The following is a 72,089-nucleotide window of genomic DNA, read 5'->3' as shown; positions in this document are numbered from 1 at the left end:
CCTGATCCTCCTGAGGCGGAAGCCGGGAGTCTTGCTTGCCAAAAACTGAAATTCACTGCTTTTAAAAACTGTATTTGTGTATTTTAATTCACTCTGCACCTACTCCTTAGCACTCACCTCTTAGTCCCCAAACAGCCGATCTAAACGCTGTCAGGGGCAGGAATCGCTTGCACGCCGCCATCACTGACCTCGAGGAGCCACGGGACACGCCCACTCCTGTTGGCCACGCCCACCCCTCCAACGCCCATAACTTCCTCCATAAATCATGTGTCAGCATAGGGAGGGCAGCGGACGGGCGCAGCGGGCGCGCCGTCAGCGCGCCGAAGGCACGCCAAAGGCAAGCCCGTCTGGGCCCGTCCGGGCCCAGCCGGCCCCAGGCCCTGCCACTCTGCCCTTTTTAGCCAGGAACGACCGGACCTACTCCCGTGAGGAGCTACTAGCCTTAAATACCCACAAACATCCCTCCTGCACGCGCATCTTGAAGGGTGATAATCAATTCACCAGATGCAACATCTGCAATCCTGCAGATCAGAACCCGGTACACAAAGGCTTGCACCTAGGCCTACTCAACTGCAGGTCGCTCGTGAAGCACTCGCACGAAGTTAACCTTCTAATCACAAATCACGCCTTAGACATCTTGTTTCTCACAGAAACCTGGCTCACCCCCAGCAGTGGCCCCGACATCGTCCTTGCACTCCCCCCCGGGTACTTTATGTGCTCGTTGAATAGACCAGAGGGCAGAGGAGGTGGATTAGTTATAATCCTTAAGGACGGCCTCACCTGCAGTACATCTGATGGCAACATCAAGGGACACGAAAGCTGTCACTTCACTATACAAATTTCCCCAGTTACCTCGCTGTCGGGAACGCTGGTATATCGCCCGCCGGGCAATCTAGCAGACTTTCCGAACAAAATTATTGATCAGACCTCCATTAAATGTACGGCTTCCACTAACTACATACTACTGGGAGACCTCAATGTACACTTCTTGGACCCGGTCGACAAGCAGGCCAGTGAACTACTACAGGACATCACCTCCATCGGCCTTGACCTAAAAAACCCACAGGCCACTCATGAAAGAGGGCAACTGCTTGATCCCATCTTTTCAAACATTCCTGACCTGAAAACCCTTGACACATCCCCCTCCCCTGGACTGACCACTTCCTGGTCCCCTTCGTATGGGACATCGACACTCCACCCCCTCAACCTCCCAAAACTAGAACTCATACCAGACGATGGCAGAAACTGGTACCAGACGTATGGCCAGCCAAACTAAGGGAACACGTTCCCTACCCCTCTCAAGACACCATAGCAGGGGACAAGGAATTTAACACCTGGGTCACCCAATCGCTGGACGCCATCCTGCCTAAAACCTACTCTCTGAAACACACCAAGAGAGTTAACCCCTCACCCTGGTATACCCCCGAACTCAACCTTCTGCGTAAGGTTTGTAAAAGGAATGAACGCCTCTGGAGGAAGGAAAAAACAGAGGAAAAAAAAGAAACATTCCGTACCTCTGTAAAATCCTACAAAAAGGAGCTACGCAACACCAAAATCTGTTTCTACGAGAGCAGAATTAAAAACGCTGCCTGCTTGGCTCACGAAACCTACTCCGTTCTCAAAGAACTCCTCCACGCCCCCGACCCCCCACTCAAACCTCTCGATCCTAAAGACGCAGAAAGCAAATGCACCAATCTAGCCACCTTCTTTGACGAGAAGATCCAAAAAATTCTCCTGGCCATACCCCCCCCTGAACCGGCCCACACGGACCGGGTTCTCTCCATCACTACCACTAACCCCCCCCTTCCGTTTGATAGCCCCCAACCCTCCCTGGACGTCTTTGGTCCAGTGACAACGGAAGAGGTAGGGGCAACTTTGGCCGCAATTAAAAGTGGTTCCCCCCTCGACCCCGCACCCCTCCGCTTCCTGAAAAAAGTGTCTAGCTCCATCATCCCCCCCCCTCACGGCTCTAATTAACTCCTCCCTTTCGGAGGGCACAGTTCCCCCCAGCTGGAAAGCGGCAGCAGTTAAAGGCCTTCTAAAAAAACCCTCCCTAGACCCGCAGGACCTCTCCAATTACAGGCCCATCTCCCTTCTCCCAGGAAACAGCAAGATCGCGGAGAAATTGGTAAACAAACAACTGTCACTTTTCCTAGAGAGCAATAACCTATTAGGGGTCTCCCAAACAGGGTTCCGTCCAGGCCAGGGCACTGACATCGCCCTCCTGGCAGCAGTGGAGAAGGCCAGAAGCATTCTGGATACGGGAGGATCAGTGGCAGTGATCCTCCTGGACCTCAGTGCGGCCTTCGACACTGTAGACCATCCCACCCTAATCCAACAACTGGGAGAAATTGGATTAAAGGGTACGGCCCTGAAGTGGCTAAAATCCTTCTTAGCAGGACGTTCCTTCCAGGTTTGGGAGAACGACAGCCACTCACCCATCATCCCCCTTCGATGTGGAGTACCGCAGGGCTCATCCTTGAGCCCTACGTTATTTAACGTGTACATGGCCCCACTGGAGAAGAGGGTCAGTTCGTTCGGCGTGTCAATTATCAACTACGCCGATGACACCCAGTTGGTTGTAACCCTCTCACATCCCCACCACGCCCCCTCTGATCTTCACAGTTGCCTCTCCGAAGTCCACCGATGGATGAATCTCTCATCGTTAAAGCTGAACGGGTCAAAGACCGAGATACTCATGCTGGGTCACAAGGGGCCTTCCCTGCCACTTCACCTCTGGCCCAGCTGCTTGGGTGACCCTCCCGCACCTAAGGAGGAGGTCAAAAGCCTAGGCGTGTGGATTGAGAAGGACATGAGCTTTAAAACTCAGGCAAAAAAGACGGCAGGGACATGCTTCGGTCTCCTCAGAGCCTGTAGGAAGATCTTCCCCCTGCTCCCCGCAAACGCAAGGAAGCTCCTCATTCAGGGCCTTATCCTAGCGAGATTGGACTACTGTAACGCCATCTACCTGGGAGCTCCCGAAGCCACCCTTAACACGTTGCAGAAAGTCCAAAACGCCGCCGCCCGCCTACTTACGGGCACACCTGCAAGATCCTCCGCCAAGCCAGCTCTCAAGTCTCTGCACTGGCTTCCAGTCAGAGAAAGGGTCGTCTTCAAGGCCCTCTGCTTGGCCCACAAAACCCTCAACAATAACGCCCCCCCCCTTCTCAAGGAGCTCCTAATCCCCTACAAGGCGGAAAGAGATCTCCGGTCCAGCGGAGAAAATCTCATCTCAGTCCCCAGAGTCAAAAAAGCCAAGACCGGTGGCCGTCGCTTCTCGGTCCACACGGCCAAACACTGGAATCACCTACCACGAAGACTGAGGACAGAATCGAATTACCTCCAGTTCAGGAAATCTTTAAAGACTTTCCTTTTCCCCCAAACATAATTTTCGTTAGACGGCTGAAACCCCTGGAGAAGCAGGTCAGCGCTGGGATGCTCATTGAGTTACTACGCGCTTTACAAAACCATTAAATAAATAAATAAGAGAGGAGAGAGGAGAGTCAGGAGAGGGGAGAGAGGGAAGAGGGGACAGAGAAGAGAGTGGTGAGAGGGAAGAGTGGTGAGAGGGGAGAGTGGTGAGAGGGGAGAGAGTGGTGTGAGAGGGGAGAGAGTGGTGTGAGAGGGGGGGAGTGGTGTGAGTGGGGAGAGTGGTGTGAGAGGGGAGAGTGGTGTGAGAGAGGAGAGAGGTGAGAGGGGAGAGTGGTGAGAGAGGAGAGTGGTGAGAAAGGAGAGAGGAGAGTGGTGAGAGAGGAGAGAGGGGAGAGTGGTGAGAGGGGGAGTGGTGAGAGGGGAGAGTGGTGAGAAGGGAGAGGGGAGAGTGGTGAGAGGGGCGAGGTGTGAGAGGGGCGAGGGGTGAGAGGGGAAAGCGGTGAGAGGGGAGAGAGAGTGGTGAGAGGGTAGAGCAGTGAGAGGGTAGAGTGGTGAGAGGGGAGAGTGGTGAGAGGGGAGAGTGGTGAGAGGCGAGAGTGGTGAGAGGGGAGAGTGGTGTGAGGGGAGAGAGGTGAGAGTGGGGAGAGCTGGGAGAGTGGTGAGTGGTGTGAGAGGGGAGAGTGGTGTGAGAGGGGAGAGTGGTGTGAAAGTGCGTCCTGGTAAAATGAGTGTGTCTTCCGAGAAATGACGGCGTCCTCCCACTGAAAGCACCGAAGGTCTGCTGAGAAGTACTTTTGTGCTGAAAGCATTGCAGGTCTGCTGAGAAGTACAGCTACACTCCAACACAAGCATTTGCAATGCAATAGGTCTCGCATTAGGAAAGTGTGAGCTATTGGTATTGTAAATGACTTTTTTTTAATATGTGTTTGCTTTGAAAATATATACATTCATAGCATTGTTATTCACAAAGCCAATAGCTTACACTTTCCTAATGCGAGTCCTATTGGCTATGGCAATGCTTGTTGGTAGCAAGCAAGGACAATGCTGTTGTGGTGCTGAGTGATGCGTTGTGGTGCTGAGTGATGATGGGGTTGGGCTGAGTGATGTGGTGGTGTATTAGAGTGATGTGGTTGTGTCCCAGAGTGATGTGGTGGTGTCCCAGAGTGATGTGGTGGTGTCCCAGAGTGATGTGGTGGTGTCCCAGAGTGATGTGATGGTGTTCCTGAGTGATGTGGTGGTGTCTGTGAGTGATGTGGTGGTGTCCCTGAGTGACGTGGTGGTGTCCCTGAGTGATGTGGTGGTGCCCCTGAGTGATGTGGTGGTGCCCCTGAGTGATGTGGTGGTGTCCCAGAGTGATGTGGTGGTGTCCCAGAGTGATGTGGTGGTGTCGTATAGTGATGTGGTGGTGTCCTAGAGTGATATGGTGCTGTCTTAGAGTGATATGGTGGTGTCCCTGAGTGATGTGGTGGTGTTGTGAGGCATGCAGCAGCGAAAAGCGTGCAGCAGTGTGAGGCGTGCGGTACAAAAGGGGGTGGTTATGGATAGAGCATTTGAATCAATCAAACACTCACACCCAGTCAAAAGATCTGGGTTTAATTCATCACCGTTCATTAGCCCACTCTGCCACCCCAGTTCAGACATGGCTATATGCAAATCAGTCTGACCCTGTGCCTCATGGGAACAGTGCACCCCGAACTGCCAAGCCATGTCTTCCCTGGACCGGAAACAAGCTTCCGAGGACCGGTTTCTGGCATTCCAGCCGTCTTCAGCCCGGCTTGCTTGAATCCAGTGGCAAAGTGAGCAAGGGACTCACGTCTGAGCATACCCTGCCACACTTATGGCGGCCAAAAGCGGTACAAAAGGGAGTGGTGATGGACAGAGCATCTGAATCAATCAAACACTCACACCCAGTCAAAAGATCTGGGTTTAATCCATCACCGTTCTTTAGCCCACTCTGCCACCCCAGTTCAGACATGGCTATATGCAAATCAGTCTGACCCTGTGCCTCATAGGAACAGTCGACCCCGAACTGCCAAGCGATGTCTTCCCTGGACCGGGATCAAGCTTCCGAGGACCGGTTTCTGGCATTCCAGCCGTCTTCAGCCCGGCTTGCTTGAATCCAGTGGCAAAGTGAGCAAGGGCTCACGTCTGCGCATACCCTGCCACACTTATGGCGGCCAAAAGCGGTACAAAAGGGGGTGGTGATGGACAGAGCATTTGAATCAATCAAACACTCACACCCAGTCAAAAGATCTGGGTTTAATCCATCACCGTTCTTTAGCCCACTCTGCCACCCCAGTTCAGACATGGCTATATGCAAATCAGTCTGACCCTGTGCCTCATGGGAACAGTCCACCCCGAACTGCCAAGCCATGTCTTCCCTGGACCGGAAACAAGCTTCCGAGGACCGGTTTCTGGCATTCCAGCCGTCTTCAGCCCGGCTTGCTTGAATCCAGTGGCAAAGTGAGCAAGGGACTTACGTCTGAGCATACCTTGCCACACTTATGGTGGCCAAAAGCGGTACAAAAGGGGGTGGTGATGGACAGAGCAGTGTGAGGCATGCAGCAGTGTGAGGCGTGCAGCAGTGTGCGGCATGCAGCAGTGTGTGGCGTGCAGCAGTGTGAGTAATGCAGCAGTGTGTGGCGTGCAGCAGTGTGAGGCGTGCAGCAGTGTGAGTCGTGCGGTAGTGTGAAGTATGCAGCAGTGTGAGGCATGCAGCAGTGTGAGGCATGCAGCAGTGTGAGGCGTGCAGCAGTGTGAGGCATGCAGCAGTGTGAGGTGTGCAGTAGTGTGAGGCGTGCAGTAGTGTGAGGCATGCAGCAGTGTGAGGCATGCAGCAGTGTGAGGCGTGCGGCAGTGTGAGGCGTGCAGCAGTGTGTGGCATGCAGCAGTGTGAGGCGTGCAGCAGTGTGTGGCATGCAGCAGTGTGAGGCGTGCAGCAGTGTGTGGTGTGCAGTAGTGTGAGGCATGCAGCAGTGTGAGGCGCGCAGCAATGTGAGGCATGCAGCAGTGTGTGGCGTGCAGCAGTGTGTGGCATGCAGCTGTGTGAGGGGTGCAGCAGTGTGTGGCGTGCAGCAGTGTGTGGCGTGCAGCAGTGTGTGGCGTGCAGCGGTGTGAGGTGTACAGCAGTGTGTGGCGTGCAGCGTGCAGCAGTGTGAAGGGTGCAGCAGTGTGTGGTGTGCAGCTGTGTGTGGCGGGCAGCTGTGTGAGGCCTGCAGCAGTGTGTGGTGTGCAGCAGTGTGTGGCATGCAGCAGTGTGAGGTGTGCAGCAATGTGAGGCATACAGCAGTGTGTGGCGTGCAGCAGTGTGAGATGTGCAGCAGTGTGAGGCGTGCAGCAATGTGAGTCGTGCAGCAGTGTGAGGCATGCAGCAGTGTGAGGTGTGCAGCAGTGTGAGGCGTGCAGCAGTGTGTGGCGTGCAGCAGTGTGAGGCGTACATCAGTTTGTGGTGTGCAGCGTGCAGCAATGTGAGGCGTTTAGCAATGTGAGGCTTGCAGTAGTGTGTAGTGTGCAGCAGTGTGCGGTGTGGTCTGCGTGCGAGGGAGCCAGTGTGAGTGGTCTGTGTGAAAGGGGGCTGTGGTGGTGTCCCAGAGTGATGTGGTAGTGTCCCAGAGTGATGTGGTGGTGTCCTATAGTGGTGTGGTGGTGTCCTAGAGTGATATGGTGGTGTCCTAGAGTGATATGGTGGTGTCCAGTGGCAAAGTGAGCAAGGGACTCACGTCTGCGCATACCCTGCCACACTTATGGCGGCCAAAAGCGGTACAAAAGGGGGTGGTGATGGACAGAGCATTTGAATCAATCAAACACTCACACCCAGTCAAAAGATCTGGGTTTAATCCATCACCGTTCTTTAGCCCACTCTGCCACCCCAGTTCAGACATGGCTATATGCAAATCAGTCTGACCCTGTGCCTCATGGGAACAGTCCACCCCGAACTGCCAAGCCATGTCTTCTCTGGACCGGAAACAAGCTTCCGAGGACCGGTTTCTGGCATTCCAGCCCTCTTCAGCCCGGCTAGCTTGAATCCAGTGGCAAAGTGAGCAAGGGACTCACGTCTGAGCATACCCTGCCACACTTATGGCGGCCAAAAGCGGTACAAAAGGGGGTGGTGATGGACAGAGCAGTGTGAGGCGTGCAGCAGTGTGAGGCGTGCAGCAGTGTGTGGCATGCAGCAGTGTGTGGCGTGCAGCAGTGTGAGTAATGCAGCAGTGTGCGGCGTGCAGCAGTGTGAGGCGTGCAGTAGTGTGAGGCATGCAGCAGTGTGAGGCATGCAGCAGTGTGAGGCGTGCGGCAGTGTGAGGCGTGCAGCAGTGTGTGGCATGCAGCAGTGTGAGGCGTGCAGCAGTGTGTGGCATGCAGCAGTGTGAGGCGTGCAGCAGTGTGTGGTGTGCAGTAGTGTGTGGCATGCATCAGTGTGAGGCGTGCAGCAGTGTGAGGCGTGCGGCAGTGTGAGGCGTGCAACAGTGTGTGGCATGCAGCAGTGTGAGGCGTGCAGCAGTGTGTGGCATGCAGCAGTGTGAGGCGTGCAGCAGTGTGTGGTGTGCAGTAGTGTGTGGCATGCAGCAGTGTGAGGTGTGCAGTAGTGTGAGGCGCGCAGCAATGTGAGGCATGCAGCAGTGTGTGGCATGCAGCAGTGTGTGTCGTGCAGCAGTGTGTGGCATGCAGCAGTGTGAGGGGTGCAGCAGTGTGTGGCGTGCAGCAGTGTGTGGCGTGCAGCGGTGTGAGGCGTGCAGCAGTGTGAGGCATGCAGCAGTGTGAGGTGTGCAGTAGTGTGAGGCGTGCAGTAGTGTGAGGCATGCAGCAGTGTGAGGCATGCAGCAGTGTGAGGCGTGCGGCAGTGTGAGGCGTGCAGCAGTGTGTGGCATGCAGCAGTGTGAGGCGTGCAGCAGTGTGTGGCATGCAGCAGTGTGAGGCGTGCAGCAGTGTGTGGTGTGCAGTAGTGTGTGGCATGCATCAGTGTGAGGCGTGCAGCAATGTGAGGCATGCAGCAATGTGTGGCATGCAGCAGTGTGAGGCATGCAGCAGTGTGAGGTGTGCAGTAGTGTGAGGCGTGCAGTAGTGTGAGGCATGCAGCAGTGTGAGGCATGCAGCAGTGTGAGGCGTGCGGCAGTGTGAGGCGTGCAGCAGTGTGTGGCATGCAGCAGTGTGAGGCGTGCAGCAGTGTGTGGCATGCAGCAGTGTGAGGCGTGCAGCAGTGTGTGGTGTGCAGTAGTGTGTGGCATGCATCAGTGTGAGGCGTGCAGCAATGTGAGGCATGCAGCAATGTGTGGCATGCAGCAGTGTGTGGTGTGCAGCAGTGTGAGGCATGCAGCAGTGTGAGGCGCGCAGCAATGTGAGGCATGCAGCAGTGTGTGGCATGCAGCAGTGTGTGTCGTGCAGCAGTGTGTGGCATGCAGCAGTGTGAGGGGTGCAGCAGTGTGTGGCGTGCAGCAGTGTGTGGCGTGCAGCGGTGTGAGGTGTACAGCAGTGTGTGGCGTGCAGCGTGCAGCAGTGTGAAGGGTGCAGCAGTGTGTGGTGTGCAGCTGTGTGTGGCGGGCAGCTGTGTGAGGCCTGCAGCAGTGTGTGGTGTGCAGCAGTGTGTGGCATGCAGCAGTGTGAGGTGTGCAGCAATGTGAGGCGTACAGCAGTGTGTGGCATTCAGCAGTGTGAGATGTGCAGCAGTGTGAGGCGTGCAGCAATGTGAGGCGTGCAGCAGTGTGTGGCATGCAGCAGTGTGAGGTGTGCAGTAGTTTGAGGCGTGCAGTAGTGTGAGGCATGCAGCAGTGTGAGGCATGCAGCAGTGTGAGGCGTGCGGCAGTGTGAGGCGTGCAGCAGTGTGTGGCATGCAGCAGTGTGAGGCGTGCAGCAGTGTGTGGCATGCAGCAGTGTGAGGCGTGCAGCAGTGTGTGGTGTGCAGTAGTGTGAGGCATGCAGCAGTGTGAGGCGCGCAGCAATGTGAGGCATGCAGCAGTGTGTGGCGTGCAGCAGTGTGTGGCATGCAGCCGTGTGAGGGGTGCAGCAGTGTGTGGCGTGCAGCAGTGTGTGGCGTGCAGCAGTGTGTGGCGTGCAGCGGTGTGAGGTGTACAGCAGTGTGTGGCGTGCAGCGTGCAGCAGTGTGAAGGGTGCAGCAGTGTGTGGTGTGCAGCTGTGTGTGGCGGGCAGCTGTGTGAGGCCTGCAGCAGTGTGTGGTGTGCAGCAGTGTGTGGCATGCAGCAGTGTGAGGTGTGCAGCAATGTGAGGCATACAGCAGTGTGTGGCGTGCAGCAGTGTGAGATGTGCAGCAGTGTGAGGCGTGCAGCAATGTGAGTCGTGCAGCAGTGTGAGGCATGCAGCAGTGTGAGGTGTGCAGCAGTGTGAGGCGTGCAGCAGTGTGTGGCGTGCAGCAGTGTGAGGCGTACATCAGTTTGTGGTGTGCAGCGTGCAGCAATGTGAGGCGTTTAGCAATGTGAGGCTTGCAGTAGTGTGTAGTGTGCAGCAGTGTGCGGTGTGGTCTGCGTGCGAGGGAGCCAGTGTGAGTGGTCTGTGTGAAAGGGGGCTGTGGTGGTGTCCCAGAGTGATGTGGTAGTGTCCCAGAGTGATGTGGTGGTGTCCAATAGTGGTGTGGTGGTGTCCTAGAGTGATATGGTGGTGTCCTAGAGTGATATGGTGGTGTCCAGTGGCAAAGTGAGCAAGGGACTCACGTCTGCGCATACCCTGCCACACTTATGGCGGCCAAAAGCGGTACAAAAGGGGGTGGTGATGGACAGAGCATTTGAATCAATCAAACACTCACACCCAGTCAATAGATCTGGGTTTAATCCATCACCGTTCTTTAGCCCACTCTGCCACCCCAGTTCAGACATGGCTATATGCAAATCAGTCTGACCCTGTGCCTCATGGGAACAGTCCACCCCGAACTGCCAAGCCATGTCTTCTCTGGACCGGAAACAAGCTTCCGAGGACCGGTTTCTGGCATTCCAGCCCTCTTCAGCCCGGCTAGCTTGAATCCAGTGGCAAAGTGAGCAAGGGACTCACGTCTGAGCATACCCTGCCACACTTATGGCGGCCAAAAGCGGTACAAAAGGGGGTGGTGATAGACAGAGCAGTGTGAGGTGTGCAGCAGTGTGAGGCGTGCAGCAGTGTGTGGCATGCAGCAGTGTGTGGCGTGCAGCAGTGTGAGTAATGCAGCAGTGTGCGGCGTGCAGCAGTGTGAGGCGTGCAGCAGTGTGAGTCGTGCGGTAGTGTGCAGTATGCAGCAGTGTGAGGCATGCAGCAGTGTGAGGCATGCAGCAGTGTGAGGCGTGCAGCAGTGTGAGGCATGCAGCAGTGTGAGGTGTGCAGTAGTGTGAGGCGTGCAGTAGTGTGAGGCATGCAGCAGTGTGAGGCATGCAGCAGTGTGAGGCGTGCGGCAGTGTGAGGCATGCAGCAGTGTGAGGTGTGCAGTAGTGTGAGTAATGCAGCAGTGTGCGGCGTGCAGCAGTGTGAGGCGTGCAGCAGTGTGAGTCGTGCGGTAGTGTGCAGTATGCAGCAGTGTGAGGCATGCAGCAGTGTGAGGCGTGCAGCAGTGTGAGGCATGCAGCAGTGTGAGGCGTGCAGCAGTGTGAGGCATGCAGCAGTGTGAGGTGTGCAGTAGTGTGAGGCGTGCAGTAGTGTGAGGCATGCAGCAGTGTGAGGCATGCAGCAGTGTGAGGTGTGCGGCAGTGTGAGGCGTGCAGCAGTGTGTGGCATGCAGCAGTGTGAGGCGTGCAGCAGTGTGTGGCATGCAGCAGTGTGAGGCGTGCAGCAGTGTGTGGTGTGCAGTAGTGTGTGGCATGCATCAGTGTGAGGCGTGCAGCAATGTGAGGCATGCAGCAATGTGTGGCATGCAGCAGTGTGTGGTGTGCAGCAGTGTGAGGCATGCAGCAGTGTGAGGCGCGCAGCAATGTGAGGCATGCAGCAGTGTGTGGCATGCAGCAGTGTGTGTCGTGCAGCAGTGTGTGGCATGCAGCAGTGTGAGGGGTGCAGCAGTGTGTGGCGTGCAGCAGTGTGTGGCGTGCAGCGGTGTGAGGTGTACAGCAGTGTGTGGCGTGCAGCGTGCAGCAGTGTGAAGGGTGCAGCAGTGTGTGGTGTGCAGCTGTGTGTGGCGGGCAGCTGTGTGAGGCCTGCAGCAGTGTGTGGTGTGCAGCAGTGTGTGGCATGCAGCAGTGTGAGGTGTGCAGCAATGTGAGGCGTACAGCAGTGTGTGGCATTCAGCAGTGTGAGATGTGCAGCAGTGTGAGGCGTGCAGCAATGTGAGGCGTGCAGCAGTGTGTGGCGTGCAGCAGTGTGTGGCATTCAGCAATGTGAGTCCTGCAGCAGTGTGAGGCATGCAGCAGTGTGAGGTGTGCAGCAGTGTGAGGCGTGCAGCAGTGTGTGGCGTGCAGCAGTGTGAGGCGTACATCAGTTTGTGGTGTGCAGCAATGTGTGGCGTTTAGCAGTGTGAGGCTTGCAGTAGTGTGTAGTGTGCAGCAGTGTGTGGTGTGGTCTGTGTGCGAGGGAGCCAGTGTGAGTGGTCTGTGTGAAAGGGGGCTGTGGTGGTGTCCCAGAGTGATGTGGTAGTGTCCCAGAGTGATGTGGTGGTGTCCTATAGTAGTGTGGTGGTGTCCTAGAGTGATATGGTGGTGTCCTAGAGTGATATGGTGGTGTCCCTGAGTGATGTGGTGGTTTTGTGAGGCGTGCAGCAGTGTGAGACGTGCAGCAGTGTGAGGCGTGCAGCAGTGTGTGGCGTGCAGCAGTGTGCGGCGTGCAGCAGTGTGTGGCATGCCGCAGTGTGTGGCGTGCAGCAGGGTGTGACATGCAGCAGTGTGCTGCATGCAGCAGTTTGTGGCATGCAGCAGTGTGAGGCGTGCAGCAATGTGAGGCTTGCAGTAATGTGAGGCAACCAGCAGTGTGTGGTGTGCAGCAGTGTGTGGCGTGCAGCAGTGTGAGTCGTGCATCAATGTGAGGCGTGCAGCAGTGTGTGGCGTGCAGCAGTGTGTGGGGTGCAGCAGTGTGTGGCGTGCAGCAGTTTGTGACGTGCAGCAGTGTGAGGCATGCAGCAGTTTGTGGCATGCAGCGTGCTGCAGTGTGTAGAATGCAGCGTGCAGCAGTGTGAGGCGTGCAGCAGTGTGAGGCAGGCAGCTGTGTGAGGCGTGCAGCTGTGTGAGGCGTGCAGCAGTGTGTGGCGTGCAGCTGTGTGTGGTGTGGTCTGTGTGCGAGGGAGCCAGTGTGTGTGGTCTGTGTGAAAGGGGGGCAGTGTGAGTGGTCTGTTGGAAAGGGGTGTAAGCATGTAAAGACAGCCAGAGGCGAGACTGGATAAAAGTGCTGTTTGTGGAGAAAGTGTTTTTGTTTTGCATACAAAATATAAGAAGGAAAGGATCGGTGGAGGTAGGTACGGTGGAGGTAGATACGAGTGGAGGCAAAAATAGGGCTTTGGAAAAGGAAAAGTGCAGCTTATGACAGAGAGAAAGAAAGAGGATAAAAGGACAGCGCGAATCAAGAGGAAGAGAGATAGGAAGAGACAAGGTGAGAGGATGAGGAATGTTAGAAACAGGAGAAGAAATGGGTACATAAAATGAAGAAACTGTAAGGTGATAATTGAAATAAAAGAGGCAGCTACGTGCAATGAAGCAGGAAAAGACGTAATGGAAAGGAAGAAAAACATGGGGATGGATAAACAAAATAGCAAGCTCTTGTCATTGCTGTGGCGGGGGAGCGCATTCCTTTGAAGTCAGCAATTACACAGTTTATTGACCTCCGCCAGCCAGGTATGTGGCTGCTGCACAGGGGCGGCTGTGGAGGGCCTAGACACGGTGTGTGGGAGGAGGGGGCTGGAGACGCGAGACACGGCCAGACCAAGGCAAGAGCAGGGAAAGACACTGTATAGGGAGAGAAGCGTGGCAAGATTATAGAAAAGACGGGAGAGGAAGGAAGAGAAAGATAGCCGGAGCGGGAGCGCATTCCTTTGAAGTCTGATTGGGGGGGGGGGAGCGGCAGCCTTTGAAGTCTGATTGGAGGCACATACAAATGGTGGTGTGTCTCGTGGCAGGTTTGTTCATGTGCGTGTCTCACATGAACTGTGTCTAATCCGCAGTTTTGGTAAAGTTTTCGTACTGCTTACTAGAATCTCGACAAACATGCATTGCTAAAGCAATGCTTTAGGTCAAGACCTAAAAAAGCAGTGAAGGCCAGCTTCTGCGCTGATGGCGCTGGGTGCGACAATCTTTGTTGGAGCCCTCCGATCATAAATGTTCATCTTTACTGGTTTCGTCACTTCCATTCTCCAAATGTGATCCTCTTTTTTTCATAGAACCTCTTTCACAAGTATTTCAATTGTTTGTAGTGCTACTCATAGAAGGGTAGGGTGCAAGAGCACTTTACATCACACACTCATTATAGAAAGACAACGAATGGTACTGTGTAAAGCAGTGCATAGGAGGTGTTACATAAGACAAAAAGGACTAGAAGGTGTAGAAGTCACATGTAATCCAAACAACCCCTTTTTAGCAACGTTAGGATAATTTAAGATTGGCGAGAAAGATTTAAGTTTTAACCTATACCTTGCAATTTGCATGCAGCTCTCTGATATCAGTTCATAGCTCACTGTGGCGCTATAGTGGTATTGAGACTTATGGCCTGCAAATGATCCCTGTCACAAAAGAAGTAACCCACTGTACTAGCTACGTGAAATACAATGAATGTATCTGGTACATGGCACACATTCTTTATAGCAGGCATTTTAACACTCGGCTCTGCTTTATTATGAGTCAAAACTGCCACAAAACAAAATTCCATCCCTCTCCAGCAGGTACATTAATCACCACAGTTATCTTTACATTGATATTGCTGCCTGAAAATTGCTGGACATACAAGGAGCTCTGCAGCATGTGCTTTTAAACAATTAAGACAAACACAGTGATGGCACCGGTCGCACTGCCCTAAAGCCAGACTTAACTGCAGTAGTAAGTGTTATAAGGAGGTAAAATTGCTGTCTTTGCTTGGATGTTCAGTGGCATTTGAGCGCTCCCTTATGAGTTTCGGCACACTAGTAGTTGAGTCCGTTTGTTGTGTTTTGACTGTGTTTGCCTGGGGTAGGGTCTTCTGCTGTTTGTATGGTCTCTGGGCCTTGGACATGGCACTTCATTTCTGACATGATTCTGTGTGTAGTCTTTGGCTCCTTGCAGGGAGACGTGTTCATATTAGGGGACATTTCTGTTTTCGGTTGCTCTCTCCATGAATCTTTAGGGAGCAAGACCGATGACGGAAAAAGTGGCAAAAACTATTTACATTGGTTCTGCGTTTGTCCTAGCAAGCATTTAGTAACTATCTTGATATAATTGTTTTACTTATTTTTCCAACATTTAAAATATGGGCTAGCCCAATGTCATTAACATTACATTACATAGTTGCCCTCAGCATAGTTTACTGAAAGTATAACCCCACTTCACTCTCTTTACCATGGGGACTGCAGTGACAGGCATGTTTGCCCTAGTGGGATGCTCTTCAGCTCCAAGAGATAGGTGCCTTTTGTGTCCTTATCCTACCAAGTGACATATACTATCCCATAACAGCCCCAAATAATCCTTCCAATTCCTCCATACTTTCCAAGATTTCCTGGGTCACCCCAACTCTTCACAAATTGCCTTTTCCATCTCCAGTCAACAGTCCGTTCCATTTGCCACCTTCTGCCTGAAGGTGGTTTTGCACACTGTTCACAAGCTTGTTTCACTCCTCCCCAGGCAATGGATCAGTGTAATGGAATAAAGGTAGTCAATAATCACAGTGTGTTTGTCTTTGCTTCTGTTTTAGAGTGCAGACAGTGCTGTCCAACTTTTTGAGACCAGTGTTTCGTCCTTGTGGACTCATCAGAAAGGCAAAGTTTCTGTTGGAAAGAACGTGGCCCGCTGTTCGGTTTGTATTTAATACAGTACACACATGACATATCCGCTTCTCTAAAGTTAATTGGATGCACAGAATAATCAGTTCAATTTGCTTCCACATTGGTTTGCTCCACCATTCCACAAAGCCCAGATCTTGGTTGCAGTCCACGTCACAATGGAGCACTCTGTGCACATGCATGTGCATTATGTGTGCTGAGGTGAAATTCAGAAGCATCTCACTATGTGGAGCTCAAGGCCAGGGGCGCACACTTTCCAGAGCTATGAACGGGACCCCACTCATGCAGCTGAACACAGATCTGACACATATCACATATCCTAGCTGGCCTCTCACACTGCTGTGATCAAGGCTCTCCCATAAGAAACCCATGGCTGAATGCCAGTGTGAGGCCCTGTGTTTACTGAGACAAAGATGTCCTTCAGATCCAGTGTCTGTGCTAGTGGTCCCATGTGGCAGCAGGCAGAGCCGCCACTTATGGAAACATATGCCTGGAAGTGTGAAGGTGATGGTTATAACACAGCTTAGACCTTGAGCCAATGGAAATAATATCTAATTCACCATCAGGGACATTTGTTGCAAGATCTTCTAATTCACATTTGATACAACTGGTATGCTGGCCAAATCCTGTTCATACAATCTGCAAGCCTAGAGAACGTCTTACTGTTGCTCAACTAACTTCTATCCGCCTATCAGCCCACAGATGCTAACTTCAGGCCCCCACAGCCAACCACCAGCTCCCCCTAGGAACAGGAGCTTGTATAACAGAATCTGAAGGTGGAGATGCACACTGTTCACTAAACATGACCGGCTGTTCACAACCTTGCCCTGGTAGGTGTTGTTGGGTGTCCCTATTCCTGCATAATGCATTGTTTTGCTAACATACGTCCTTGGCCATCGAACAGGGCTAGACTGGCGGTTTAGTGGCTGGCACAGTAGGGGCCGCTTTCACTGCCGGGGTGGCTGGAGGGTTGGCTGTGTTGTTGCTGGGGTGACCATGTTCTTGCTTGAAGAGCTTCTAAATAAACAATGCAAAAACAAATGGCTTTAAAGCGTGCTGAATAACTTTGCTTAATGGTTTCTAAGCATGCTTTCAAACCATTTGTTTTTGCATTATTCATAACAAACCCACTGGTTGCCAGTCTGGCCGTGGCATCAAGGGTCAATTTGTGTCATATTAGTAATTAACATCTCCAATGTGATTAAATATGGTGGCACGGGAAGCTTCATCTCAATGCATTTGAAAGTTCCTCTCCCACATCTGCCCAGAACCTGTGTATCTACGACTGTGTGTAGTAAAGTTCTTTCTTCTGTTCTGTATTGGACGCACTCGCTCTTTGGAGTCCGTCCCATTTTGTAAAGTTTACTCCTGTGTATAGTATGCCCCTGTGTAATACTCTAAACTGTATCAATCTAAAATTGTCCCTAATCGCCAACATCCCAGGGTGCATCCTCCCAGTCTGCCAAGTTTGTTATTATCATCGTAACAATGACATCTTTTTATGTTGTTTTATGGTGGCGTTTGTGTGGGATGACAGCCATAAATCTTGATACACACTTTCTAGCTTTCTAGGTCATAGGTCCTATTGAAACTCACTTACACCGCCCTAGCTTTCGAGGTCATATGTCCTAATTGACACACACTCACATAGCCCTTGCTTTCGAGCTCATAGGTCCTAATTGACACACACTCACATAGCCCTTGCTTTCGAGGTCATAGGTCCTAATTGACACACACTCACACAGCCCTTGCTTTCTAGGTCATAGGTCCTAATTGACACACACTCACACAGCCCTTGCTTTCGAGCTCATAGGTCCTAATTGACACACACTCACACAGCACTTGCTTTCTAGGTCATAGGTCCCTATTGACACACACTCACACAGCACTTGCTTTCTAGGTCATAGGTCCTAATTGACAGACACTCACACAGCCCTTGCATTCTAGGTTATAGGTCCTAATTGACAGACGCTCACACAGCACTTGTATGTTTAAAAGCTGTGCTTTTCTTTAGGGATATCGCTGACTGTTGGGACATCTCGTGTGACCATGAGAAAACCAACTAATACTCAGAGCTTTAATAGTACGCTGTGCTGGCATTGTGCTCGTTCTTGCCAGCACATAGATTTTAGTTGAACAACTGTAAGTCATCTTCTAAGCTTCTAGATTGTATGAACATGATTTGGCCAGCATACCAGTTGTATCAAATGTGCATTAGAAGATCTTACAACAAATGTCCCTGATGGTGAATAAGATACTATTTCCATTGGCTCAAGGTCAAAGCTGTGTTACAACCATCACCTTAACACTTCCAGGCATGTGTTTTCCTAAGTGGCGGCTCTGCCTACTGCCACATGGGCCCACGAGCACACACATTGCATCTGAAGGACACCTTTGTCTCAGCAAAGGGCCTCGCACTGACATTGAGACATGGATTTCTTGTGGGAGAGCCTTGACAAAGCAGTGTGAGAGGCCAGTCAGGATATGTGATATGTGTCAGATCTGTGTTCATCTGCATGTGTGGGGTCATAGCTCTATAAAGTGGGCGCCCCTGGCCTTGAGCTCCAATCAGTGAGATGCTTCTGAATTTCAGCTCAGCACGCATAATGAACATGCATATGCACAGAGTGCTTCACTTTGACGTGGAATGCAACCTAGATCTGGGCTTTTTGGTATGGAATAGCACACCAATTTGGAAGCAAATTGAACTGATTATTCTATGCATTCAATTTACTTTAGAGAAATGCATATGTAATGTGTGTGTTGTACTAAATAAAGAAAAGTGCTTAAGTTGACATGAGTAGGCCTAGTTGAGTGTATGTGTGTGTAATAGGCACGACACGCAACCATGTTTGCCCTCTCTCTGCCTGTGCACAGTGGCACCACACACATGACATTCAATATTCTATAAAATTTTACAAAATTCCATTATCTGTATTGTCCTGTGCACAGCGTATCAACTACATGTTTCACATTATGTCTCCGTGATATTTATTTTTGAAGGAAGGATAAGTACAACTGTATTCAATGGAAGGCCATTTCAATTGGCCGAACTGAGTTGATGCTTACATTTTCTATACCCTTTTGCTTTCTCTCGTAGGGCCTAAGACAGGACTATTCAGTGGATAAGGCGAAAGCTATTTTACCATATGATGTGATTTCTGTGCCAATATATTGGTTAATAATATGCATCTAACTGTTCACACTGGTGACTGTACGATTTATCTGTCTAAAACATATACAAACTCTCCACTTGAGAGATTAGTCAAGATTTTTCCATTTTCTCCTGAGAATCTTACTTCATGTCACAAACCTTAGTGATCAGTACTTAGAATATTTTCCATGTTCTTCTCTCCTTCTAAACTTAGTGGTCCTTATGAGGGAGTGTTCTTTATTTCATTACTAGCAGCCCGCCCCAGCGTTGCCCGGGGCAGAAGGGGGCTAGGGGCAGCATTGCAGCAGGAGAGGCGCAGCAGAGCGGCCGGGAGCAGCAGAGCGTACTTACATTGTTCCCTTGCTCCGGTTTTGTTGGTCCTGGCCGCTTCTGCCCATGCTCTTGTCCGCTGTTTCCCCCGACGTCCCGACTTTGAGGAAAAGGCTTGCGAGCACTCATGGCCCCCGCCCGCCCGTGCCTCCGCCCGTCCCTCGGTGCGCACCCGCGGCTCTTGTCCGCTGTTTCCCCGACGTCCCGACTTTGAGTAAAGGGCTTGCGAGCACTCATGGCCCCCGCCCGTCCCTCCACCCGTCCCTCGGTGCGCACCCGCGGCTCTTGTCCGCTGTTTCCCCGACGTCACGACTTTGAGTAAAGGGCTTGCGAGCACTCATGGCCCCCGCCCGTCCCTCTGCCCGTCCCTAGGTGCGCACCCACGGCTGCTTCACTTACCTCAGCCGCCTCTCCTCCCCGCGCTGCTGAGTTTACCGCTCCACTGCTCCTCCGCTTCTCGCCGCTCCTCACCGCTTGTCCGCCGCTCGCCGCTCCTCCCCGCCTGTCCGCAGCTCCACCCCGTGCTCATGTCCGCCGCTCTTCCTGTTGCTCCTGAACGCCGCTCCTCCCCGCGCTCCCGATGTCATCACGCACGTCGCGGCCGGCGCTACTTGCAAGGGACTACTTTTTTTTATTCCTAAATTTTCGAAAGAACGTATATTTTTTATTTTTATATAGCCTATGTCCTTCTGCTTGCCCTGAGGTTTTCAAAGATGTCTTGGGTATTTGGATTGGTGGTGTACTTTTCGAGTTTACCTGGCTCAAAGGACACAGTTCTCTCTTTATAATAGTAGTATAGATTTGTTTAATGCTAGACCGCATTCGGATCTGGCAATTGACTAGATTAGAGTGCGGAGTGTGCTGCCATTGTTGATAGACATTTATTTACATTAGAGAAAATTTGAATTGATTGACCAACCACATCTTCTTGCTTTCTGTAGAGATGTCTAAATTTTAACTAAACCTACATGGTTTGTACTCGAGCCTTGTCCTCTCTAGATTTTCCAGTGTAATTTGGGTTTTGTGAGTAGATCTTTCTATGTGGTTTCTCAAGGTTTATATGAAATATGATTCAGCCTCCCATCTTTATAGACCCATACATAGCCCCAGTCCAACAATCGTCCCTTTTAGTGCCAAAAAGCACCAACACCATGTGCATCCTCCTTTACTGAGCATGTCCACTGTTAGCTCAGTGAGCTGTGGAGAACTGACAATGGTAGCAGCAACAGATCAGGCCCTTTACCTGCCACCTGCCAGAAGAGTTGCTAACTGCCCTCTTCTATTTTTGGCTTATCAGGCCCTTGGAACCTGGCCCTTAACCCCATCCATGTGTCACATGGATACTGCATGTTTGTTTACCCTTGGTATGTACAGTAGGATGTTTGGGGAGAGTATGCATTGATTATTAATGGTGGCTATCCAGGAATCTATTTTGATTCTTTGCACCAGAGTGGTGCATAAGATCGAGGCTCGAGAAAGCCTGCTAAATAGCAATATGAATTGCCTGGCTCCTCCATAGCAGTCCTGAGGCTCTCTGTAGTTGACCACATTATAGGGTGTTGAGGGCAGGAAACAGAGGGTCTCATTCAAGTGCAAGGAAAGTCCTTTCCACCCTTCCTGCTCCATTGCTTCACCGGAGTGTTACCCACCACAAATTCAGAGGAAATTAAGCGAGGATGCCTCTTGCAAAATTTTGCTTCGGGACGCCCATGTTGCGGTGTTTCCAATTCCGCACCTCCTGATGGAGAACCAGTTTGTGAGCAATACACGTAGGTCTAATCTACTAAAAGCAGGCCCTAGGCTTGAGTTGTGGAATACACAAACTCAGCCTGCTAACTTGGTTTAATTATGTGACAGATACTACCAGGCTGTGGCATCCCAGGTCCCAGTGTGGCTCACTGGTTAGAGAAGGCAGACCTGGAAGCAGAGGTCAGCCCGGGACCAGGGTTCAATTCCCGGCTCTGCGGGTCTTGAGTCCTAAAATGTCCACGGACTCGACAATTCTCGCTTCGGTGCCTACTCGATTCATGGGTTCACACTCTGCGACTCTGGGCAATAGCTTGCTTAACCCCTTCTGTGCTGCGCAAATTTTCCCCCGGTGCTGAACGTTCCATTGGGCCTATGGAACCATGACGGAACGGTTCCGTCATAAGCACAGGCTACCTTATGCTCATGACGGAACCGTTCCGTCATGAGCATGGAAGGGGTTAATCTCCACAACTGCCCCTCGCAGTGGGATGCCTGGCTTTCACCTTGTGGATACCCTGCCAGGGTTATCTCACAGGGAATACCAGGACGGGTTCCCTAAGCAAGCGCTTAGATACCGGGTCGGTGATTTGCGCTATATAAATACATGTACATTTACATTTACATTTACACAAGTCGAGATACAGAAACTCTACTGCACATCATGGTTGGGGTTGATGACCGTAAATTCTTCTACACCAGCTTTGAAAGTAGGCACCTGGAAGTTCTTCAACTTTCCTTGGGGATTTGCCTTGGGCTTGCCGTGAGGCCTTCCTTGGAGAGAAGTAGCTGACTGACTGCTGAAGAGGAGTGCTTAAGGTACCCTTACACAAAGTCAAAATGCTAAATCAAAGAAGAGGGTTGTGAGGAGATGAGGCAGGATACGCGGAACAGAGCCCGTTGCAACCCGGGCAAGGATTTGTCAGGGTGTGTGATGAAGGCTTAAGAATCTGAGGCCAATGTGGTCTGCCCATAAGTACACGCATTTGTGACAGCTTGTCACTCACAGAGATTGCAACCATATCCTGCAGTCTCCTCCTCACAAGATGAAGCACCTGTGATTGATTGACGCCTGAAGAAACATGACCAGTCTTTTCAATTGAAGCCAAAGTGCCAATAGGTTGAGATACATCAGGATAACATACCTCCAGCAACTTCTGTGATCTTCAGTGGATCATCATTGCAATTTGCCACCCCTGGTGACCCATTATCTGTGGATATCGGGTTTGTGTTTGGGCTCAGGAAGCACCAACTGCAAAGGCCTACCTGACCATGAGCCATGCCAGTGAAATGTGGCCCCTTCCTCTCCTTTGCACTCAGCCGGAGTACACACCTGCACACAGATGTGAGGCTGGAGGCACCAACAATGTCAGCCTGGGCCAAGTCAGCAGAACAATTAGTGGTAGGCCGTGCAGGACTATATACTAAAGACACCTGCACAGACCCCACTTCCAAATAGCAAATAGCAGAAGGCAGCCATCCCACTATGAACTGAAAACAAATGACAGTGCAAGGGTGTCGATGAAGACTGTGCACTTTGGGACTAATTTTACCTGCTACTTAGAACCTATCCCTGAACTAACTTTAGTAATGTGTATGCAGGAACTGAGCGGGGTCTCAAGACAGCCACGCCCACTTTTTCCCAAGAGAGTAATGTGTACTATGTGTCCTACCTGGTACCAACTATAATTTTCTGAAATACCTTATTGTTAGTAGCAGCCTATGATTATTGTTACCTTTACAACTGAGTATCATATTTCTGCCCTCTGTATTTTGTATGCACAACATTGCATTGTTTGTCAGATATAAAGTACATATCTGTTAAAGCATTGGCTGGAGATTGATTTATTGACTACTCCTATACCTCTCATTGACATTTGATCACCTCCTTGATTAAGTGTTGAACTGCTGACTTTGCTACCCTGACTTTTCTACCCTGAGGTCTAGTGCTAAAGTGCTCTACTGGTTGCTCAGTTTTTGGTGCACCAGTGATGTATATCTCCAGTAGACCAGCTGTAAAAGTTTCTCATTGCTTTTCTCTGAATCTAGTGACCTCTTTCATGCGTAGACTCATAAAACATGTTTCCACAGTGCTTCCTGACCACACGAACTGCCTTGAAGATGACTGTGTGTCTTGCCTTGTTGAAAGTGTAGTTCTTCAGAAGGTAGATGTTTGAGTGTTCACACTGCCAAAAAGACAACCATATGCAACCGTGCAAATTCAAGAATATATTTAGGAAAATAATTATAAAAGGTAAGTGTTTTAAGGAAAATGGCTGAAACAGTAGTGATCAGAATAGAATGTGAGACCTGCAGAAAAGAAGGCAGTATGATATTGCTTACTGAAAAGTTTAAAACTTCAAATCATTTGCTCATAAAAAGTAACAAACCTGCCTTTCGGAGGGTCCCAGCTAAAAAATGTGCTCTACTAATGCGTAATGTTGCTTATCAATCCAGCAACGAAATTGGAAGTTGCAAATCCCAAAAATTGAACATAGTGGAGATGAAAAATGAACTTTAAATAAAAATGTGTATGATTATGAGTCCAGGATCAATAAATAAATCCTGCTAGTGGAAGGACAACCACCTAACAAACCAGACACATTATATGTGTGGTGCTATCAGAAGAATTTGCAGCGAGATGGGGGAAATTAGATATTTTTTTTCCTCACAATCATTGTAAGTTCTGTTTAAAAGGACAGTTGAGTGTGGAGTAATTGAACCACCTGATTATTTATTCAAGGAGAATATTGTGAAGAGGCAACTGGAGTATATGGCTTTCAACTTGCACCAATAACGCTGCAGTGGCCTTTCAAGGCTTGTACAGCCCGCTGCCTAGGGCAATAAGGTTATATTAGAACTTTGGAATGCTTGGAACTACATTTGAAAACTGTTATGTAGCAGGGGGCCAATAATGGCTGGTATAGGTTTTGTGCTCCAGCAATCTCTGCTTCTCCCTGCTTAAATTTGGAACATTCTACTCTTTGTGGGAAGGAGTTACTAATAGAATAATCTTCTCAGGGCATGAGGTTACACTTCCAGCTTATGTCTGTATGATGGGGACTTTAAGAACCAGCATTCAACTTTCTCGCAGGTTTTGTTATAACAGAGCACTTTCTAGGCCAAGGACTCCGAACAGACAGCACTGTAAAATTACTTCTAAAAATTGTTATGGTATCTTTTTAAAAAAAAATATATTTTTATTGAACATCCAGCCGACCGGGATAGTAATACATTTATGACATCATACAGAGGTACATACTTTTGAACTGCAAGTAATGCCCATAAAAGAAATAGTACATCCACATCTATTAAGTATATGTTCACAGTGACAATCTGCCATGAATTCACCTCGTACCTTAGGCAGACATAACAATTGGTCTTTCATCTATAAACAGCAACAATTTAAACTCGTCCCTCAATTACTTCTAAACATGCTGATAGGTTTTTGTTGACAAGTTGGTGGGGCAGCGCTCTTATGGAACATACCGCAGATGGCACAACTAATATGATGTTGAACTTGGGAAGTAACTAGACACAGCAAGTCATAACTCACCCCTTTGTATTGACCCTGTGATGTCTTCAGCAGAGAATTACCTTCCTCAAGGTCGCTCCTTGTTACATCTTATCTGTCCTGGAGTGTTTGCCGTAGACAGTTTACAGCAGATTTCATCTTGCTGCCCTCCATCTTGTCAAATGTTTGCAGAATGTGCTGTTTTGCAGAACAGAGAAAAAAATAAGGTGGCTTGTGGAGTAAAATATACAGTTATATTTAGAACCATTTCAAGATGACTTATGGACATTTCCACTTATTAGGGATATTAATACCTAACACTGACATCTATTTTCTTATGGCATTAATCATGTCATACAGTAGGAAAAGAAGCTGGTGAACAGGAAGATGCTTCGCAAACAGATGAAATGCTTTTAGTGAAGCTAAAAAATAATTTTTCACAAATTTAGCTTTCAGAAATGGAGGAAGCAACGCTCATTGTCCGGCTAATGGCAATTATAATCAGAGCTGGTAGAAGCTGCTGTGCTTTGGGGGTCACCCGACTTCATTTAGGTAAGTAAGTCTGACTGTTGCATCATCATACAGATAATAGGATAGGTCAGTCATGCTACTACATGTGACTTTAGTGGGTATGGGTTTTTATTGATTTATATGGGTGAGTAGGTCCTGTCCCACAATGCACAGTCTAATAAAGTGTATGGGGTATCGTCCTACATGACGCAATGCTATTTGGAAATGCCCTTGTGAAGACCCTTGGTGCAAGGTTGATTCATGCTATTGCAGGTGCCACTTTGAGTTGCGTGGGCGTCCATGCAAACTTTTAGTACATTTGAGCCTTTGTGCAATTTCTGCTGAACATCTGCAAAGCTATCCTCAGCCCACAACCAATGCACGAATGAAAGTCCAAAGAAGCATGTAAGTGTACTAAAAAAGTATGTGGCAAGTGTATGATAACTTGATTTATAAACCATTCTCAGTCAATCGCTACACTTTACGTTCGTTTTCCATCTTCTCAAAAAAATTAACCTAAATCACTTCTTTAAGTAAAGCCGTTAAGACAATAAGGGGTATTTCTCGTTTCCATTTCCCATTATATTTGTTGCAAAACAGAAAGAAAATACATTTGGCCAAGTTTTGGGCACCTTCGCCAGCTTCATTGATTGCCCTTCTACTAGAGCATCCTAGATAAATCATGCCTCCAAAAGGTCAGATCTTAGAATCAGTTATAAGGGTCATATTTATCACTTGAACCTTGGACTAGTCCACACTAGTCTGCCACTGAAAGCAACCACCTACCTGTTCAGTGCATGCCTGGTGTGATAGCCCTCTGAAGTGGCATTGTGGTGTGGGTGAGTAGTTTCTGCCCAAGAATGCACAGTCTAATAAAGTTTCTTGGGTTTTTCGTTCTCAGTGATGCAATGTTATTTTTGGCATTGCCCTTGCGCAGACACCTAATGCAGGGTTAATTCATGCTACTGAAGGTGCCAATTTGGCATCCATGCAAAACTTTATTAAATCTGGAACTTTGTGTATTTTCTGAAAACAGCAAGATAATACTTGCGACAATGGAGTTAATCTCCTAAAAAATTAAATGAAAAGGTACCATGGGACAAAAATACGAGAATTTTCCAGAAAACTGCAAGCTCAAGCTCAGGGACTTAACTAGCTGACTTGCAAACAACGTAATCTGGGGGCATATTATCAAGAATGGGCGTTACATTATCGCCGCTTTTATCGGCAGGAAACTGCCGATAAAGCGGCGATAATGGGCTTGATAATATGCTCTATGAATTCCAATCGAAGCCCATGCTAGATGTCTTCACATCTAACATGGCCTTCGATTGGAATTCATAGAGCATATTATCAAGGCCATTATCGCCGCTTTATCGTCAGTTTCCTGCCGATAAAAGCGGCGATAATGTAACGCCCATTCTTGATAATATGCCCCTTGGTGTTTGCGGACAAAGGGGCACATTATTATCAAGCAGGGCATTAAAAATGATCGCCATTTTAGCGGCAGAAAAACTGCTGCTAAAGCGGCGATAATTTTAACGCCCTACTTGATAACATGCCCCAAAGAGTTCATTTTTAGGAAATGACAAGATGACAGTTGCAGACCTGATTGTCTTTTTTATAACTTACAAATTGGTAACATGGATAAAATTAGCATGTTTTCGAAACATTTGATTGATTTGGGAACAGTGCTGCTGTGGCATAGTTTTATGATGCTGCAGGGAATATTGTTGTTGCAATGGCTGTTATTTATTAACTGATAAAGAGGACTTTTATAATTTATATCTCTAGCTTTCCGATGAACATACTATAATTGTCTCTCTATACTTGGTGCACCATGCCTTTAGACTGGTGTATGATAAAAGTACATCAGTTTTCAGAGAACTACGTGCACATGCATCAACAGAAATTGCATTCTCAAACAGTGCGAATCGCTAAATTAGGCCGTTTGCGAATGCAATTTCTGTTTTTGGAATGCATCAATTATTTTTCAAAATAGGAATCGCAATTGTATTTGCGATTCCTTAAAATATCGCAAATGGCGTTGCTAGTTGTTAAGGAATCGCAAATTTAAAGAATCCTTAAATTTTTTGCGAATTTTGGAATGCATGAAAATTCGCTATTTGCGATTTTCATAGAAATTGCAATTAGGAATTCCTAAAAGTAGAAGAAGTGTGAGCAGGTGGTATTTTTTTTAATCTAACAGAACATGTTCAAATGATTGGCCAACTATAAAAGGGGTTACACATTCCCACAGGAACTCTTCCAGGATGGCAGCAGTCATTGTGCTAGCACGTAGGTGGCGTTTGAGAGCAGCAAGAAGGAGGAGAAGAATACTTAATGAAAGAATATTTCGATTGCGCATCACTTTGCTTGGGCAGACACCGGCAGACATATATGATAAGTATAGGCTTAATGCAGACTCTATTTTAGAGTTGATAGCAGAATTAGACCCCATATTGCATAGGCAAACGCATAGGACTCAAGCCATACCCACCCATGTACAGGTGCTATGTTGTCTTCATCTTCTAGCCTCTGGGCCCTTTCAAGGTGTCATTGCTGTTGCGGGGGGGTTTCACAGAGTGCATTGTCTAGATTTTTTAAAGACTTTCTGAATGCAATGCTCCATAGGATAAACCATCACATAAAGTTCCCTACCACTCAGCAGGAGTTGCTGCAGACCAAATTAGACTTTTATAACATGGCACATTTCCCACATGTAATAGGATGTGTTGATGGAACACATGTTCCCATTTGTCCCCCTGCTTCAAATGAGTACATTTTTAGGAACAGGAAAAATTATCATTCATTAAAAATTCAAGTAATCTGCAATGCAAAAGGAATCATCACTGACTTAGTTGCCAGTTACCCAGGGAGTGCCCATGACTCTTACATTTTTAAACATAGTGCCATCCATGCTCGCCTGCTGTCTGGAGAATTTGGAGACGGATATTTACTAGGTAAATGTAATTAATCAATGTCTTATGTATTTCACTACTGTGCTTTGGCATTGAACTGGTACTCATTTAACATTTTCACCTTAAAAGATAGGAGATAGTGCATACGTTGTGAGGTCATACATACTCACACCTTACCTGACTCCAACAACCAACAAAGAACCGCAATATAATCATGCCCATATCTCAACTCGCAGTATTATAGAGAGGACTTTTGGGGTTATGAAGTCAAGGTTCAGAATTCTGCATAAGACTGGAGGAGCACTGCAATATCGCCAGGATGTTTGCTGCAAAATAGTTGCAGCATGTGCTATCCTGCACAACCTAGCCACAAGGAGAGGCCTTGAACTTGAAATGGAGGATGTACTACCAAATAATGACAACCAGCCTCAACAACCCCATGCAAGATTACATGGACCTGACCCAGCAGAAGGGAGGAGAAGAAGAGCAGAAATCACTCAGCATTATTTTTAAAATAAAGGTGAGATAAATGTAATTTGCATTCAAAATGTTTATTTAAATTATTGTTCAAATAAAAGGAAGAGCTTGGCCCTCCAGAAACATTACTGCATGTAATTTGAAGAAATACATAAACTTTTAACAAACTTTAATCAGTCAAGGTGCATTTTTAAACATATTCAAAAATCATGAACATACTAACAAATTATTATAGGTAATCATTTCTTCCTTCCACGCAAACCTAAAGCTTTGCTTTTCACTTTTTCTGAAATTATAGGTTTTCTTGTGTTCAGGTCTTGGCCTGTAGCGCTACGGCGTTCTGACACTTCTTTTGCTTTACTTTTCACACTGCTTCCATCACAATCAATGTTTAAACCCCCTTCAACAGAATTATTTATGTTTTCTGTAGGTTGCATCTTAATAGCAGCACATTTCATAGACATCATACCTTCACAAAGCTCACCACAACATTGTCTAATATCCTTCTGAATGGATATTGTATGTTTAATCAGTTGTGCATTGCTAGTAGTTACTCTATTCAAAGCCCTTGCATATGTGTGCATGCTCATCATTGTTCTCATGTGTCTATTGCAATTTTCTAACCTTCCATGCCATGACAAATAGTCTCCAATGCATTTGCTATGCGGTGAAAATTGTGACATGACGTCTTTTGTGCACCTTCAATCACTTTTGTTATTGATGTCAAACTTTTACTCATTTCACTGATGTCTTCACTGATATGACTCAGTTTACCCTTCATAATCCTCATATCCTTCCCTTGCAGATGCTGCACTTTCAATAACTTTACTTCAACCTCACTTGCAAGGGCATTATCTTCTATGGAGTGTCTTGGATTGGAAGCCCTTGGTCTTCTTCTGAAATTTTTTGGGAGCTTTCTACGACGACTTGACTGTTCATTTGAAGTGCCAGTGATTCCTGCACTTTGCTGTTCAAGCTCTGGGACATTATGTTCTTCTTCAGTGTCTGAATTCTGAAGCTGACGCACTCTCTTTCCACCTTGCAATGTGTGCACATTTGGTGCAGATGTCTCTGAGTTTTGATCTAATGTGTTCTGTAAATCCAAGTTGGTGTCTTCAAACACATTTTTTTCAGTTTCTGTATCAACATCTATGAACGAAAAAGTTCATTCAGTATATCAATGTTTTGAAATGTCATGTTTTAATAAGCACTAAAATGCACATTTGTTTGGTAATAAACATGCTAAATGCATGCCTTTGAACTACCTCATTAGTGATGTGTTTATTAGTAGAAAAAAAATTACAACTTTATGAAACATTGTACTACACATGTTTGAAAAACTACAAGTTCCATGATGCACTGCTTCCTTCATTAAAATGGCTATTAAACCAACATATGCCACTGCAAAGTGTATGAAACTTTTTGGGTTTTAACCTTAGCACTAATGAAATGTTTCATTCCAACCTGCAACCTCATTTGCTTAGATTTAAAAAATATTGCACACAGTAATCTTACCTTTTGAAGTGCCAGCATAGCTCAGAGGTGTCTATTTGAATCACTTCAATGACTGCTTCTGTCACAAGGGTCCCGTCAACCAAATCCTCCAGGGGGGTAGTTGGTCTGTCCCTGGGAGTGCCTCCACCAGTTCTGTTGGCACTTTTGATCCTTGTCGCAATCCTTTCTTTTGCGCGAGAGCGTAAGTCATACCACCTTTTTTGAAGGTTGGTGATATCTCGGTGGGCAACCCCCACAGCATTAACTTTTGCCTGTATTGCCAGCCACAGTTTTATTTTGACTGGTTCTGGAACCTTCAATGACTGCTTCCCAAACAGCTCTTCCTGCCTCTGAGTAACCTCCTCTATCAAAATCTGCAACTCCTGTTCACTAAACTTTATCTTCCTTTTTCTTGCTTGTAGGTCTTGAGAAGCACTTTCTGACTCCATTTGTTCCTCTGCTGCTCTCCCAAAACACTCCTCCTGGTTCAGCACACACAGTTCAAATGACCAACTGCCACTCTGTAGTTCAAACTAGGTTTCAGGTGTGCCTAATCAGTGTGTGAGATTCCTGGGTGTGTCCTCAATGCAATGCATGAATTTGCAAATTTGCAATTTTGAGATTTTTTTGCGATTTCTTGAATTGCGAATTCGCAAAAAATCGCATATATATTGCGATTCGCAGGAAAATTGCGATTTTTACCGATTCTCAAATGAATTGCAGAAATAATGATGCATGCCGTTTTGCGATTCGCAACTTGCGATTCCTTAAAATTCGCAAATTACGAATAGCAAAACGACACAATGATGCATGTGCCCTCTAGAGTCTAAGGGGCACATTAGGATGGCGGGCGGGCTTTGCCCACCCGCCACCCTAACAGGTATGTGGACCACCCGCCTACAGGGCGGGGGTCCCGAATTGGGCATTAGGATGCGGCCGCCACACAGGCGGGCGCATCCTGTATATTTACCATTGCGGCGGGCGGAGCTGAAATCTCCGCCCGCCGCAATGGTAAAAATGCACGTTGTGCATTTCAAAGCACAACATGACAGGCACCGCGCGGTGCCTGCCATGTTGCACATTGAAATACGGGGGGGTACCATAGGTACCCCCCATGTGCACCCCCCAAGCCCCGGACTCCCAGGGGGCCCGCAACGGGCCCCCGCAGGGAGTCTCCGCATGCCTTTCCGTGGCGGCAATGCCGCCACAGAAAGGCATTGACAAATGCCCATAGTAATATGGCGGGCGGTGTCTGACAGACACCGCCACCATGTTACTGGTTTTCCGCCCCGGCCGCAAGGCGACCGGGCGGAAAACATGCGGGCGGTGTTTTGCACCGCCGCGGTCCCCCCCGCCATACTAATATGGCGGGGGGGAATTGGGCTGTGGATGTCTGGCGGATTTGCTCCGCCAGGGTGGCGGTGGCCACCGCCACCCTGGCGGAGCAAATCCGCCCGACATCCTAATGGACCCCTTAGGCTTCATTCAGATTGTGAGAACTGCAACTCTTTGTTTATTGCCTTATTCTGCTGCTACCAAGTAAATGCTCACTCTTTTCAAACAACCCATTCCTAACAGGAAGAAGCAAGATGGGAGAAAGAAAGGAAGAGTAAGTTAAAAGGCTCTGCTGGCTCTGCTGCTTTTTGGCTTTGCACGCTCTGCAAATACCACATTCATACAGTGAAGGTCAAATTGAATACGTAAATTATCCGAACTGCAAAACAAAACGATTTTATCCAATTACTTTGTGAAATTGTGCATCAAAATGTACGAATTGGCGCAAGTATTTCCAAAAAGATTTTTAGAGAAACTATTGCTATTAGCAGCTCCCTGAGGCGGAAAGCCGGGGAATACACATTCTTGCACTTTAATTGTGCCCACACAGCGGTTTCAGCGGCTCTCCTGCGCGCTCCCTCGCAGTATACTCGCCACCTTGGGGGTCTGAAAGGGACGCCGGATGCCATTGTAGGTTAGCGCTCTAAGGCTCTAGCAGTCAGGCTGACTGGCTAGAGCCCTACTTAAACATGAGCATTCAAGCGCACGGTGCATGCGCACGGCGTATGTGCAGCAGTAACGCCGGAGTCACGCCAGAGTCCAGCCCGTCTGTGCCCGCCCGCGCTAAGGACATGCTGGACGAGGGGGCGCTTAGCTCTGTCGAAAATGGACGCGCTTGCCTCAGGTACTCTCATCAGATCCTGCTGAAACTTAAACCTTCCCGGCTACCGTGTCACTACTCGCTTATCCCAGAGGCTCTTCTAAACTTGCCCGTTTGTAGGTGTTTTAGGACATGTTGCACAGGAGGGGCGTCACCCCCTCGACCCGTGAATGTGGACACCATAGATAAACCTATAACCTGTATAAGTAGAGACCATGGTTTTCTGATTAATGTAAGGCCCTTGGTTAAGAACAATGTCTCCTTTAAGGATTTTGTTTTGGATAGAAGACCCTCCTGGGTCTTCATTACAGAAACTTGGGCGAAAGAATCCTCTGGACCTGATTTGGTCGAGGCAGTGCCAGAGGGCTATACCCTAGTTAGGATGGATAGAGTGGGTCGTATCAGTGGTGGGCTGGGCTTTCTATACAGGGATTCTCACTCCTGTCGAATCACCCCTTTGTCTACCCCCCACGATGCCTTTCAGGCCCTACATTTTTCCATCAATGCTTATGGGCATCCTTATATATAGACCCCCTGGGCCCAGAGCAGATTTTGGACAGCACTTGTTTAGTATCTTAAAACCTTACTTTGGCTGTAAGCACGTCACCGTATTGGGTGATTTGAATTTTCATTTAGAAAATCTAGAAACAAACAAAACTCTCTCTCTCCTTGATACCCTAGCGGCCTGTGGCCTGCAACAACTAGCTAAGGGTGCCACCCACCAGGCGGGCCATACGTTGGATGGGGTCTTTTCGAATGATAGTCGGCTGACCACCGAGGCCCCTATCCCGCTCACCTGGTCGGACCACTCTGCAGTCCCATTGAAATTGGATACTACCCCCATAAATAACATTCCGAAGGGCCCTTGTAAAATGGAATCTAGACGAAATTTGAGGTGGATAACCAATGACCTATTGGCTCCCCTAATACCCAACATGGCGATCTCTATTGATGAGGATGTGGTTTCAACAATACGTAAATATGAAAACACTACCACAGCCGCCATGGATGAGTTAGCACCTGTCTCCCTACGCTACTCTGCCAGAAAAAGGCCATCGGCTCCCTAGTTTTCGGAGTCGTTAAGACATTTAAGACAAGGCTGCAGGAAGCAGGAACGATGTTGGAGGACTAGCTGGAGTACTCAGGATAGGGAAACCCACAGACTTCTCTTGAGGGAATATAAAGCTGAGATCATAAGAGCCAAGCAGGAATACTTTTCGAAATCTCACCACGGCCCTCTCCTCGCCGAAAGAGCTATTTAAGATCGTGGATTCGTTGACTACCCTGCAGACTCCGGACCCCGTCACCTGCACTCAACAGTTGTGTGATGATATTGCCCTCTATTTTCACACTAAAATTGCTGATATTGTCTCGGCCTTAGAGCTACAAAGGGCCTCAATATCTTCTTCCACCTCTCAAGTGTCTCCCTCCTCCGTTTCTGTTAGACCGGCTAATCCTGCCCTCCTGTCTAGCTTTCCCCCCCTTTCCTTGCAGGAATTGGACGTCCTCTTGGCTAAGACTAGATCGGGCTCCCCCCTTGACCCTTGCCCTCTTAAACTCCTTAAACAATGTAAGGATACCCTCCTGCCCCCCTTACTTGAGATCATGAACAGGGCAATGAGGGATGGTATCTTTGCCTCCCAATGGAAGAGAGCGGTGGTCAAACCCCTCCTGAAAAAGCCTACCTTTGACCCGGAGGTTTACAAAAACCTTCGCCCCATTTCGCTTCTCCCAGCCCCAGCAAAGATGCTGGAAACTCATCTGAACCAGCATCTTGCATCCTTTCTGGACACCTCTGGTCTCTTGGATCATTCGCAGCACGGATTTCGAAAGGGTCACAGCACGGAGTCAGCCCTTACGGTGGTGCTTGATAATATCCGCACTACAGTTGATAAGGGCTTGAGTACCCTGCTGATCCTGTTAGATCTTACGGCTGTGTTTGATACCCAGTCTCCCCTCGTATTAACATCTCGACTGAGGGAGATAGAATGAAGATGGGGGAGTTCCTATCTCCATCCCTGCCGGTGAAATGTGGGGTCCCACAGGGGTCGGCATTAAGTCCGACCCTGTTTAATATCTATGTGACCCCACTGGCCAGGCTCATAAGATCTTTCGGGATGGAGGTAGTCTCCTACGCCGATGACACCCAGATCTTGCTGTCTCTCGCCCAGCCTGTTAGCTCTTCTGCCTCCAATTTTAGACACTGTATGGAGGCAGTTGCCCAATGGATGATTGACTATTCATTGAGGCTAAATGGCGAGAAGACGGAGATCCTGGTGTTTGGCGGGAAGGAGGACATCCGGTCGGCGGAATGGTGGCCCCTATCTCTGGGGACTTGCCCTGTACCTACTCTCTTAGCACGAAACCTGGGGGTCTTGATCGATCCGGCCCTTGCTATGGGTCATCAATTCAACAGGACAATCTCCACCTGCTGGGGTATTATCAAGATCTTGCGGAAGATTAAGCACTATTTGACTATACAAGCTCGGAAGCAAATTGTGGTTGCATTGATAGCCTCTCTGCTTGATTATTGCAATGCCCTTTATGCTGGAGTGAATACATGCTTGCTACAACGACTTCAAACGGTGCAGAATGCCGCGGCTAAGTTCGTTCTGGACTTGCCTAGGAGGTCATCGGCTACTGCCTCCAGCAAATCCTTGCATTGGCTTCCAATGGCAGCCAGGATTTCTTTTAAGGTCCTCTGTTTGGTTTACGGGGCCTTGAATAGGAAAGAGACAGGAGGATTAAAAGATCTTCTGATTCCTTACGCTCCCTCGAGAAACCTTCGCTCTTCAAAGAAGTTTCCCCTCTCAGTACCACGAGTTCGAAGAGCCAAGTGGGGAGGCAGAGCCTTTTCCAGCCTTGCTCCTAGATGGTGGAATACTGTGCCCTGTGATATTAGGACACTGCCTTCAATTCAATTGTTTAAAAAGGCCCTGAAGACGTGGCTTTTTGCCAAAGCTTACCCTTAGTCTGCTGGTTTTTGCCTTTTATGATTCTTTTATAGGCGCCTTGATGGTTCCGGGCAAAGTCGCGCGTTATAAGTCTTATTTCATTTAATTTAATTTCATTAGGCATTAGACTCGGTTGTTATTTAAAAATTGCTGCCACGTGCTATTTTTACACAGTTCTAGTCTTGTTTTTGTTTTTAACAATGTTTTGAATACTGCTTCGTGACTGCCTTCTTACCCTGCTCCAGCCGGCATTCCCCGCAGCCGATTAGGTGCTGCCATGGGATGCCGATAGGGTAGCCGCCATCTTGCTAGAGGCGCCGGGTTGCGGACCAGTTGTTTTCATCCGCCCGCCCTCTCTGGTATTTATTGCGCAACTTCCTGCACCTCCCTGATTTGCTATTAGCTGCTTCCTGAGGCGGAAAGCCGGGGAATCTTAGGCATTAGACTCGCTTGTTATTTAGAAATTGCTGCTACTTGCTATTTTTGCACAGTTCTGGTCTTGTTTTTGTTTTTAACAGTGTTTTGAATACTGCTTCATGACTGCCTACTTACCCTGCTCCAGCCGGCATTCCCCGCAGCCGTTTAGGTGCTGCCACGGGATGTCGATAGGGTAGCCGCCATCTTGCTAGAGGCGCCGGGTTGTGGACCAGTTGTTTTCATCCGTCCACCCTCTTGCTGTATTTATGGCAGGTATTTCCCATCCGCGCAGCGGGCGGGCGCAGCGGGCGCGCCGGTGGCACGCCAAAGGCGTGCCCGTCTGCGCCCGTCCGCGCCCGAACGGGCCCAGGGGCCATATCCCCTGGTCCAAACCATAACTCACTTAAGAGACTTTCCTGCAGTGCCGACCAACTGAAAGCATACAGACTTCCATTAAATATGGGCTGCTGTATCCTCTACCTGTCCAGCAATTTCCCCAGTCCTGTTTGTGCTGTTCACTTTCTTTGGAAGCTCCTCAGATGTGTCATAGTTGTACACCTCATACCACGACCTCTTACCATACCTCTTTTAAAAATTTTTGCCTGAATTGTCATTCTGTGCCTAAGCACAGACATGAGATATTCGATCTCTTAGGTTTTTATTACCGGATCATGGCTCCATGATGGTTCTGGACCTGACATTGCAGAAGCCCTTCCCTCCAACTATGCCATTGTCAGGCATGACAGGGTCACTAAAGTAGGTGGTGGCATTGCCATCCTATTCAAGAACATGTACCAATGCCTTTTTGATCATACCACCCTAAACAACTGTGAGGCAGCGTCCTTTAAACTTGCCCTTCATCCTAAAATAACACTCACGGGCCTGTTAGTTTACCGCCCCCCTGGGCCTGCTAATGCCTGGGCTTCCCAATTGACTGATTTTATTGCCTCCATTCTCACCAATTCTAACACTCTATTGGTTGTAGGCGATTTTAATATACACCTGGATGACCCTGGTAACACTACTGGCAAAACTCTGATCGCTGATCTTGAGGCCATGAACATTACTCTACGTAATCACGGCCCTACTCACAAAGGTGGTCACCTCCTTGATCCCATTTTTTCTAACATGCCGCTTTTACATTGTCCCCCTGCCTCCCCTGTTCTTTGGTCCGACCATTACTTAGTCAGCTTCACAGTCACCACCACTGACGTGTCGCGCCATCATAGAAGCACTCACGCTGTAAGCAGGAGGGAATGGAAAAATCTGGACATTACCCCTCTAAATAACGTGCTTGCTACTCACCTTCCCATTGACCGACTTACGTCGGCTGAGATTGAAACAACAGTGGAGATAACTAACTCCTGGCTTCTAGATGCCATCGAAATCTGCCTTCCTGCCTCTCTTAAAAAGGATGCACCCCCTAAGACTCCAGCCCGCTGGTACACCGAGGCGCTAAAAACGGACAAGTCCCACTGCAAAAAGCTTGAACGCATTTGGCGTAAAGACTATTCCCTTTCAGCAGCGTGTGTTTATAAAAGTGCCTTAAAGAGCTATCATAAAGCCTGTGCCTTGACCAGGGCCAGCTTTGTCACCAAAACTATAACAGATGCAGTTGACAAACCGAAAGTACTGTTTGGCCTGGTCAAAAATCTTGCTGGCTCTTCCACCACAGCGAAACCCTCTCCTTTGTCCAGCAGCAGGTGCGATGAAATTGCTCAGTTCTTTATTAGCAAAATTGACAAGATTTACCAAGATTTTTCCCTGCAAAGTGGCAGAAACAATCTTCTAGCTTTTTCCACCAATTTAGTGGGCACCAACTTCTGCTCTGTTTCCACTTCTGGTCCTTTACTGGTTTGGCCTGAATTGCTGCCTGCCGCCCTCCATGAAACCTTGGGCAAGGTAAAATCTGGCTCCCCTACTGACCCCCTGCCCATCTCTATACTCCGGTCATTAGACTCCCCCCAGCTTTCTTTAATTTGCACCACTCTGAATCTTTCTGTCAGGACTGCTACTGTCCCGGCTAGGTGGAAGCATGCTATTGTTACGCCATTGCTGAAAAAGCCTACTGCGGACCCTAAGGTCCTTTCCAATTACCGCCCCATTTCCTTACTGCCAGCTTTCTCCAAAGTACTAGAAAGACACATTCACCACCATCTGTCTCAGTTTGTCATTACCAATAATTTATTGCATCCCTCTCAGTCCGGATTCCGCCCAGGTTTCTCTACAGTTACTACGCTTCTGGGCGTCAAGGAGAACCTCCAGGCCCTGCTACACAGAGGCGAGACTGCCGCGCTGATACTACTCGATCTCAGCGCGGCGTTTGATACGGTCTTGCATAAAATTCTTCTCAAATCCCTAGCCGCTATGGGCATTGGAGGTTTAGCCCTCGATTGGTTAGCTTAATTTCTAACTGATCGTACGTTTCAAATTTTCTCCCACACAGCTACCTCCAATATCTATCCCCAACCTCACGGTGTTCCCCAGGGTTCTATTCTTAGTCCTTTACTTTTTAACCTTTATGTTACTTCACTGGCCCACATCGCTGACAGCGTCGGACTAACCTTGTTCACGTACGCCGACGACTCGCAGGTTGTCTTCTCTCTTTCAAAATCTGACAAGGCTTCCACTTCCCTTCTTCAGTTTGGTCTGGGGGATATCGCCAGGTGGATGAACCAAAATCTTCTCAAACTGAATGGAGGGAAGACGGAAGTCCTCGTCCTCGGGCACAAGCAAGACCTTTGGACCTCTAGGCACTGACGTTCGGAGTTAGGCTCGCTTCCATCTCCACTGGAGCATGTGAGCAACCTGGGGGTGCTCATTGACAGTGGTCTGACAATGCATTGTCAGGCTAATAAAGTCTCGTCCACCTGCTTCACCATCTTGTGCTGGCTGAAGAAGATTCTATGGATGCTGCCAGCTGACACTCAGAGATCTGAGGTAAACGCCTTGGTTACCTCCGGGTTGGACTATGGTAACATTCTCTACCTGGGGGTGACCAAGGCAGTCACTCGACGCCTCCAACTTGTACAGAATGCCGCGGCACGCCTGCTTAGTGGCTGTCGCAAAACTGATAATATTACGGGGCGTCTCTGTGACCTTCACTGGTTGAAGGTGGACAGTCGAGTGAAATTTAAGCCGCTCAGCTACATGTTTAAGATCAAGAAGAATATTGCTCCTAGTTATCTTCAAACTCTTGTAAACATCTATTCTCCTTCTCGTTTCCTCCGTTCCTCCTCCCAAAATCTTTTTACTGTTCCTAAGTTCAGACTGTCCAGAATGGGCGTAGGTCGTTTGCTTTCGGGTAGCTGTCGCGCTTTAAAAGCTTAATAAATAAATAAAATAAATAAATAAAACCATCTACTTGATAGAATATGTGAATAGTTCATGAGTAGCCACTTTTAGAGCTGCTCGTAAAACTCATGGCTTTTTACAACTTTTGGTTGAAATTTGTACTGTAAACTGCACCATGCATGTTGCTGTGTGACCGTATCAGTAGGCACCTGGACATCTAGCCTGCCACATGTGCACTCCAGTTCCTGTGTGTGCCAGCCTGATCCAGTGATACACTCAGTCATTCCCACCAACAGAACACCAGCCCACCCCATGACCTACTTAATGCAGGCTGCAGTGTGACCGTGCCCCAAAGGAAATCACGTCTGTGCCAATCCACACCTGGACTGTGCTCAGTGCCATGACCCTTGGCCCTCCCACCCCCCAAAGATACACCATCGCCAGCCTCTACACCCTCAATCCTGGATGCAGCAACAAACACTTCCACCACGCCGACCCATGCTCCATGGTCCTCTCACCTGCAACCCCTGCCACTTCACCTGCCACAGCACATACACCAGCCCAACAACCAGCCCCACCCCGAACACACCACAGACACCACCTGAACAAAAACACCAACTTGCATGCGTCCTTCTCAATACACGTTCATTATGCAAACACATCACTGTGATTTGGGACATAATCTTTACCCTAACACCCAACATTCTCTTCCTCACTGAGACCTGGCTCAACCCCACACCCGACAACGCCACCACAATACCCGAAGAATACAAGGTCACCCAATGCACCACTACAAATTACATCACTCAAGCTATGGAACACATCTACTTGGAACTTCAAACAGAGAGCAAATACACCATCAGGAGCCCTCTTGCCTATAGTCCTCCAGGACCATGCCCAGCCTTTTGCAACTTCATCCCCCCCTTGCAGTAGACTCCAACAACTACATTTTGTTCTGCACCTCAATTTCTATCTTTGACGACAACAATTACATCAACACTACCAATCTTCTCAACAGCATGAACAACATTGGACTCGCCCAACTCATCCACGATGCACTAGACCCCATTTTCACCTCCAGCAACCGTATTAGGTACAGCCACACTATGGAACTCACCTGAAACGACCAGGTCATCCACTTCAACATCACCAGCTCATGGACCTCCACCCCTAATCTGTCCAATGCCCCCAACTCAGATGGAGAAAAGTCTTGAGGGACACATCCTCGATCACAGACAGTTCAGAGAATCAAAGAGAAAGGCCTTAACCTCGCACGACAAATTAAGCTCCAATAACAGCAAAGAACTCTCCAACATCTTCAAAAAGTTCTCCAACCTCTCAGCTGCAACAAACAACATTGCCCTCTCATAGGAACTCTGTGACAACCTTGCAAAAATCTCTCACTACAAGATTGTCAACATCTACAGAAACTTCAAACCCCAAACCCAAGCCCACCAATTTCTTCAAGCAACACAGTGACCCCGCTACCGCCACAGACATCTGACTAACTGAATGGAGCCAGCTCACCCACAGGACAACGCCTCCATCATGAACTCGGCCCACTCGGGCCCCAACCAATGCATGCCCTCACCACATCTTGCCATGTACTCACCACCTTATTCAACACCTCAAATTCCACGACCACCTTACCCGAGGACTGGAAACACACAGAAGCCAACACCCGACTAAAGAAACTATCAGCAGACCCCAGTGAACTCAACAACTGCTGACTGATCCCCCTGCACCCATTCCAGGCCAGAGTATTAGAAAAATACATCAACCAACAATTCTCCTCACATCTGGAATAGAACCTCGTGCTTGACTCCTCCCAATCTAGTTTCCACAGCAATCAAAGCACTGAGAAAAGCTCTCATTGATGCTATCGATGACATCTGAGCCCTACTCGACTGAGGAGAGACTGCAGCTCTTATCCTCCCTACTCTCTTGGCAGCCTTCGATACAGCCTCACACCACACACTCATTACAAGGCTGCACAACATAGGCATAGGAGGAGCCACTCTCAGATAGATTACCTCTTTCGCAACCTGAAGAATGCAAACATTTGCCTTCTGTTCTTGACCTCCGAACCCAAGGAAATAATCTGTAGAGTACCCCAAGGATCCTCACTCAGCCCCAAACTGTTCAACACTTATATGGCACCTCTGGCCAGCATCACGAAAACCCACAGCCGCAATGCCATATCCTACACTGATGACACACAACTCATCACCTCCCTCTCCAAAAACACCACCAAGACCAACTTCCACAACTGCATAACAGACCTTATCAACTAGATGAAGGGCAACTGCTTGAAGCTCAAAACAGACAAGACAAAGGTACAGATTTTTGGAAACAAAAATGCCTCATGGGATGCATCCTGGTGGCTCTCAGAACTCAGACCTACTCCTACCTCAACTGATCACACTAGAAACCTAGGCATCATTCTGGACAACAACCTAACCATAATGACTCAGCCAATCTAATTTACTCATGCTTTTTCATCCTCCTCATGCTTTGTAAGATATTTAAATTGCTACACAGCTCCTTCGATGACCACAAACTATACAGAACGCCACAGTCGGACTCATCCTGGATCTCCCTAGATAAACCCACATCACCTGCTACCTCAGGTAACTCCACTGACTCCCTGTACAGTAAAGATGCCAGTTCATGCTCCTGTATACAAGGCCCTACACAACTGCGGACCCACCTACTAGAACCACTGCCTGAACTTCCATCAGCCCACCAGACTCCTCCGTTACGCGTCCCCTTCTCTAACCCTCCCCCTCCACATCCGACGTAGCAGATGCAGAGGTCGCTCCTTCCTTTTTAGCAGCGAAGACATAGAATGAGCTACCCTTTCATCTATGAACGTCCCTATCTCCTCCAGAGTTCTAAAAGTCTGAATAATTGGTCATTTTGGTTCATATTTGTTAAAATATTTTCCTGAGGAAGAATAAACCCGGATACTCATTCATAACCTTAAGTTCACTTTTTCTGTGCATACAGACAGTGTCTCTTGTAAAGTTCACAACTTGAAGCTGCTTAATAAGATTTATAAAAGGAATACAATTGCCAATGTTAGTTGCCTAATGTTACCTTTGCCCTTATAATACAGAGGCAAAGGATCTAACACGTCATTCCCAGGAAGCTCCACCCATTTTACAAAACATTACACACATTCATTATCATCACTGGACTGGACACCCACCTAGCCATAACCGTTCATTTCACACTGATGACAGTGACATGCTGCCAAACAAATTCACGTACATACAGACAAGTTAGTAGTGCACATGCAACTGGGCTTGCATCACATTCACCACTAGCAATAATCATGTTTTCTTCATCAAGGCAGCAAACACGCTTCTGTACTAAACTATGCAATTATTCGTGTCTCAGTGCACATATGGTACTGGCCCCTCACTCACTCTCCAATGAGAACAGTGCACATAGAGACACAAAGACAGAGCATATGCTGCTAAACTCTACTCAGTCCAGGAATCACATGAAAAATAATGTAACATTTTAGAAGGATCTACAGATGAAGGGACAACACCCAACTGAGAAGAAATGGCAGGTTCCCCTTCCACCCAGCTAACGGGACACCACCATTGAAACATAAAGCTTTGGTGTCTGACCATCCATTCCAGGAAACCGAATGCAAAAATAATCACTGATTTCCCTTCCAGTTGGCCATTGAGTACTGATGTAGGGAAATAATAGGAATACATTATTGTTAGACCTGGCATTTCTTGGCATGGTTACCCCTGACTTTTTGCCTCTGTCTCCTCTATTTTTAATGCTGTGAAGGATTTAGGGCCCGATGTAGGTGGCAAATACCGGTCGGAAACGGCCGAATTCGGCCGTTTCCGACCGGTATTTGGCATCTTGAGATGTAGGGGGCCAGATTTTACAGATTCTGTAAATTTACCGAATCGGTAAATTTACAGAATCTGTAAAATACCAAATCGGTATTTTTACCGATTCGGTAATTCCCAGATGTAGGTGGGACTCTTCTGAGTCCCAAAGGCCCTACAAATTCGGTATTTTACCACCCAATCCAATTGGGTGTTAAAATACCGAATTCAGGTGTGCATGCACATGTGTGCATGCACACCTAGCCATGTGACAGACAGACATGCCCTTAGGGGTGCCAGAGGGTGTCAAAGTGACACCCCCTGCACCCTTGCAAAATTCGGTATTTACCGATTCTGTAATTACAGAATCGGTATTGCCCATTGATTCCTATGGGCTTTAAGGCCCATAGGAATCAATGGGGAATACCGATTCGGTATTTACAGATTCGGTAAATACCGAATCTTAACGATTCGGTATTTACAGAATCTGTAATACCTACATCTCCCCCCTTCATATTTACCGACTCTTAAATACCGAATCGGTAAAATTCTGTATTTAAGAGTCGGTAAATATGATTTACCTACATCTGGCCCTTAGTTCTGCTGGCTTAGATGCTTTGGGCACTTTGCCACTACTGATTAGTATCAAAGTGCAAGTGCTCCCTGTATAAAGTGTTATAGTAATTGGTTGTCCATAATTGGTATGTTTGTCTTACTAGTAAAGTCCCTAGTAAAGTGCACGATGTGTGCCAGGGCTGGTAATGCAAATGCTACTAGTGGGCCTGCAGCACTAATTTCGCCACCCACACAGGTGGCCCTAAAAAAAGATGTCAGGCCTGCCATTGCAGTGCCTGCGCGCGGTTTGTTAACTTCCTTGTTGTCCTTACAAGTGCACCCACTTGCCAGGCCTTACCCTTCCCTTTTTATGCACATATGACACCCCAATAGTAGGCCCAAGGTACCCCCTGGCCAGGGTGCAGTGTATGTGAAAGGTAGGACATGTACTGAGGTGTGTACCATGCCCTGACAGTTAAATACTGACAAATTCCTTTTTTCACTGTTGCAAGGCCATCTTGCCCATTGGACAGAATGGGGGATGCTGTGTCACATGTTTCCAGCATATCTTCCCATAGGCATAAGATGGAGAGATGGAGTTTAGTGTGCCTGAACTCAGAATTTAATAACACATCTTTTTGTGAAGATGGTTTTTAAATTGTGTGTTTAGAAACCACGCTTTTAGAAGTGGCTGGTGTTTTGTCTTAAACCATCCTGTGTGCCTCTGCCTGGTTGTGTATTGACTTTCTGGGTTTGGATGTGACCGGGTCTGAGGAGTGTCCTGACACCAGAGAGGAGTAGGTGAGACAGCAACAGGCTGGCCTGCATTTGGTGTGGGGGGAGGAGTAGCCCATGGATGTGAAATGGGCTGTGTTGGTGCCACAAAAGGATGGCTCCACCTCCTGCAGAACATCTGGGTCCCAGACCCTCACTATCAAAGGAAGAGGGTGTGCACTGGCAGGAAGATACTCAGGTCTGATTTGGACCGAGCTCAGAGCCCCCTGAACACAAAGACTTCAAAGGCATTTAGGGGTATAAATGTGAGAGCTGAAACCCCTGAACTCAAGACTAACTCATACCCTGAAAAAGGATTGAAACTACTTTGTGATCAAGAGGAACCTCTGCCAAAGAAGAACAGCTGAAGAGACTGCAGAGAAGGACTGCCTTTACTGTGTGTTCTAGGGCTGGCCTTAAGTTTGCTCATTTGACTAAGGAGAGGACAAGGGACTTTGCTGTGTGCTGTGTCCCCCTGCTTGTATCGACTTTGCTGTGTGCTGTGTCCTGAAGTAACTGATCTCCAAGGGCCCGAGAGGAGCTGGCTCCCTGTTGTGGAAACTCAGGAACATCAAAGTTTCTAAGTGTGTCTCAGTGACGCTGTGTGCATGTGCTTTTTGTAGCCTGAGACCTTCGTGAGAATTGCCCCGTGACTGTGTGCCCCGGAGCAGTCTTGCGCTCTGCTTTGATCGACAGCGTTACCAGAAGTGCTTTGATCACTAAGCCATCAGCTCGGACCGTCGTCCCAAGGGGGAGACGTGAGAAATCCCCTCTGCCGACTCGAGCCTGCCTTTGCCAAGGAGAGACCTGTGAACCTTCACCATCATGGGTCGGAGGTCCTTTGCCACAAGATCAACGTAGTCGCACCGGGAGCCGATCAGCTGCGAGACCGTCACCTGGTAGCCCGACACTCACTGCGAGGAGCAGCCGCCGCCAACCTGAAGCCGCACAGCGTGACACCCAAGCCGCGAGGAGAGGAGAGCGAGACTGCACTCGCGCCAGGTAACGCTCAGTGAGCATGCATGTGTCGCAGCCTGTGGTGGAGTGCGTGCTACGAGAGACCGCTCTTGACTTTTCCCAAATTTGCAGCGGGAGCCTCCGCTCAAGTCATTATTGAGACCCATACTCACAGAGGAATGGCAGTACCGGGGTCGGATTGTGGAGCTGCACTTTGTTTCCTTCATAACAGTATTGGGGGCATATTTTGGCAGTCACTGACCGCCAGTCAGCCAAGAGTGGCATAGAGACCTTTACTAGCACTGCGATTGGTGCTGAATTGCTTTTCCGATCCGTATTAGTATGTGCACTACGAACTGCACTATTACTCGCTTTTATGATCCGCATTAGTACTTGCACTACAAACTGATTTATTACTTGCTTTTACGATCCGCATTAGTACGTGCACTGCGAACTGCATTATTACTTGCTTTTCCGATCCTCATTAGTACTTGCATTAAGGACTGCATTATTACTTGATTTATCAACCGCATTAGTACTTGCATTAAGGACTGTCTTATTTCTACATTATGAACTGCATTACGAACTGCATAGCATTGCATTAGGACGGCATTAGATCATTGCGAACTGCTCTTTAATAACACTAGAACCTACAAGTGATTGTTGGCCTAATAACCGGCCTAGTGAAATATTACGAATACACATATGCTGGATATTTTTATCGTTTGGTCTCATCGTATTTCTTCTTGCTAAAGATACTGCTATTTTCATAAATCAGTGTGGTGTCCATTTGTGGTGTTATAATTGTGTTACTGGGAGTGTGGTTGCAAATACTTTACATATTGTATTGGAGATAAGCCTGGCTGCTCATGCCAAGCTACCGGAGAGTTAGCAGGGGTTATCTAAGAGTGTGTCCCTTCTTTCCCTGACTAGAAGCAATGGTCCCTTTTTGGACTAAGGTATCTACCTCAGCCAACTAGAGACCCCCAGTTCTAACATTTACATAGACACATACACACAAATATAAAATCCCAAACCCCAATACACACATTTCACATGAGGGATAGTTTTAAACCTATGTCAGTAGTAAACTGCCCTTGGCTAATGAATGGACGTGCTGAAAAAGATAACGGTGGGTCTGCAGAAATACATAAGTCACAGTACAGTGCACATTAGTTTTAGGAAATACAAGAATTGTTGTATGGTCAATTTAGGTGCGGGGAAAACACATAAATAGATTATATTTGTTTGCAGACTCAAACTTGACAGGACATCAACAATTAGTGCCGATATCACAGAAAAGGCCACCACATTTCTATCTGTTAAACAACAAGAGGACGACAGTAGAGACTGTTTTTTGCACTACCATGGATCATCAAGTACAGGGTGTTAACAAGTGTGGATTCTGCCTGCCTTAACGCAAGCCTGTTGAGAACATGTTAAAGTCAGATAGGCTGGGTTGGGCCCATTGACCTCAAACAAGAAATAATCACTGCTATGCGGAAAACCTAAAATGTGTTTCTATGTAATCTCACCTTTATTCTGAGAACGAAAAGACAAACCCAAAAGAGGCGGCTTTGCCTAAACGTGTTTTGGCAGTATCTTATCTGCCCAGCTTGCTATTTGCGGCATGGAGGAATTTGAAACCCTTGTTTTTTGTTGCTTTTGCAGAATATATCCTACTCAAAGAAACAAAAGTATCCTCTCTGGAACCAAGATGGCTCCTTTGGAAACTGTGAAAGATGGGGAATCATCTGTATGCCAGGTGGCAGCACACTCACTATTGTGGGTGAGAAGGGTAGGAAACCCTTTTCCTTATACATCCCTCACTCACTCTAGTAGTGACATGCTTCATCATCGGGTTCACCCCAACTCCTAAAGGTCGGGTGGGCCTAACTGTATTCCTGGGAGCACTTATGAAGATTGGGTGTATGGAGGCGTAACTTTAAAGATAAAATTTCTCCCCCACTCCAAAAGTATCCTTTATTAGTGGGGTGGGAGGAAAGTAAAAAATGTATACAGGGCTAAAAGGATGTAATGGTCTTATGACCCTAAATCCTGTCCTATTGGCCTGTGCAAGGTCCAGGGTGGGTAGTGAAGAAGTCACTTCCCCGAAGACGTGATTGACGTGCTCATGCAATTTGCATGTGAGAAAATTTAAGAAAGGCATATACTTGCCGCAGCATTATTAGGGAATTATCCAATTTCAAGGGGGGGCACCAGCTCCCAAGGGAGCATAAGAGGGAGGCCTTGTAGTCACACTTTCGTCAAAGATCCCAATTCTGCACCAAACCTAGTAACAGCTCAACTCCCCTGCAAACTGGGGAATTGAGCTGTTACTAGGTTTGGGATACTCGGTATAGAGGAGATACTTTTGTGTCTTTGAGTATATTTCTGGGAGGACGTATCCCTTCAATTCTCTTCGTTGAGGGCCTCTTATCCTCCTAGGGTTCCCACTCTGGACCCGTAACTTTGTGTAAAATAATATATACTACTGCCTGTAATCCAGAACTTTGAACTTCAGACTTTGGTCTCCTTTTGAGATGGGCTGATTTTCCCAAGTGATTGATTGATTAAAACATATTATTGTGCAAAATTGTTCAGTCTTTATTAATAGATTTTCCTCCAACAGTACCAAGCACACAATCAATTAAAGAAACAACCGTAAAAACCCAGTGCACATGTAAACAATTACTCTCAGACACATTAACACATTAGTAAATGTGATGCATGAACGTTCAATGTAGTTTAATGTGCATAAATGCAACGGAAAAATAAATTACCATTTAACCACCAAAAAGCACTGCTGACCGACTACAGCACTTACATACCAATGAACCAACAAAAAGAAAGAAGTTCCCCTCTGGAAGTCTCTTGTTTCTTATGAATTCAATATGTAATGCAAATCCTGCAAAGAAAACATGAATACCCTGTCTCTTCTTTTCAACTAAATTATTGGCTACGCCTTTACTACTTTGTAGAAAAATGGGAAGGATACATACTGAACAACGAAAGGCTTGCAATATCTCTGTTCATGAGGATGTCTGATTCAACACTTTCCAGGCACAACGCAGTGGGGTAAGTAAAAGTCGAACACTGTCTGTAGAGTGAAATACAGTGCCTGCTGGATTGTCATTCTGCGGAACTGCACATAAGTGGTGCTGAAACAGCTTTGCAGTCAGTGGCCAGAGACTGTACATCACAATATCAACTTCTTTATTATCGACCTAAAACCCAATCAGATCCACTATATCTGGGAACTACTTTGGGAATTTTAGGACAATCAGATGTTTCTGGGCTGAGACTGTAATAATAAGAGCATTTTACCTCTGATGTCATGGGGCTTAAAGTACTATAGAACCCAGAACTGGCGGCCCTTCAGCATTTGATCTTCAGGGAATAGGTAATCTACATATATGTAGGAGACTGAGCATGGTGCATTTGAAAGTTGCAGCTCAGGAATCCATTTTGCATTTCATGTGTGTTAGTAGTAAATGAGGTGGAGGTTGGAGTGAGCCTCCCGATAGTAATGTGAATTGCAAGGATCCTACAAAGCATTTCTGAGGGCCTTTGAACCTACCCAGACTGTTGGGTGTGGAGGATATGAAACAGAGAAAAAGTACTGACTGAATAATGAATTATTAATTGTTGCTTCCTGCTAAACTGAATCATGGGCTAGATGTAGGTAATGAAAATTTACAGATTCTAAAATACCGAATTTTACGATTCGGTATTTTAGAATCGGTAAATGCTATGTAGATAAAAATTCGGTAAGTATTAACGAATCTTTAGGATTCGGTATTTACCGAATCGGTATTTATCCATTCGGTAATTCCCATTCATTCCTATGGGCTTGGAGGCCCATAGGAATGAATGGGAATTACCGAATGGGTAAATACCGATTTGGTAAAATAGAGAAACATTCAAGGGTGGCAGGGTGTCACATTAACACCCTGTTGCACCCCTGAATATTGCTTGTGTGCACATGTGGCACACATACATGCCCTAGGTGCATGTATGTCTGCCACATGGTACTGTTGAAAATGCACAGATTTGCATTTTCAAAGGTATTCGGTATTTACCACCAACTAATAGTTGGTGGTAAATGACAAATCCTTGCAGCACATAAGCACTCTTAAAAGTACTTCCTACATGCCATTTACCGATTCGGTAAATACTGAGTGGGTAAATAATGGTTCGGTAAATACCGAATCGGTAAATACCGATTCGGTATTTACCGAATCATCCCCTACATCAGAAATGGCTCAATACTGGTCAGTAAGCCTGAAATTTACAGAATTTCGAGTTTACCGACCAATAATGGGCCACCTACATCGGGCCCCATGTCTCTTCCTTATCCCACGTCCCTGATTAAACCTTGACTGCGCCTATATATTAATCTACTCAGGGGTAACACCTTGGGGAGGAATGGTACTGGGAGGGGCAAGGATTGTCCTTCCATTACAAATGAACCCTCTGTTTCATCTCCTTCTCACCCAACAGTCTGGTCAAGTTCAAAGGCTCACACAAATGCTTTGTAGGAGCCCTGAAATTCACATTACTGTCGGAGAGGCTCCCTCTACCTTCCACCGAATGCACTACTCGTACTACTAACACAGAGACAATTTCAAATGGATTCCTGAGCTTCAACAGTCAAATGCACCATACTCATTCTATTACACATATGTAGATTAGACATACATCTGAAATCCATGTCCCACAATACTGGAGAGCAGACTGCATCTTGGATTATGAAACAAAGATTAATTATGATATTATGGGCCTACTTTCAACTTAGGTTGATAAGAAAAATTAAACAGCCTCCTATGCTCCCATTCTTTTGCGTGCAAGAATAAGCCAACGAGACCATATCACTCCAGGGTAAATGACCTCCAGTGAATCCATAATACCTATTTACATTTGTTTGTGTAACATAAAAGCTGTCCATTTGAACACCTCCTTATATTTGCCATTGAAGAAGAAGATCTCTGAAGCAACTTGCACGTTCAGAAGCAAGCTTTCTCTGGATCCACCACGAAACTACCACAGTGACGAGAGTATTCACACAGAACATATTAAAGGAAGAACCCAAAGCCTCTCAAAGAGAAATGTATGATTTACCACTCCGATACGATAGTACCATGTAAGAAGTCATGGTCCATGGAAGTTCTTGGTAAACTGGACAGTCTAATGTGATCTCTTCTGCCTTAGTTCCATCCTCAAGGACGGCATGGCTGCTTTAAATCCATCCTAGGTGCCCTTGAGCACTGTTATGGTTTCCCCTTCACCTTGAAGTCTGTTCAACTCATGTTATCCTACATGGGTGTTGCTCTCTGACGCCTATGAGGTCTGGTCCGCACTATATAAAACCATGTGAATAAAACAAATAAATATCTCAATATGATATAATCTAACCATGTACTCCCGAGATGTGGCTATATCAAGAGTAGAATTCGGCATATGCAAGCACAGATTGATCCAACGTGCTGTATACAAACTCTGGTCTATGGATAGTGAGGCGATGTAAATAGCCAGGACTCTCCATATGCAGTCATCTACTGAACTGGCTTCAATTCTTCATTCAAGGGGCCTCATTTATGAAGTGTTGCATCACTGAGTGAAAACAGCGATGCAACACTTTTAAGTGCGCCCTCCTTGCAACACCATGGATGCAACATATTTACTGTACGGCGTTCCATGTTGCAAGGATTTACAGATACGTCAGTATTCCTGACATAACTGCATGCGCATTGCTGGGGTGTATCTGAAAACAGATGCAACTCCGGCAATGTGTACTTTCACATGGGGCAAACCCCATGTGAAAGGGCCTGCATCAGTCTTATGTAAAGCAGGCGTAAGGATTTGAGGCAGTGGCGTCCTAGAAGTGGCATAGTGAAATCTTACAGATTTTACTGCGACACATCTATGATCCTTCTTTACTTGGGACGTCCACCCTGCATGCATTATACCTGATGCAGGTATAATGTGGCACAGGGGTTAGCAAAGTGGTGCACCTGCTTAGATGCGCCACTTTGTAAATATACACATATTTTATGGCTGCTGTGCATCACAAAAAGTGATGCAACAGCAGCGCAAATGTCTAAAAATTAAGCACCAAGGTGTTTATGTAGCAACTTTAAAAGTGAGCCAATTTCCTTTCCCTGTAATATGTACTGACTAACAGACGTTCTCTAAAAGCTGGGGGACCCAGACTGTTTTATGCTCTACCCTCGCAGCATATTTTTCCAGTGAAGCACTCATTAAACAGTGAGTGCGGTTTAGCAGGAGAGCAGTAACCATTCCTTGAAATGGTAACATAAATGTTTACTTAGGCCTTCGGATGCATTACCGGATGGTTGCTTGCATTCTCTCGCTGGAGCAGTGGTTACTTAGTGCTTTTGAAAATGAGATGGACAAAATAGTGTCTTATTACTTTCAAACCTAATTAGTGTTGTAAATCCTCTCGGTGACACATAAGAGACTGGAGCTTACATTACAATTTTTGGTTAGGCCTAGAGGCAGCTTTAGTTGTTTCGCCTCCCTAATGTAATAAAAAATCATGAAATAATTCATATGTAGACAGGATGTCATTATCCATTGGTCTGTTCAACTGTCATTCACATTTTGCTTCCGCCCACAGCAGCGTACAGCATAAATCAAAGGCCCAGCTCACTTTAGCCTCTGGCTCACATGCACTTCATTTTTCTTGTTCACATAAACACATATACATAAAACGAAATACCTTTTAGACCCAGCTGGTGAGACAATATTATTTTTACATATATTAATTATTTACGTTTTCCAACAGTTACCAAAATAGTTTGTCTCACCTATTAGACTGCCCATAATCTGGGCCAAATAAACAAAAACATAATAAAGAACCAACAACAAATGGCCATCGACATTTGCATCATTATTTTCGTTTTACCAAGAAGTACATACTACTTTAAGAAGCAATTCTCTGGAGGAGGAGGGGTGAGTAGAGGTGTAGAGTGTAGGTAGATGTAAGTTTGCTTAAGGTTATATCACATATATTACAAGTGTACACATCCCTTAATCTGAATCCACTAGTGATTGATCAAGTGTGTTGTCTTCTGTGTCTTCAAGGCCAGCTAGTCATCTTGTCATGCCACATTCTCTTACATCTTATTATCTCATATGATCATTTTCATTCTTAACTCCTTCGCTAAAGCCCATGTTTGTAGGCCCTTTCTCCATGTCTCAACCACTGGGTATCTAGCCGACACCAGTATACTGTAATGCAGCCTCTGTCCACCAGCAATCCAATGGGCGCATGTTTATAGTGTGGCTTACGTTTCTTGGTTTGGGGGAATGACATCCAGGTTGCTGTGTAATATTTGTTTCTCAATGCAACATCCTTGGTGTGGTTTTCCTCCAGCTTTTGCCTTCCAGCCGCCTGTTTTTGCTGACTTAGGTTTTGCTGGCTTTAGGACTCTGCGCACTTTAACACTGCAAACCTGTGCTAAAGTGCTTGAACTCTTTCTTTTAAACAGGGTAACATTATCCAATTACCACATTTAACGTATGTGTATATCCCTAATAAAGTGGTACTATATGTACCCAGAGCCTATAAAGTAAATCCTACCAGTGAGCCTGCAGTACTCATTGTGCCACCCACTTAAGTAGACCGTGAACATATCTCAGGCCTGTCACTGCTGCCTGTGTGTTGGAAACTGGCATTTCGACCTGGCAAAATAAACCACTTGCCAGGCCCAAACCTCCCTTTTTAGGTCCCGGCCAGTGTAGGCTGCGCACATGCGCAGTCTCGCTGGCGAGGTTTTATGTTTTCGAGTACCTTTCACTAGCGGGATTTAAGCCCCGCCCCTCTTTTCCATTGACTGGAGTCACTGTTCATGCTAAACGGTGGCCAGCCTTGGAAAAGAGGTTACAGTAACGTACTCTTTTCTCTTTTAGAGCCGTCCCACTTGGACTGGTTGCCCGGACTTACCGCTGGCGTAAAAGGTTTCTTATCTTCTTTATGGGGTGAAACAGATGGCCCCATAAAGAAGATAATAAACCTTTTATGCCAGCAGGCCGAGGCCGTCCAAGTGGGATGGCAGAAAAAAGAGAAAATGACTACATCAACAAAGCCGATCGGATGCTGCCAGTGCACCAGGTCATAATCGGCAGCCATTTCAACAGATCGAACAACGTTTGAGAGTGCCCACCCCACGACTTTGGCCTTATTTTTATATTTTCATGCGCGGGTGCCCACCCAGTGACTTTGGCCTTATTTTTATATTTTCGTGCGCAGGTGCCGACCCCGCGACTTTGCCCGTATTTTGTTATTATATTCACAGCGGGTGCCCACCCCGCGTCTCACCGCAGCAGCCCAGAGCGAAGAGAGTTGCTGCTGGTCCGCTGCCTAGTGCGTCCCGGAAGCTGTCTGCCTGGTTGGGGGGGCGGGCCTGCACCCGGCCGGAAGAGGAGTGCCGGTAAAGCCTTGCTGGCTCAACATCCAAGTCCCGGGTCCCATGAGGGGGCCCAGGTGAAGTGGAGAAGTGGCGGCCGAGCCTGCCTATAGCAGTGCAGGGCTCCCGTGATGAAGGAGAGAGCCTTCGTCGTGCTGAGCGAATCCGCCCCAGAGCCTGCCTTTCGCCACTGAGGAGACAGCACCGGCAGTGACAGAGCACCGCGTGGTACGTGCCTCTCCAGAGCCCTAGAAACAGAGTCCTGACTTTGCCCCCCTCCAGCCGGTGAGTGGTATGAGGGAGTCCGGGTGGGGAGAAGCAGACTCAGAGCGGCCCCGTCTGGCAACAGGCCGCTCCACCGGTTCCCTATGTGTTTAGAGGGTCCCCTTGGGGGTCCCAAGGCCCTGTGGGCCTGTGTTGCCCACAATGGGCATTATTCACCAGCTGCCCCACTTTTGCAGCTCCAACCTCGGGTCATATTTCATATTTAAGAGCGCCAGTGCCCTCCACAGTGCTTGAGGGCCAGTTCCTGCTCTCTTTGGGGTGCATAATCATTTCAGGAGCCAGAGTGCTTCAAGGCACATGTTTGTTTTTAGAGCCTAGATGGCTTCAAACTAGCTTTGGGTAAATCGGAATACGATATATTTAAATTTAAAGAGGCAAACATATTTGCGCTTATTGCTTACATGCAATGTATGGGACTTTATGCTGCATACAGACCCACAAAGTGATGGATATTTTACTGTCATAATACAAAACAACTGATTCCTCTTCCAAACACCTTTTGTATTTTAGAGAAAAATTGTGAAGAAACCAGAGTTAAAAATAATTCACAACATTAGACTATTAAAAGAATGCTGTGGTTTAGAACATTAAAATGTTGTGAACATCAGCTATTTGGTACAGTGCCCAAATAATGCATGAATATTAAAATTGCATGGTATGCCTATAATTTTTTTGGGTCAATCAATATCGAGTTTAAAGATCAAACATTTTCCTTAAACACAAATTTTACTTCATTTAGCATGCTCAATATTTAGTGCACACTTTGTTGTTTGGTTCCCTTTCAGTGTTGACACTGTAGGAGTCTCGCTATGTTGTTGAAAATGGAATCTCTTACATTACTCTACTTTGAGTTTTAGACACATTGATTTGTGGAACATGTGTGTGTGCGCATAATAACAAGCATTGAAAATGCAACAGTTCTCACCTTTTATTAAATTAAAGCCATTCGCTTTGCTATACAATACCATTAGCAAAGCAAATGGCTTTAACTTAACCAAAGGCGAGACCTGTTGCATTTTCAATGCTTGTTATTACATGTAGGTCACCCCTAAGGTAGGCACTAATCAGCCCAGAGGGCAGGGTGCAATGTATTTAAAGAGGTGGACATGTCCTAAATTTGTTTTTCACCTTTGTAAAGCCTGCCGATTCGATGGGATAACATTGAGTACATTTATTATATTTAAGAAGTGATAAATTTCCATTGGGAGAAGGTGGTATCTCAAGTTTGGTGTCTAAAACATTGTAATTTAAAGCCCTCTGTAATGGTAACGTAAGATTTTAAATCGCAGTTTTGGAAATGCCACTTTTTGAAATCTCAAAAATCTATTGCAGTTAAGCCCAACAGACCGGGGCCAGGTAGGGCTACTCAAAATTCAGAACACAAAACAATGAACCAGACTCTGTATTACTGTACACTCCTACTACTCATGGAGTAACGAACAGTCAACTCTTTTATCTGTCCGAATGGAATTTTTATTATGATATTCCTGTTTCTTAGTAATTAAAAAATTAACCAAAACAATTTTTGGGACTGAAAAAGAAACACAGACTTTTCAAATTCACACATGAACTTACACGTTTAAACAATTCACAATAACATACACTTAAAGACAAAAATGGACTTAGACACTGTGAAAAAATTATTGCCAACAGGTTGCAACATGACAAAATCTGCAAATCAATTAATACATTAATCTGATGCAAAACACATTTTTAGAAAAATTTACATCATAAACAAAATTTAGTAATAAACATGAAAATATCCAATGTTATGAACCACATGTGTTATTCCTACTCCAGCGTCAAAAGAGTGTCTGAATAGTATATCAATCCTTTATCCAATAATTTCCTGCAAGGCCCCTTAACACATTCGACTCGTGCACCATGCTGGTTGTGAATGGTCTAATAAAAACACCATTCGGACAAATAAAAGAGTTGACTGTTTGTTACTTCATGAGCAGTAGGAGTGTACGGAAGTACGGAGCTGGGTTCATTGTTTTGTGTTCTGAACTTTTTGAAAGTAGCCATTTTCTTGTCCCATTTGATGTCTACTGCCTGTATCCTGGGGCAAGTGATTTGGTGTAACTGTCAGTTGGTCTTTGTTTATTGCTTCTTGACAGTAAAACAAAGGGCCATAGGTGTTTGCAGGTTGGGCCATCTCTGACTTGATGAAGGGGAGGAGCTGTCACCTACCACACTTGCACATCACAAAAGGCTCTGCCTCAGCACCCTCACAAAGGGTTTGACACTAGTCTATTGTGACCCCAAATAATCTGGGGCCTGGGCAAGAACGCAGGAAATTCCAAGCACCTCTGGGGGTGGAAACCTCCAAAACCTTCTCCTACTTCAAAGTGGGCACCAGGTATAAATATTGGACACTCAGACCCAATTCTTCGTTACACCTCTGGTCCTGTAGAAGATTCAGAAGGACTGCTGTGCTACTCTGCTAGAAGGGCTGCTGCTCTCTTGTCCTACTTCCCTGCTGCCTGTGATAAGGACTGGTCTGCATTTTGAACCACCAGAGGGAATCCAAGGGCCCACTGCCTGGCCTCCTGATCAGAAGCCTCAGGGACAGAACAGGCTCCAACCAACTGGAACCCAGAACTTTGGCTTAGTCTTCTGTGAATCTTGTCTCCAAGTGGTGCCACCCCAGCCCTGGATCCTTGAAAGTGGACCTGAAGGTGCTCTGCTAGCCCGGCTGTGATGCTTTGGGTAGAACTAGTGCAGCAAAATGCATCCCCAACCAGGACTTTACATCGCAGTCTGCAGCCTCAGCGAAATCGCAGCTGCACAACACATCCTCAACCGAGGCATTCCCATCGCAAGCCCCTCGTCTATGGCATCCTCGCCAACAATTCAGGACCTTGCTTCGCAGTTCCTCGGAACTGCCACTGTGCACACATCCTTAATGCAGGATCTCGCAATGCAACCAGGATTTAAGGTACTCTTGTTCAGCTGATCTAACTTGGTTCCTGTATCCTGTCCATGCTCCATTAAGGTCGGCCTGAACTTTTGACTTTTTCCTGGTTTGGTGTGGACAGATAACCACAGTTGGCGTTTTGTGCTTCTAGACCTATTTTCACTTAAATCTTTCAAATTGCATATCTCTGATTCTACTGATTGGATTTTTGTAATTTTGGTGTCAAATAATTTAATACATATTATTATATTTTTCTAAATGGAATTTTTCCTTTGCTGTGCTTTCACTTTACTACTGTATGAAGTGCTGCATAAATACCTTACACATTGCCTCTCAGTTAAGCCTGACTGCTTTCGTGCTAAGCTACCAGAGTGTTAAGCACCGTTTTATGTGGGGTTTGCTTGTGCTTCACCATGACAGAGATTGTGGATGATGCTTGAGCAGGGTTTCACCGTCCTCCAACAGTTACCCAATTTCTAGCATGGACCCTTTTGAAATATCTCCCTGTCTCCCCAACAGAGGCCTGTGCCATGCAGTCCAGCACTCCCCAATATCGAAAATTGCTCCGGGGGACAGCACAATCTTATCCTTATTGTATTTGCAGCCTGACATTTTGGAATAAGGTTCAGCTCTTGTAGGAGGATAGGTAACCAACTTGGCTTCTCGCTTACATATACCATGTGTCATCTGCACAACGTGGACTGTGTACCCTATACAAATCCCCCTAACCCTCAGTGCACTCCTCAGTCTAATCACCAAGGGTTCCACCACTAGGGCAAAGAACAGTGGAGACCAGGGACAGCCCTATCTGGTGCCTCTGTGAATCTCTAGTGTTTGGGAAATCACCCCCCACCCCCCTCGATCTGACCCTTGCCAGCAAGACCTTGTAGAGTAACCTCAACCATCCCAAGAAATATAGGTCAAACCCAATCCTCCGCAGTACCATCCAAAATGTAATTTAATCACAGTGTATCAAAAGCATTTTCAATATCAAGTGCCACCAGAACGCCCTCCATACTGGTTCACAGTACGCTACTACAGGCTCAGCTGTCTGAAATTTAAGAGCATCCTGCAGCGTGGAACAAAACTGCACTGGTCCTCACAGACCAACAAAGGAATCACTCGTGAGTCTTAGACAGTGCCCCTTCCATTAGAATTGCCTGCCCTATCGAGGGCGAGTATATAAACATGTGAGGTGTTTGTGTAGTGAATCATTAATACCAGTCTTGGGTAACAATACGGGTCCCATCCTTTTAGTTAGTGTTTGAATGAGTGGTGGAGGTAGCTCTCTTTTTAGTATCCAGGCCCATCATTTGCTGGATTTGTGCCCTTCTCTATGGAACATCTGCCTGTATTCTGGTAGGGTCAGTCTTTCTAGTGCACCCCCAAGCCTCTCCACCCGCATGCTTAGCATCTATCAGTTCAATTTTAGTTTCTGGATCCAGTTGTTGAGCCAATACTTAATGTTCGCAATGCTTTTTTAATTCTATTCCTTACCCTTTTTTAGGCATCCTTTCGTGTTTAAATTATGTGATCAGGTTTCAGAAATTGAAAGCCAATCGTACTTTTCTGTGTGCCAGTCCGAATCATATCATCATGTGGTGTGTACTAAAAACTAGAAAGAATTTCTATAACTATTCCAAATATGCCTGCCGGCAAGGAAGAAGCTCTACAGTACTATTAAAATTATATGTGATGGTTAATTTATTTTTAAATGTAAAAATGTTATTGCAAACATATGGCCATTACATTTAGCCAGTAGCATGTCTTCTTTCTTTTTTGTGGCATATATACTTACAACAAGTTGCTTTACCAAATCGTGTTTATCATTGTGGTTGGTATTTCTCTACAGCTGCATCCCATGGCATTTTTCACAGTTGGATGGCATTTTGAAGGAGCTTGGTTGAAACTGTTGCTGTGTGTGTCTTGTGTTGGAGCAGCTCGAAGCTGCCAATGCTGATTGAACAAGCCAGCTGTGTTAGGGGTTGTTTTGAGGAGACTCGAGATGCTGCTAGAGGATGGAGAGGAAAGAGCAGTACCCACAGAAAAACTTTGAATGGACGTTTAGTGGAATCTAAGCCTCAGCTATTCCCTCCCATTCAACCATGTTGTCTTCAATTACGTAGAAGCCTCTGATCTTCCCTCCAGTATTTCATGTTTGCTGGGATGAAGGGAAGAGCAGGGTCAGCAAATTGGTGTCACAGAATGAACGAGCCACAATGCAGTCCTTCTAATTTAGGGCCCGAGTAGGATCGCGGTGAATCCGCATCCTCCAGGCCGGCGGAAGCCACCGCCGACCCGGAGGATGCGGATTCACCGCTGCGGACACAGAATAGACCATCCGCCAGATTAGGATGGCTGGGGGGGTCATGTTTCCGTCTGCCGCTTTTCCGCCGCGGTCGCCTTCCGACCGCGGCGGAAAAGCTCTAATATGGCAGCGGTGTCTATCAGACACCGCCAGCCATATTAGGATGCCGGCAGAGACATGCTTTTCCACGGCGGGTTTTCCGCCGTAGAAAATCATGTGGTGTTTTGAGTATGGGGGCCCGTTGCGGGCCCCCAGGATTGTTGGGGGGTGCACATGGGGGCACCTATGGTACCCCCCCGCCTTTGCCTGCACGAAGCGGCAGGCACCACGCGGTGCCTGCCGCTTCGTGCATGCAAATGAAAACATACACATTTAACCTTGCGGCGGGTGCTGCTTGAAGCAGCATCCGCCGCAATGGTAAATATAGGGGATGAGACCGCCAGGGTGGGGGTCACATCCTAATTCTGAGGGAGGGAACGCCGCAGCCCCTGCGGACGGTCCCTCCACCTTGGGGGTGGCGGACGGATGCTGGTCCGTCCGCCATCCTTATCATGCCCTTAGTGTATAAAAACCTCTAGAAACCTCCACTATTCCTCTTTTTTTGGTCTTGTATAAAATCTAGTTTCACATGGATCATGAATATTCCCTGCTCCTAAGTTCTCCTTCAGACTCTCACCACTTAATGAGGTGATAGCTACAGGCAATAAGGTTCATAACCATCCATGGGGCATATTATCAAGGGCTGGCAATAATATCATCGCTGCTTTAGCATCCGTTTTTGGGCGAAAAGCGGCGATAATTGTATTGCTTTATTAACAAGGACATGCTAACGCGTGTTTCCTTGCCTTAGCGCCTGGTTTCTTTCCTCCTCGCCTCGCATCGCTAATGAGATGCAAAGTAGTCGTGCCTCGTAAAACTTCATAGTAAAATATCGCTAACGCTGCTTCGCTATATTTACAATGAGGCCCCGTCCGGTCTAGCGCTGATCTTTTTCACGCTAACTTGGCCTTAATGCAGGAACTTAACATCTGCTAAACTCCTGACTAAGGCATACCTAACATGAGAGGTGAATTGTGGGGCTAAGGCCACAGGGCCCTATCATCAAGCATATTGCCGTTTTCCATGGAACATCGCTGGAAAACCAGCGTTTTTCCATGGAAAACAGCAATATCCCCACTATTGCTGGAATATTTATCACCATAGCGCTAAGCGTTGATAATACAGCGCTAGCTTGGCAATATATTCCAGCGATAGCCGGAGATAAAACCAACCGCGCTAAACAATCCAGCGATAATTATTGCTGACTCTTGCTAATATCCCCCCATGTCTCATCACTGACTTCAATATCTCAAATCTGCTCTGGCAGGACCCTATCAGGTTGCACTAACCTTTTGTACAGGATCCAGAACTAATGCTCCGTGGACAATGATTTACCAAAATGCCACTGGACAGCAAGCAGCTTTTTTTGTTTTTGTTTTATATAGCGCAAATTCGACCCGGAGGTATCAGAGAGCTTTACATGAGCACCAGTTGTACTATAGGCCGACACATTTATTTATTTATTTTAGACACAGGGAGATTAAGTCATTTGCCCAGAATCACAGGATGCTTGAGGCTCCTACCAGGCTCAAACCTGGTTCCCCAGCCTCAAGTTAGGTCACTCTATCCGTTAAGTCACATATTGGCTGCAACACTCTTCTACTGAGAAGGCTTATGGATTCGCACAGGATTCTGGCTCGGACTGTGAATCGAGTTGATTGTTTCTTAACAACTGGAGTCAACTGTTTTAGAGTCTTCCGTCACATCTGGCCATAAATTGCAGAGTGGATTCCTGCAGATCTCATTTCCCTACTTCTGTTCAATATCTGCATGCTTCTCTTGGCGCAAGTGTCAGACAACCATCACATACATTTTCAGATGTACATGGATGATAGCCCAGGGACGCATCCACTGATTGATGTGGAGAAGCATGCTAGAATTGCAGCATGCTTAAACCAGATCTACTTTGAAAGACATAGTTTACCTCTGTTTGGAACAATCAAAGCCAGAAAGCCTATACATAAAGATTCTGAAAGATGACGGACAATGCAGAGCAGAACCCAAAGATGTTGCGCTGTGTTACATGACAGGGAGGGAGCAGGAGAGCACCAAATTCACAAAGCAATGGCTCTCACCTCCCCTCTCTCTAGCACCAGCACTGATTTCAACTGCCAGCGCCACGCACACACCTTAACGCAATAGCGCTAGGGTGTGTGCGTCAGTCTAGCATTACTTTTGTACAGGAAATGTAACTTTATTGTACAAAATACTATGCTTAGATAAATTAAAAAGCTTTTCTGACTTTGTATGTGTACCACAGAGTGCAGCAATGGATGCAAAGTGAGAAAAGCACAGAGAAATGAAAACATTTCTCCATTTAACTCCTTCGGTGCTCATGACGAGCTCAGCTCGCCATGAGTCACAGTGGAGCTGTGCTCATGACGAGCTGAGCTCGTCATAACTGCCGCGGCCCGCCCACGCATGGTTAATTCCCCAGCTGTGCGGGAGAATTAATCAGTGGGTGGGGTTGCGACGAGCCCGGCTCGTCATGAGCACAGCTCCACTGTGCCTCATGACAAGCTGGGCTCGTCGTAAGTACAGCGGCGCTGGGGTCTCCCCCCCTGCACCGTGGGGGAATTACCCCCGCAACGAAGGGCCTACTGCCTGCTTTTCAGCGGCGTTAATTTTTGGCATTAAAACCATTCTACTGATTTTTGAGAATAGGGTTTAGCATCAAAAAGCATGGGTGGTAGCACAGGTAGCCCCATGTACCACCCATGTCACACTCCCTGGACGTAAAGTACTGCAAAGCAGCATTTTATGCTGCTTTGCATTACTTTTTCATACAAACCAACACAAATACCAATTTGTGTTGGTTTGTGAATCCCCAAAAAGTTTTGGTATTACAAAAGTAACACTAACCCAATGCTAAACCTTTGAGAATCTGGTCCTCTGAGTCACCTTCTTAAAACTGGCTGTTCCACCATGGATCCCTGCAGAAAATGGCACAACAGTTCTGACCTGCCAGAAACCTGGGATCGTCCTCTGCTTATATGATCAGAAGCATATAAAAAAACAAAAGATCATTAGGGGTCTGACGGAATCTTTTCACCTTTTGTCATTGGAGCATTAAAAAATTATCAAATCTGGGTCCATCCTTCACATGGGACTGGGCTTTAACCTTCATATTGACAGAAGTTTTCATGTTTTTCTTTATGCTTCAGAGAACTAAAGTCCTCTATCTCATAGCCCTATTCCCTCAATAATGCAATCCCATGTTTTAGATGATGTACATAACGGTCTGTAAGTTCCACACTTCCATGTCGAGGGTATACAATGGTCTCCCTAAGGTTTTTTTTACTGCTCTTTCCCCGGCTTTGCCCACCTGTCTGATTATGTATGTTGGTTGGGGCATAGGCATGGGGCATCGGGAGGTGGAGGCACAGGGATCCAGAGCACTGCTGGGCTGCCCGCAACACTGCCGTCCTTCTGATCCTGGGTGTTGTGAGAATGCACAAGGGGTTGAGGCCAGCATGATACAGCAGTGGCCAGAACCCGCCTGAAGGAGCTACCTGCTGCCAGCTGGCTGGGCATGTCGGTAAGGAGCATGCTGCATTCCCTCACCAACCTAAGGCCTCACTCCACCTTCTGCTGCTACATGTATGGCTCTAGTCTGGTGACTGTGGCCTGAGTTGCACCTGCTTCCAGACACATGGCATGCCTCATCCTCTGTTGGCCTGCTGTCTGAGGGGGCCTCAACCAATGTTCCCTGCTCACCTGAGGAATGGTTCCCTCTGCGTAACGCAACACTGCACCAGTCCCTGCAGGACCTAAACATACAATCACTCACCCTCCTCTGTGCCACCATGTCCACTTAGCATCAGGGCCCCCTCACAGTGCTCACAGGCCTGGTTGAACCCTATGGATCCTGCTATACACCCCCCTTCACACATTGGTGACCCCCTGGAGACACGCATATGGTCAGGTACCCCACAACCATGAGGCATCTCCTCCACCTCCTCACGCCTAAGGGCTGCTGCATTTTGGGTTGGTCAGATCATGGTGCAAGGGGACCCCAAGCAGTGCAAGTTGCCCTTTGAGCTGCCTGAGCCATTAAACAGCCAGAGATTCCAGCCGAGGAAGAGGCTGGAGCCTACGCCCCCCAGTGACCAATCAGATTGCAGGTGCAAATGCTATTATGGCCGAGCGTCACTCAGGCTTCCGCTTTATCAATGCCCATTTTGACACCGTCACTAACAGGCTCCATCGCATGGGGGAGCACATTGACACCCAGAATGTCAGATTAGGCGGAGGACAGAGCATCAAAGGTTCACCATCGACTTGAGAGAGTTGAGCGTTTGCTTAAAACTGTGGTATTACTACATATTGCGGGGGGATAGCGACCCCGACATCCAATCATACTATGCCGCCTCCTACTTCTTAATCCTGAACGAATGGTGGTACGGAGATAGACATGACTCAGCATACCTCCTAGAACACTGGCTGATGGGCGAGACGCTACCTCATTTATATCTTCATAAATCACGGGAACTTTGACGATTGCCGCCAGCTATAGGGTATGGAAATACGCATTGATCAGAATAGGATGGTGGGGTCGTCTGATGGGTGAGACCTCCTTATGGCATGGTGGCCTCTTACCCCACCTGTCCACACTGTGGGTTCAGAGGCTGGGACGATATTGGCATCTCCACACTGGGGGTAGTTATGCGTGGCAGCACCCTGAAACCCTTTCAAGACCTCCAGAGGAAATTTGACATGCTGCACTCGTAATTCTATAAATATTTGCAATTTTGCCATGCCCTGACCCCATATATTGCACGTATAGATACCCTACCAGAATTTATCTCAAGAGAGGCCAAAGATTTCATGGACAACTTATGGGAGCACAAAATACCTAAAATATACAAAACCCTAGTGACAAATACCGCCAATACACTGTCTACTCTTCGGGAGATGTAACAAACAGACCTGGGATCCCTAGACAATGACAACTGTGGCAGAAGCACTGAAATCCCCGTGGAGAGCCGCAATAGCTTCACAGCTAAGATTAATCCAATTCAAATATTTGCATAGAGTATATTCCATTAGACATAGGTTGTGGAGGGCGGGTCTGATCCCCTCACCTGGTTGTTTGCCCTGCGGCAGTGCAGATGGTACATTTATTCATACAGTCTGGCAATGCACTGCGCTTACTCGGTTTCGGAGCAGGGTCACGGCCTGTCTATCTGAGATCTTGGGTGGGACTTTCCTATGTCACCGAGGCTTATACTACTCCATATCATGGAAGGGAATAGTGGTAACCGATATAAGTGCCATTTGTAGTTCATGGGCCTTACCAGAGCAAAAAAAGATGTCACCAAAGCATGGAAAGCTGCGTGGTCTGCCTACGGACAGTAATGACATACCTGAACTCCTCGCCCCGGATGGGACGCGCCAACAGAGAACAGTGGCATAGTGGCAGAATTCCTTAGATATTACACACATTTGTACACCTCCCACACACCCCAGGATGCCACATGCTCCCTCTCGGAAATTGCCATGGTATGGATCACGGATGCCCAGGGGCAATGTCTTAGCGAGCCCTCCTTGAGCGATAAGATAGTGCAGGCGATAGACTCCCTCGACAGGTACAAGGCTCCCGGCCTCAACGGACTCTCTGGGATCTTTTATAAAACATATAAGCACCTTCTTGCGCCACACTTGTTAGCAATATATGCTGAGTCCCTGGACTCTAGCATTTTCCCCCGACGCTGAGAGAGGCACTGATTACCCTTTTCATGAAGCCTAACAAAGACACTCAGTGGTGTTCTTCCTGTTCATATTGAATTTTGACAACAAAATACTCACCAAAGTCTTTGTCAATCGGCTGTCACTGGAACACATATTCTCACCTGTGCAGCAGGGCTTTGTTCCTCATTGCTCCTTCTTGCTAAACCTAAGGGATGTGTTTTCAGTGCTGAACAGAGTCTCCCTGAATGTTCCTGCTGCGGTGGCCCTCCTGGATGCAGAGAAGGAGTTTGACTCCCTGGAGTGCCCATTCCTCATACTTTACTGCACAAACTGGGATTGCCGTGGGAGTTCATCCCACTAATAATGCTACTGTATGCACAACCTGTGGCCTGCGTCTGGGACAATGGTTCCATTACCTCCTCATTTCCTATTTTTCCTGGAGCCAGGCAAGGTTGCCCTCTATCCCTTCTACTATACATCATTGCAATGGATCCCCTGATCCATCATTTACAAGAAAAACACCTCTATCAGAGGCATACACTTCAAACCTGGCCCCCTGCTATTGTCCTTATCCGTGGATGATATTTTACTGTTTGTCTACCAACTCGCAGACAATCTGCCTCCACTTTTCTGGGAAATTGTCAGACTCAGTGAATTTTCCAGCCTTCAATCAACTGGAGCAAGTCTGAATTGCTCCCGCTCACAGCTGCAACTGCCCCTATTTCCTGTGGTTACCCCCTCACATAGTGTGTTGATTTGGTCCAGTATTTGGGTATTATCCTTTATTGGGAGAATGAACAAGTCATAAGTCTGAACTATGGGCCTACCATTGATAAACTAACTACCCAAACTGAGCAGAAAATCCAGCTCCCTCTTTCCATGGCTGGCCCATTGTCATCATCAAGATGGTGGTGCTCCCCTGATTCTTGTACCTCTTCCTCAACACCCCTATTCCACTCACAAACACATTTTTTACTACCTGCAAAGCCTCTTATTGTGGCTCCTCCGGACAGGTCGCAGACCCCAGATTGGCTAGCAGCCTTTAGTGCTTTTGTGGGGGGCGGCCTTTCCCTGTGTTCCTCCTGTGGCTCCTTTTGATTGAAGCCTTTAGTACTTCCCTACGAGCGTGATGTATTTGGTGTCCCCAACCTCCAACTATACTACCGTGTCACACAGTGTCAATATGGACATCACTGACGTGTGACTTCCGTAAGCTAAGCCCGAAAAAGATCAGGCTGATCCATTGCCCCTACTCTCTCTCCTCCCAAAGGACCTGCTGCTGGGTCATACCGATATTCAAACCCTCTTCACCACCAATTGGGAGTGGAGGAGGCTCATCTGACTGCTTGGGAGGCTCCTCTGCTCTCCAGCCCTGGCAGATAATCAGTGGCTCCCAATCACTCAGGAGAAGCTAGTCCAGTGAACATTGGCATGGTATGACTTATGCACATTTGGGGACCTGTTCTCCAACCAACGTTGCCTCCTCACATGCCAACGATGCTAGGTTTACAAATGCGAACTAAGTGGATGTGCTTGTCCTGTCCTAGAGTTCACCCTACTAACATTAATGATAACAGACAGGAAGGGGACCAACCTAGGTTCCCAACTCTGTTGCGCCAGCATAGGCCTTCTGCCCCCTAGGGATGAGTAACTCCAGGAGACTTTGAAACAGAAACTGAGACATCCCTGACTGATGTGATATGGCGCTACTGCTGCAGCCAAACTCAGCTTGTCTCTGCAAAATCACAGACACAAACTCATACACTATGAGTGTCTCCATAGAGCATATAACACACCTAGTGCACTGGTGCGGATCGACCTGTCAAGACCTGCCAATTGCCCTAAGGATACAGTTGACGATGTCGACTTTGCTCACCTGACATGGGCATGCAGTCACCTAGGGGGATTCTGGCGTAATATGTTTCTCCCAGCTATCCTCAATGATAGGGTACACACTAGATCCTGACCCACTACTGGTCCTGCTTGGCTATATTAAAGATATATCTAAAGGGGAACATCTTTTGTATAAATACGGTTGTGTAGGTAGTGGCAAAATATGAAAGTAAAATTAAAATACCTCACAGGTATATGTACAGTAAAAGAGTGAGAGGGGAGATTTGAAAGAGACATCTAAGCAGCTCGGAAGCGTTAGGAAAATAGTGTGACAGAAAACAAAAAACTTTATCAGGGATATGCATGCATATATGATAAATACTGCAGAGGCATAGATACAACAAAATAACAATAACTCGTAACTTACTTGTCATTGTTTTAACTAATTCATCCCTCTTCCCCTTCTGTCACCTTACTGCAACCCCCCATTTCTTCTTCTACCAAACCTCAGTACTGTTTGTTGAAACTCTTGTTTTCCACTCTCTTGCTGCCCATTTACCTCAGTAATTGGTCCGTTGTTATGCAGTTAGGTTCATCCTCAATGTATATGCCTTTGAGCCATTTAAATTACTTGGGCTTATACGTGCAGTAGGGAGAGGAATGAGATATTTCATGACATCAGGGGTATGAATGAGAGTAAGGGATGTCAAGCCAGATGCATATTAATTCCTAATAAAATTTCCTTGGTGTTTTATTGGTTCCTCATACAACATTTTCACATTATTCTGCAATTGTAAGGACAAGCATTAAGGTAATTTGATAAGATCACATCACAACCCCCCACTCTTTTGATCGAATGATAAGGCTCACCTTTTGTTAAACCCCTCTGTAAGCCTCTTCATTTAAAATTCTGGCTTTGCCAGGTTTCAGAATTAGGCCCGGGCAGTAAACTCCGGAAATGGGCACTCTGAGGAGGACCGCAAAGTTCCTGAATTCCGCCTTTACTCTCAGGCCGCTTGCACATGTGCGCAAGACTTCTCACACTGCTAGCAAGCTCCTGTGAGACTCCAGTGAGACTTCATGCTCACTGACCCGGATTCCAGACGATACAGCGCAAATCTATGGCCGATCGCAAACGGAGCAGTCGAGCAGCTTTTCTGCTGGAGATGCAGCTGAGAGGCTTTTAGAGTGGACTTTCTTCTCAAACTGGCCGTTGGAGTTGTTTTTTTTTGTGCAAGAAACCTTTTTTTGTTTTACTTTTTAAAATTGTAATTTATTACATTGTTTAAATTTGTAAAATGTTTGTTTACATTTTTTTAATTTTAGTTTTGTAATGTAATTTTTATTATTATTTTTTACATTTTAATCCCCCGTTCCCCATTTTTCTAAATCTGGCATCAACCCCATGTCTGCTATAGTGGCACACCAGGATTAATTGTCTAAGGATTATGCCATTGTCACCCACACCTCCCTCAGTGCTATACCCCATTGTGATGCACATAAAGCAAACAGTTACATCTGCATGTTGTTGTTGCTCTTTCTTATCGTTCCTGAGTGTACACCATGAAAGTTTATGTTGGTGTGGTTTTACGAATTGTTAGTTACACTGAATTGCTAATTATTTATAATAACTTAAGTAATCACACTAAATGATATTGTTTGTTTGTACTACTAATTAAACTGAAACACTGGCACTTTTCACTGATGTTCTTCTTACTTGTTTGCTTTTAGGTGCACATGAGAAGAGACATTACCCACAATACTACCAGACTGAACGCCTTTGCATGACTAACACATGATTGACTATGCAGCACGAGCATCTCTTCAGCTTGTGAAGCTAAATGCCGCTGCCAACTGACAGCTTCAAGTTAGCCCCAAAGAAAGGTACTGCCAAGAAAAAGACCAGTGGGTCGGAGAAGAAGCAGATTTCCCCCACTGGTGTGCCGACCACAACCTTTTTCAGCAAACCTGTGCTTGCCACATCGGCCTCCGGCAAGCAAGCTGAGCGCAGTAGTCCTGCACCAACAGCATCACCCCCCAACTTAAGTCCAGGACCATGTCTGTCAGTGAGGCAGCTAATGCAATCATGTCAACACCTAATCAGCCGACCCTTGCTAAAAAATGTCATCACGGTATTCTAAAGGTAGCCCTTTATCAATCCTCCTAACTTCAGTGTATGGATCTCCATCTTCCAGGCACAGGAATGAAGCCAATACACTTTCATTGTCGGGAGAAGCTGTCCTCATCCTTCATCTTGTGCCATGCCAAGCAATGGGCATCCAATATGTATCCCACTGGCTTAATGCTCAGCCTCACGCAGACAGAACATACTACTGCTGAACATGTGCAAAACCCCTGGGTTTCATCCTCTCCCAGCGCATAGCCCTGTAGTTCCCCCTGGCAGTGCTCTGCTTTTTGGTTGCCCAAGACCTCGGTTTGAGCCCTGTGCCCTGAACTGGTCTGCTCCTGAGTGTTTTTCTGTTATCTATATTCTCGTATCGCTTTTCTTTTCTGTCTGATAATGATAATAATAATAATAATAAAGGGGCTTGTAAAGCGCATGGTGACGCCATCACGGCGTGTCCCCGCGCTGTGGAGAGAGAGTCAGTGCCAATAGAGGGTATTAGAGGGAAAACAGATAGGTTTTTAAGCTTTTCCTGAAAGTGGTCTCAGAGTCCGCAAGTCTGATACCCATAGGGAGTGCGTTCCATTCCCTGGCGGCCACTACCCGGAAGGAGCGGCCACCCATTCTGGCTTTCCTGATACGGGGAATTTTGAGCAGGCCCGTTCCCCCAGAGCGAAGAGTTCTGTTGGGCTCATAGGGAATAGCCAGGTCATTCATGTAGGGGGGAGCTTTTTGGGAAATGATCCTATAGCACATTAGGAGTGCTTTAAAGAGAACTCTCTTTTTTATAGGTAGCCAGTGAAGGGTGTCCAGAGCAGGTTTGGATGGTGCTCTCTTGGGGAGTCTGAGGACTAGGCGTGCCGCTGTATTTTGCAGTACTTGAAGTCTCCTGATGTTGTTTTGCGTTGTTCCGAGCAGAAGCAACATTGCCGTAGTCTATTCTCGAGGTCACTAGAGCTTGTGTCATAGTGCGCCTGGCTTCCAGAGGGAGGATATCAAGGGTGCAGTTTAGGGTCTTCATGACCCCAAAACATTTTCCGACCACTTTGTTCACGTGGTAGTCATAGGAGAGTTTGGGATCAACCCAGATCCCCAGATTTTTGGCCGCTTTACAGGGGGTAGGTAACGGCCCCAAACATGACGGCCACCACTCCTTAGTCCAGCTCGTATCCGTGTCTCCAATTACCAGAACCTCTGTTTTTGAGCCGTTGAGCTTAAGGCAATGCTGGGTCATCCAACTCGCCAGCGCCTGCATGCAGGATTTAAAGTTGTTAGCAGAAATGGAAGGAGCTTGGGATAGAGAGATGAGAAGTTGGGTATCGTCGGCATATGAAACTAATTCAATGCAGAACGATTGAACCACTTCCGCCAAAGGGGCCATGTACAAGTTGAACAGGGTAGGGCTCAGGGCCGAGCCCTGAGGAACCCCCTGTTCTAAAGAAATGCTTTCAGAGAGATAAGTGCCTCTCTGAACCTGGAAGCAGCGGTTAGTGAGGAAGGCTTTCAACCAGCCCAATGCTTCCTGGGTGACCCCGGCTTTGTTCAGACACTGTAGCAAGATGTAATGTGCCACAGTGTCGAACGCCGCACTGAGGTCCAGCATGATTAATGCCATTGTCTGTCCTTCATCTGCACCAGCCCGCAGGGTTTCGGTCGCTCTCAGAAGGGCGGTTTCGGTGGAGTAGCCTGACCTAAACCCTGATTGGGAGTTGTGGAAGGCATTGTTAGACTCAAGATGTGCCATGAGTTGGCTGTTAGCTATTTTCTCGGCCACCTTCGCCAGATAAGGTAGTAATGAGATGGGCCGTAGGTTCTCCAGGATGTCTTGGCTGATGTTAGGTTTTTTCTTTATAGGTAATACAATGGCTTTCTTCCATTCCATGGGGAGGGTAGCTGTGGCGAAGGAGAGTTGGAGGATGTGTCTGAAGTGACGTTCTAGGACCTTTAGGCTGGCTGCTAGTATCTTGGGGGGGGCAGGGTCGCGGGGCGATCCTGATTTAATGTTTTTGCAAATGCTAGTTAAGATTGTGGGATGGGGAACAGAAAAGCTGGTAAGGCAATTCTTATCATGAATGAGCTCTAAATTCTCAGTGAAGTCAGAGACCGATGGCAGCTCAGTGGAGAAGTTAGAGTAGATTGTAGTGATTTTGCTGGCAAAGTATTTGGCAATATTATTACATGTTTCAACAGAATCATTGTGGGCATTACTCCCATTGGTAACCACCGAGATTTCTTTAAAAATTTTAAAAAGTTCCTTAGAGGAGTTTTCTGCTTCATCAATACAGGTCTTGTAATGTAGTGCTTTAGCAGAGCGGATAAGTTTGTAGTATTTCGCTTGCTCTTTCTTATAGTGGTCTTTAGCTGTGGGGCAGAATTTGACACGCCATTCGCGTTCCAATCTTTTACAGGCAGATTTAGCATCTTGCAGTTCAGATGTAAACCAAGGGGATGGTTTTCTCAATTTCTTATTAGCCACTGACCTACGAATAGGAGCGGTCTCGTCAAGGGCAGTTAGGACACAATTTTTTAGACAAGTATAGGCGGTCTCACAGTCAGAGCCTTTAGGAGGTCCAGCCGTTTCAAGCTTGTCAATAAAAGTGTCTAAGTTAAAATTTTTCCACTTGCGACTTTGGTAGGTCTGCATGTTATCGTTCTTAGTTTCAGTCTCAGGCACTAATATATGTAGAGGAATAACATAGTGGTCAGACCAGGGAACGGGAATTGGAGGAAGCACTTCTACTCCATTCCAGTTGCTAAATACGGGGTCTAGCAAGTGACCTTGTCTGTGGGTAGGGTCATGGTTTTTAAGAGCCAACTGCAAGGAGAGTAGCTCTGCTTTTATGCAGGCGGCGTCTTTGTCCCCGACGTCGTCGAAATGTATATTCATATCGCCAAGTACCAGGAGTCTAGATTTCCTTAAGGCAAGATGTGCAGTAGCTTTTATTAGGCTAGCGGTAAAGTCAAACAGTCTGCCCGGGGGTCTATATAAGAGAATGCCGGATAGGGAGTGTTTAGGATCCAGTGCGATAGTGAAAGAAGCTGCTTCGCAGTGATCAATAGTCAGGGGAGATAGGGAACATTCCAACGGGGCTCTAACAGCAATAGCTATTCCTCCGCCCCTACCATCCTGCCTATCGAGCCTGGCGAGGGAGTAACCTGGAGGTAACGCCTCGATGATGTCAGGGTCAGAGTGTTCACCCAGCCAGGTCTCAGTTAATAGTAAGATCTCAAGTGCTTCGTCCTCAAGTAGATGATATATTTAGATGCAGTGTTTGCTGAGAGATCGGCAGTTGAGAAGTGCAGCTTTTAACACGTTTTTGTGGGGGATATCGAAAGAGCTAGTACTAGGCGTGAAATAGCACATAGAGCAGTTCTGTAGAGATAGCGCCTTCATAGAGTGTAGGCAGGGTGAGGTGAGGGCAGGACGGAGATTAAGCAGAGTTTGTTTATCATACCGTAAAAGAGGGGGCTGTGGTTGACCAGGGTTTGTGGCCCCGCGCCCCGTCCGGCCGCGGACGGGCGCAGACGGGCTTGACTTTGGCTCGACTTCGGCGCGCTTCCGGCGCGCCCGCTGCACGCGTCCGCTGCGCGGTCGCTGCCCAAAGCACATTTATAGGCTGTAGGGGCAACTAGAACGCTGACCATCCGCCCGAGCCCGGAAGTGCTAGGCTCCTCCTCACCCTCCGCAAACAAACGCCCAGAAATGGACGCGGCGGACCGGGGCGGGAGTCGGCAGGAAAGTGAGTGAAAAACAGATTTTACATTGCACACAAACACATTAAAATTAGCCTTGTTTGCTAAAGTTAAAAAAACGCTATAGATCAGCGCTTCAGTCGTGTGACCCTGTTTAAGTAATCAGCGCGAGCGGATAGAGCCTGCCACTGCCACCGGCAAGACTCTTCTCCACAGCGCGACTGAAAGAGGCAGCAGGTTAAGTACAGTACGCCTACTGCGCAACTAGAACGCTGACCATCCGCCCGAGCCCGGAAGTGCTAGGCTCCTCCTCACCCTCCGCAAACAAACGCCCAGAAATGGACGCGGCGGACCGGGGCGGGAGTCGG

Source organism: Lissotriton vulgaris, chromosome 7, assembly GCF_964263255.1.
Source record: "Lissotriton vulgaris chromosome 7, aLisVul1.2, whole genome shotgun sequence".
Lineage (NCBI taxonomy): Eukaryota > Metazoa > Chordata > Amphibia > Caudata > Salamandridae > Lissotriton > Lissotriton vulgaris.
Note: the sequence above shows the minus strand (reverse complement) of the source record.